The sequence below is a fragment of the Salmo salar genome, chromosome 06 (assembly GCF_965601325.2).
Source record: "Salmo salar chromosome 06, fSalSal1, whole genome shotgun sequence".
NCBI classification, from domain to species: Eukaryota; Metazoa; Chordata; class Actinopteri; order Salmoniformes; family Salmonidae; genus Salmo; species Salmo salar.
Window position 1 is genome coordinate 17,311,718 of NC_138296.1, and position 54,245 is coordinate 17,365,962.

The window sequence follows — 54,245 nt, forward strand, 5'->3', positions numbered from 1 at the left end:
TAAGCAGTGTAGTTGTGGAGCTTCCATCGTATGAAAAGGAGCTTCTGTAGAAATGGCTCATGCCTCTTGCTGGAAAGCACATTATTCAGTCGCCGTTCCTACCAGTCCTAGACTATGGTGACATCTATATGAATGCAGCTGCCATTTCATTAAAGCTTTTAAATGCAGTTTATATTACGCACTGCACTTTATTGCTGGTGATGGGGGTTTGGTAATCATCACTGCATTCCCTACCAGGAAGTTGGCTGGCTCTGTTACATTGGTTGATATATTGCCAGATTTTCATTTATAAAGCCCTTTTACTAAAACTCTCACTGTGGTTAACATTACTACTGACCTTTTAGACTGTCACGTTGTGGCAGAAGTCTGTGTATGTGTGTTCTGGGATGTCTGTTTCGATGTTTGTCTGTTTGGCTCCTGATCAGGGACAGCTGGTTATCGTTGTTCCTGATTGGGAGTCATATATATTAGGAGTGTGTTTGTCATCTGGGTTTGTGGGTTGTTTTCCTTAGCACTGCTATTATTGTAAGTATAGCCTGTTAACCTGTCTTTAGTCGTTCTTGTTTATTGTTTTCCGTGTTTGCTTTATTCATCATTAAAGATGAGTATTCACATCCCGCCTGCGTTTTGGTCTATTCAACAAGGCTACACCTGTGACAGACACTTTAGTTAGTCTGTCTCAGATCAGGATGGTTGACTCTGGATATTACATTGGTCTCTACTGAGTTGGATGAATCTGCCTGAAATATTTTACCATTATTTGTGGAATGATCTTCAAAATGTTCTGAATGTGATGTTGAGTCAGAATTGTTCGACTGTTCTGCTTACATTTTCTAACTTGATGTTTGTAATACGGGGATCTGTAAAAAATACCTTGGTCTTTTTATGACACCCTGATAAAATAAAGGTTAGATGAATAAATATTTGTTGCTCTGCAAACATCAAAAGCTGAGGGGATGGGGTATAGGGAGGGAATTAGGAAAGACTGACAGTGCCTGTGTCATGTCCTGACCCTAGTAAGATGTCATTTTCTATAGTAGATTAGGTCAGGGTGTGATGGGGGGCTGTTGTGGGTTTTCTATGTTTGAGTTCTGGTTCTAGTGTTTCTATGTTGAGGTTGTTTGGGTTGATCTCCAATTGGAGGCAGCTGATCCTCGTTGCCTCTGATTGGAGATCATATTTAAGTGGGGTTTTTTTCTTCCTGTTTTTGTGTGTGATTATCTTTTGAGTAGTGTTTTTGTATTGCATTTAGCTTCACTATAAGTAAAATATGAACACGCTGCATTTTGGTCCGATCCTTGTGACAGCTGCAGTCTGTTAGGTTCCAAACTGTAGATGTTTGACAGATCTTCCTTTCTCTCCTTGTGATTGGCTAGATGTTCAAAGGTCCTGACCGGGTTATCCACACCATCTTCACTTCATCCTCTTCAGCCTCGTGCGGCGTGACTCTGGAACTCACCAAGGAGTATCTCTTCACAGGTGTGGATCTCACTACATTACCCAGGTTCATTGCTATCACTGGTTAAACTGCTCCACCTATGCTTGTAGCATCATGGCCTATTCTAAACTATTACTTCATCTTGTACAAGAAATCAATTGCTTTAAAGAAAATACTTCATCTTTAACCATTTTAATTGAATCTATAACTAGGCAAGTCAGTTAAACATTCTTGTTTGCATTGACGGCCAAACGCTGACGAAGCTGTGCCAATTATGCGCCGCCCTATGGGACTCCCAACCACAGCCGGCTGTGATACAGCCTGGATCTTCAAGTTACGCTTTACAATACCAAATGTTATGAATTTAAATGTTTACAACTAATGCATCACTTATTTATTACGATAAATTCTAGTGTTCCAGGCTGCATCGGTATGTCTTCCTGCTCCAGGGTAAAGTTTCCATAAGGGACAGATTTAGGATCTGTTTTCCCCCTCCCCCAATCCTAATCTTAACCATTTGTGGGGGGGAAAGGGGTAACGGATCCAATATCAGCATCTAGGTTGATCAGCATCTGGGGTTGTTGACTCACTGTCTTCTGTCTTCAGGCAGGATGAATACTGATGGCAGGATGCGCATAGTCATGTGTGACTTTATTCAGTACTGGGAGGACTTGAATCACACACAAAGGAAGAGCTTGACTCAACGCTACCAAAGCGGCTGCGATTGCACGGTGTGTGTGATAGGAATTATAGTAAAATTGCATTACACCACTTTTGTTCAGTTTTCACTTTGTCACATTGAGTATTGGGGTAATGATCAGTCAGTGATCTGGATCTTTCTCTCTCCCTGCTCTGATCTACAGATCATCCGCTGCTCTTCCCTCCCGTGTCCCGTCAGCGCCCCAGATGAGTGTCTTTGGACGGACTGGTTGTTGGCCGATGGCCAAAGCGGACCCCAGGCCAAGTACTCTGCCTGTCTCAAGAGGAGTGACGGGTCCTGTGCGTGGTACAGGGAGATGGCTCCATCCAGGAAGTAGTTCCTGGATATTGAAGACTCCTAAACTCTATAGGCCTTCCTCTCACTGCTCCCTGACTAAAGATGCCTGCAATTTAAAAGCTGGTCACTTCTTGTGCAATAAAATTATAGTGCTCCAAGTGTTAATTTCTTGTGCTTGTCAGTTTTTAAACTGGAACCAAAGGTGTTATTGAAACCCAAAAGGGTGATCTGTGTTGGCCGACATGGTTGTGTTTCTAACTAGACCATTATTCCTGAGAAATGCCATCCTAAAACCTGGGGCATGTTCAGCTGGGCACAATATATTAGAATGAATGTTATAAACATGAGAAGGCTTTGACAAATGCAGGTGTGGTTCCCTTCTGCTCATTGAATGCATTTTAATTAAATTGCTGAGAACCCTCATGCTTGCTGACCAAAAGATTGTCGGAGTTTTCACAACATTTATCTTAAATTAAAAAAAATACTTTTTTCTCAGACTCACTACCCACTGGGGAATGTTTTCCATGTAATTTAACACTTGCATCAAAGTGAAACTGATTTTGGATTTGAGAAGTTAAATCTTTTTAACCTGACTCATTGACATTTGACAACTCAACCAAATGTCAATGAAATCTAGACGTTGAACTGATACATGCTGAGTGGGTAGACTATATGGAGAACCGTTCAGAATATTTTGTAAAGCTATGGAACGCATTTAACTAGGTGAGCAAGTTCAGAACAAATTCTTAATTACAATGATGGCCTAACCCGGACAATGCTGGGACAATCATGGCCGGTTGTGATTCAGCCTGGAATCAAACCATGGTCTGTAGTGACGCCTTTAGCACAGATGCATTGCCATTAGACCGCTGCGCCACTCGGGAGCCCTAATACATGCATAGTTGTCTCCTTTTCAGCACCAGTTGGTAATATGCAAATACTGAATTGTATATTTAAGGTTTAGAAAGTATTTAATAGTAAAGTGTTTTAGACTTGGTGAATTAAAAATACTGTTCTGGATTGACTGGCGGTGTCTGAAAGTAATGATGGACTATCATTTCTCTTTTCTTATTTGAGCTGGTCTTGAGATAATATGGATTTGGTCTTTTACCAAATAGAGCTATCTTCTGTATACCACCCCTACCTTGTCACAACACACCTGATTGGCTTAAATGCATTAGGATGGAAATTAATTAACACCTGTTAATTGAAATGCATTCCAGGTGACTACCTCAAGAAGCTGGTTAAGAGTGTGCAACGCTGTCATCAAGGCAAAGGGTGGCTACATTGAATCTGAAATATAAAATATTTGTTTAAAGCTTTTTTGGTTACTACATGATTCCATATGTGCTATTTCATAGTTTTGATGTCTTCACTATTATTCTACAATGTAGAAAATAGTAAAAATAAAGAAACCCTGGAATTAGGTGTCCAAACTTTTGACTGGTACTGTACATCTGTCCAAATGAAAAATAACATATAGCTGGCTAAGTCAAAATTGTCCAAACCGAAACGGTCACAACTGCAACAATTGACACCATACACTGCTCAAAAAAATAAAGGGAACACTTAAACACAATGAAACTCCAAGTCATTCACACTTCTGTGAAATCAAACTGTCCACTTAGGAAGCAACACTGATTGACAATAAATTTCACATGCTGTTGTGCAAATGGAATAGACAACAGGTGGAAATTATAGGCAATTAGCAAGACACCCCCAATAAAGGAGTGGTTCTGCAGGTGGTGACCACAGACCACTTCTCATTTCCTATCCTTCCTGGCTGATGTTTTGGCCACTTTTGAATGCTGGCGGTGCTTTCACTCTAGTGGTAGCATGAGACGGAGTCTACAACTCACACAAGTGGCTCAGGTAGTGCAGCTCATCCAGGATGGCACATCAATGCGAGCTGTGGCAAGAAGGTTTGCTGTGTCTGTCAGCGTAGTGTCCAGAGCATGGAGGCGCTACCAGGAGACAGGCCAGTACATCAGGAGACGTGGAGGAGGCCGTAGGAGGGCAACAACCCAGCAGCAGGACCGCTACCTCCGCCTTTGTGCAAGGAGGAGCAGGAGGAGCACTGCCAGAGCCCTGCAAAATGACCTCCAGCAGGCCACAAATGTGCATGTGTCTGCTCAAACGGTCAGAAACAGACTCCATGAGGGTGGTATGAGGGCCCGACGTCTACAGGTGGGGGTTGTGCTTACAGCCCAACACCGTGCAGGACGTTTGGCATTTGCCAGAGAACACCAAGATTGGCAAATTCGCCACTGGCGCCCTGTGCTCTTCACAGATGAAGCAGGTTCACACTGAGCACATGTGACAGACGTGACAGAGTCTGGAGACGCCGTGGAGAACGTTCTGCTGCCTGCAACATCCTCCAGCATGACCGGTTTGGCGGTGGGTCAGTCATGGTGTGGGGTGGCATTTCTTTGGGGGGCCGCACAGCCCTCCATGTGCTCGCCAGAGGTAGCATCATGTCTCGCTCCATCCACCAACACCACGTTGCACCACAGACTGTCCAGGAGTTGGCGGATGCTTTAGTCCAGGTCTGGGAGGAGATCCCTCAGGAGACCATCCGCCACCTCATCAGGAGCATGCCCAGGCGTTGTAGGGAGGTCATACAGGCACGTGGAGGCCACACACACTACTGAGCCTCATTTTGACTTGTTTTAAGGACATTACATCAAAGTTGGATCAGCCTGTAGTGTGGTTTTCCACTTTAATTTTCCGGGCAGTCTGGCCGGCTCTGGCGGCTCCGGGCAATCTGGGCAGCTCTGGCGGCTCCGGGCAGTCTGGGCGGCTCTGGCGACTCCTGACTGACGGGCGGCTCTGGCGACTCCTGACTGACGGGCGGCTCTGGCGACTCCTGACTGACGGGCGGCTCGGGCGACTCCTGACTGACGGGCGGCTCGGGCGACTCCTGACTGACGGGCGGCTCGGGCGACTCCTGACTGACGGGCGGCTCGGGCGACTCCTGACTGACGGGCGGCTCGGGCGACTCCTGACTGACGGGCGGCTCGGGCGACTCCTGACTGACGGGCGGCTCGGGCGACTCCTGACTGACGGGCGGCTCGGGCGACTCCTGACTGACGGGCGGCTCGGGCGACTCCTGACTGACGGGCGGCTCGGGCGACTCCTGACTGACGGGCGGCTCGGGCGACTCCTGACTGACGGGCGGCTCGGGCGACTCCTGACTGACGGGCGGCTCGGGCGACTCCTGACTGACGGGCGGCTCGGGCGTCTCTTGACTGACGGCAGCTCGGGCGACTCTTGACTGACGGGCAGCTCGGGCGACTCTTGACTGACGGGAAGCTCGGGCGACTCTTGACTGACGGGAAGCTCGGGCGACTCTTGACTGACGGGAAGCTCGGGCGACTCTTGACTGACGGGCAGCTCGGGCGACTCTTGACTGACGGGCAGCTCGGGCGACTCTTGACTGACGGGCAGCTCGGGCGACTCTTGACTGACGGGCAGCTCGGGCGACTCTTGACTGACGGGCAGCTCGGGCGACTCTTGACTGACGGGCAGCTCGGGCGACTCTTGACTGACGGGCAGCTCGGGCGACTCTTGACTGACGGGCAGCTCGGGCGACTCTTGACTGGGATGACGCACTTGAAGCCTGGTGCGTGGTGCTGGTACTGGAGGTATCGGCTTGGGAACACACACCTCAGAGCTAGTGCGGGGAGCGGGAACAGGACGAGTCAGACTGGGCTGACGCACTAAAAGCCCGATGCGTGGCGCTGGTACTGGAGGTATCGGCTTGGGAACACGCACCTCCAGGCTAGTGCGGGGAGCGGGAACAGGACGAGTCGGACTGGGCTGACGAACTGGATGCCTGGTGCGTGGTGCTGGTATTATCTTCACCAGACAGCTAGCACGCACCTCAGGACTATTAATAAACGCTACTCCAGGTGATAACATTAGGACACGCTCTGTAGGGCGAATGTCGTGCCTAAAACACCAACACAGTAGCTCTCTCATCCTTTTCTCCTCCAATTTTCCCATCAACTCCCTTATAGTCTCTGTTTCTCTTTCCTCCACTTTTCCCCTCACTAGCTCTGGTTCAATCCTCGGCTCCGCCGATCTGTCCGTGTGCCCCCCCCCAAAAAAATTATTGGGGCTGCCTCTCCGGTTTAAACGCCAGTCGCGTTCCTCGGTAGCGTTCCCGGTCCTCACCGAATTCCCCTTGCTCCTTCCTCTGCTGCTTGGTCCATTTTTGGTGGTGGGAGATTCTGTCACGGTTGTCATTGGTAAAGGAGGACCAAAATGCAGCAGGTATGTGTATGCTCATCTTGACGTTTTAATAAATTCAAAATGAACACAAAAATAACAAAAGAACGAACGATCAACAAAACAGTCTGGTAAGGCACAAGGCTAAACACAGAACAATCTCCCACAAATGACAAACACAAACACACCCTAATATATGGGACTCTCAATCAAAGGCAAATAGACAACACCTGCCTTCAACTGAGAGTCCCAACCCCAATTAACCAAACATAGAAACAGACTCACTAGACTAAACATAGAATACATGAATATCAAACAGTGCCCAAACACCCCGGAATACTTAAATCAAATGCCCCTTCAACAAACACACAACCCCGAACCACATAAAACGAATACCCTCTGCCACGTCCTGACCAAACTACAATGACAATTAACCCTTATACTGGCCAGGACATGACAGTAACGAATAATATTTGATTTGATTTTAAATTAATAGGAGTGTATCACTTTGGCAAAAGTATTTTGTAATTTTAGTATTTAGCAGCTCCTCTTATTGGGTTCCAAACAGGAATAAAACATTCACATAACAACAAAACAACAGCCTACATCATAAATAAACAATTACATCACAACAAAAGAACAGCCTACATCATAAATTAAACAATTACATCACAACAAAATAACAGCCTACATCATAAATAAGACAATTGCATCACAACAAAACAACAGCCTACATCATAAATAAAACAATTACATCACAACAAAATAACAGCCTACATCATAAATAAGACAATTACATCACAACAAAACAACAGCCTACATCATAAATAAAACAATTACATCACAACAAAATAACAGCCTACATCATAAATAAGACAATTACATCACAACAAAACAACAGCCTACATCATAAATAAGACAATTACATCACAACAAAACAACAGCCTACATCATAAATAAACTATTACATCACAACAAAACAACAGCCTACATCATAAATAAAACAATTGCATCAAACAAAACAACAGCCTACATCATAAATAAAACAATATATCATACAAGACATTACTACATTATTACTCTAATATTACACATTTACAATATAAAATGTACAATACTACATTACTACATTTTACAATGTGTGCATGTGTGTCCTCACAGTCCGGGTTGTACCGTGAGGTGTTGTTTTATCTGCTTTTTAATCTGATTTTACTGCTCGCTTGAGTTACTTGATGTGGAATAGTGTTCCATGTAGCCATGGCTCTATGTAGTACTGTGCATTTCCCATAGTCTGTTCTAGCTATGGGGACTGTGAAGAGACCTCTAGTGGCATGTTTTGTGGGGTATGCATGGATGTCTGAGCTGTGTGCTAGTAATTTAAACAGACAGCTTAGTATATTTAACACATCAACACCTCTCACAAATACAGGTAGTGATGAAGTCAATCTCTCCTCCACTTTAGCCAGGAGAGATTGACATGCATATTATTAATGCTAGCTCTCCATGTACTTTTAAGGGCCAGCTGTGCTGCTCTGTTCTGGGCCAATTGTAAGTTGCCAATGTCCCTCTTTGTGCACTTGACTATATGACTGGGCAGTAGTCCAGGTGTGACAAAACTAGGGCCTGTAGGACTTGTTTTGTTGATGGTGATGTCAAGAAAGCAGAGCGGCACTTTATTACAGACAGAACTCTGGTGTATAACACAGTCTAGCCTATGTCATCACTATTTATTGATTTAATATATTTTGGATGAAAGAAGGCTCTTCAGTAAGGTCATTCCACTATCAATGTTTGTCTATGGAGATTGCATGGCTGTGTGCTCGATTTTATACACCTGTTAGCAATGAGTGTGGCTGAAATAGCCCAATCCACAAATTTGAAGGGGTGTCCCCATACTTTTGTATATATAGTGTAGTTGTACTAGGGACTTTAAGGGTTACCCCCTTGCCGCAGGTGATTGGAGAGTGAAAAACTGTGAGGAATTCCAGTAGGCGTAGCATAAAGCTGATCTTTCTGGTTCATCCCTATTGTTTAAGTGAACGATGGACAATTTATGGCATTTATGGCAGCCGGGCAAGTGGAGCCTGTTCTGTGGTTGTCCCAATAGGCAGGGGAATTTTTCAAACTGAAAACAACCAACCTGCAAAGAATTCAAGTAGGGGTGCTGCATAGTACGTAAAATGTCCTGAGCGCTCCTCGTCTCCTGCCTCAGATGAAATAATCGCTCACCCGCCACCTTTCCCATCCAATATCCTTTCCCATCCAATATCTCCTCCCAAGTCCATTTGTCCTGCTGCTCCATTCCCCGCTGCTTGGTCCTTTGGTGGTGGGTTATTCTGTCACGGCTGTTTGAAGGATCGTACCAAAATGCAGCGTGTTCGTAGTTCCACATATTAATTTATTGTGAAACTAAATTCAATACACGAAAAATACTTGAATACACAAAAAAAAAAACGTGACGCAGAGAGGAAAACACACTACTCAAAAGACAATAACCCACAAAACAGGAAGAGAAAAAACCCTACTTCAATATGATCTCGAATCAGAGGCAACGAGGATCTGCTGCCTCCAATTAGAGATCAACCCCAACAATCCCAACATAGACATAGAAAAACTAGAACTTAAACATAGAAATAGAAAATATAGAACAACCCAAAACACCCCCTGTTACGCCCTGCCCTACTCTACTATAGAAAATGACATCTTACTAGGGTCAGGACGTGACACAGGGTAAAACAATTATTATAAAAATAGTAACACAAGAGGAATGAAATACACAAGAATGGAGCTATATACAGGGAGTACCAGTACCAGATCAATGTGGAGCTATATACAGGGGTACTAGTACCAGATCAATGTGGAGCTATATACAGGGACTACCAGTACCAGATCAATGTGGAGCTATATACAGGGAGTACCAGTACCAGATCAATGTGGAGCTATATACAGGGGTACTAGTACCAGATCAATGTGGAGCTATATACAGGGACTACCAGTACCAGATCAATGTGGAGCTATATACAGGGAGTACCAGTACCAGATCAATGTGGAGCTATGTACAGGGAGTACCAGTACCAGATCAATGTGGAGCTATATACAGGGGGTACCAGTACCAGGTCAATGTGGAGCTATATACAGGGAGTACCAGTACCAGATCAATGTGGAGCTATATACAGGGAGTACCAGTATCAGATCAATGTGGAGCTATATACGGGGGGTACCAGTACCAGATCAATGTGGAACTATATACAGGGAGTACCAGTACCAGATCAATGTGGAGCTATATACAGGGAGTACCAGTATCAGATCAATGTGGAGCTATATACAGGGGGTACCAGTACCAGGTCAATGTGGAGCTATATACAGGGAGTACCAGTACCAGATCAATGTGGAGCTATATACAGGGAGTACCAGTATCAGATCAATGTGGAGCTATATACGGGGGGTCCCAGTACCAGATCAATGTGGAGCTATATACAGGGAGTACCAGTATCAGATCAATGTGGAGCTATATACATGGGGTACCAGTACCAGATCAATGTGGAGCTATATACAGGGAGTACCAGTACCAGATCAATGTGGAGCTATATACAGGGAGTACCAGTACCAGATCAATGTGGAGCTATATACAGGGAGTACCAGTACCAGATCAATGTGGAGCTATATACAGGGACTACCAGTACCAGATCAATGTGGAGCTATATACAGGGAGTACCAGTACCAGATCAATGTGGAGCTATATACAGGGAGTACCAGTACCAGATCAATGTGGAGCTATATACAGGGAGTACCAGTACCAGATCAATGTGGAGCTATATACAGGGAGTACCAGTACCAGATCAATGTGGAGCTATATACAGGGAGTACCAGTACCAGATCAATGTGGAGCTATATACAGGGAGTACCAGTACCAGATCAATGTGGAGCTATATACAGGGACTACCAGTACCAGATCAATGTGGAGCTATATACAGGGACTACCAGTACCAGATCAATGTGGAGCTATATACAGGGAGTACCAGTACCAGATCAGTGTGGATCTATATACAGGGAGTACCAGTACCAGATCAGTGTGCAGAGGTATGAGGTATTTATGTACATACATGAAGACAGGGTAATGTGACTTGGCATCAGGATAGATAATAATAAGAGTATAATAAAGAGCAGAGTAGCAGCAGCATATGATTAGTGTGAAAGTTTTGTGCGTGTAGTGTATGTCAGTATGTGTGGGTTTTGTGTGAGAGTGCACATTCAGTGTGTATATACTGTAGAGTCATGTGGGTGTGCATATACTCATTGCATGATAGGATCAATGTATGTTGTCCAGGTCACCAATTAATTTACTATTTAGTAGTCTTATGCCTATTAATCAGTTTTATGACTTGGGTGTAGAAGCTGTCTCACAGCCTGTTGGTCCAAGAGCTGATGCATGGACTTTAAGGGTTACAGGGTTAGAATGACCCAAGTGTTGTTTTCTACAGAAAACCACAAAATTGTAAGGAATTCCAGTAGACATAGCCTAAAACTGAACTTTCTGGTTCATACCCATTTTTAAGTGAAAGATGGACAATTTATGGCATTTTTGGCAGCTAGGCAAGTTGAGCCTGCCCTGTTGTTGTCCCATTAGGCAGGGAGGTTTTAACAGAAAACAACCAAACCGCAAAGAATTCCAGTAGGGGCGTCACAAAATACGTTTGTTTTTTTACCTGCTACACTGGAAGTGTAACTTTTAGTCAGGGCGAGCAGAGCTGAGACACATTTATCCTATTACTCCAGCTGAGATACACTATTTAGTGGTAACTCACCTAACCACGCCAGCTTCACCCTCATGTGGGTGCTAACAAACTAGCAAGCATGCTATGTACATGCTACACATTGTCAGTCAATCCAGTAGGGGTTGGAAGCTATGGTGGTTTTTGATTGGTTACTTGCACCATGACCATGACTCAGGGCTTGTAGGCCTGTTGTAAAGCAGGTCCTCATCAGACATCACCAGCAACAACGGTGGGTGTTCCCTATGGGAACAAACCCACCGTCGCTGGACCAGACAGGACTGGCAAAAAGTGCTCTTCACTGACAAGTTGCGGTTTTGTCTCATCAGGGGTGATGGTCGGATTCGCGTTTATCATCGAAGGAATGAGCGTTACACCGAGGCCTGTACTCTGGAGCGGGATCGATTTGGAGGTGGAGGGTCCGTCATGGTCTGGGGCGTCATTGGACTGAGCTTATTGTCATTGCAGGCAAACTCAACGCTGTGCGTTACAGGGAAGACATCCTCCTCCCTCATGTGGTACCCTTCCTGCAGGCTCTTCCCGACATGACCCTCCAGCATGACAATGCCACCAGCCATACTGCTCATTCTGTGTGTGATTTCCTGCAAGACAGGAATGTCAGTGTTCTGCCATGGCCAGCGAAGAGCCCGGATCTCAATCCCATTGAGCATGTCTGAGACCTGTTGGATCGGAGGGTGAGGGCTAAGGCCATTCCCCCCAGAAATGTCCGGGAACTTACAGGTGCCTTGGTGGAAGAGTGGGGTAACACCTCACAGCAAGAACTGGCAGATCTGGTGCAGTCCATGAGGAGGAGATGCACTGCAGTACTTAATGCAGCTGGTGGCCACACCAAATATTGACTGTTACTTTTGATTTTGACCCCCCTTTTTGTTCAGGGACACGTTATTCCATTTCTGTTAGTCAAATGTCTGTGGAACTTGTTCAGTTTATGTATGTTGTTGAATCTTATGTTCATACAAATATTTACACGTTAAGTTTGCTGAAAATAATCGCAGTTGACAGTGAGAGGACGTTTCTTTTTTTGCTGAGTTTAGTACCAGAGCGTGAGTTGAAGCTTGAGCAGCGCAAGCCTCCTGTGGAGCCAGCGTGATCACACCTGGGTTTAATTGAAATTAATAGGCTTCCTTCCTGTTGTATAATTAAGAGACCGACAAGTTATGGCATTTCTGTGTGTAAACAACAATTTTCCCTTTTTCAGGCAAGTTACCAAAATCATTGGTTAACCAAGAAAGACTGCTGGTTTGGCCGATGGGAAAGTCCCTTTCAGACCTTATCAATATCTGTGTAGGGTATGACAGTGATTAGTCAGTTGCTAAACGGTTTTATATAGGCTATAATGAGAACAGAGTTTGTCTAATCAGGTCACCTATGAAATGTATTTTAAAAAAACTAGAAAAGGACATTTACTGAAGTAAATGTGGTGTGCTTGCTAGTCTAGAAGTATTTATTGTGAAGTAGTAGTAGTAGTAGTATTGGTAGCTGGATTTGCTCGAAACATAATGCTTTGTATTTAGATCAAAAAGTGTATTCATTCAAGATGTTTTTTGCAGTATTACTTTAGTGCCTTGTTGCATACAAGATGCATGTTTTGGAATATTTTTATTTTCACTGTCATTTAGGTCATTATTGTAGAGTCACTACGATGTTGATCCATCCTCAGTTTTCTCCCATCACAGCCATTGAAGTCCATAACCATTTTAAAATCCCCAATGGCCTCATGGTGACACCCCTGATCAGTTTCCTTCCTGTCCTGCAGCTCAGTTCATAAAGACGACTATCTTTTATGTCTGGGTGGTGTTATACATAATCCACAGTATAATTGTTAACTTTGTTACCCATCCACCAATCACTGCCCTTCTTTATAAGCCTTTCAAAAAGCTCCCTGGTCTTTGAGGAACCTTGCAGATGTGTAAGGAACAGAGGAAGGGTAGTCACTCAAAAATCATGTAAGCCACTCTTTCAGTCCATGTCATTTATGTGATTGGTTAAACCAGATGCTTTTCCTTAACCTAATTTAGACTCGCCTAAACAAAGGCGGTTAATACTTCACAACTATATTTTATTCATTTGTCGGCATTTTTGGATGGGGATTCCTATTTAAAATCTATTTTAATCCCGCTAACAAAATGTAAAAAAATCCAAGGGGTGGTGAATACACTGAACAGGTTGATGTTTGTCATGAGTCTTGTCCTGGAGGCAGACCTGGGCGATTTCCCCTTAGGCCAGCTGCACAGTCAAAATTATAACAATTCATGAAGGAAAAATTGCTTTTTTGTCTTAATTTAAGGTTAGCAGTGTAGTGAAAGTGAAGTTTAAAATCAGATTTTAGGCCGGTGCCCATCTGCAATGTGGTACAAGAATGACGAAAAATGCTAACCTGCACTGTGAACCAAATCAACCAGGTTTACCATCTACGCTGCAGAGAAATTGAATATTTTTGTCCATAGTAAGATAAGCAGATAAGCCATTCAATTGAATAAAGCAGTTATAGTGAATTCAACCCAGTGATGTCAGCCAGTGTGGCACTTTGACCACTCCTGTGCTAATAAAATAATAATCCAACTGGCTAAATATGGCAATTGTATAACAACCAGTTAGCAAGATAACATCAGTTTCCTAATTCAATTAGCACATGAACACAGCATTGTGCATAAGAATTAACAGAATATTCATCCACTGAATATACACCAAGAATAATGTTCTGACTTATAAAGCAAGGAAGAATCGAAGTGGTTTAAATTGGTCAATGTCATTACAGACCCAAACTACTAAAGAGCCATATTCAGTAGACAAATGTAGAATGTTCCAGATAGAAATGCCATTAGGGCCGACATGATTCCTTTCTTCCTGTCAGAGAAGACAATTTGTTCTTCATCTGAACTTTCTACATTGTGCGCTGTTGAACACACCCCAGGATTTAGGATGCCATTTTTCAGGAACTGTTCTATTTATAAACAACCACATGGGCCAACACCACAGAACCATTTTGGGTTTCAATAACACATTTTGTTCTTTTAAAATACTAGTAACAAATGAACAGCAGATGAAAATTAATACTTAGAGCGTTATAATTCATTTGTAGTTTATTTTTATTGCACTTTTAGAAGGGACCAGTAAGCACTTTTAATTCATTTAAATCATAATATATATATATTTTAGCTATTGCAGGCATCTTTAAATCACAATGCAAATAGCCTGTAAACTATAAGGATTGTCAATATCCAGGAACTACTTCCAGGCACAGGAACCATGTCTCTTGATACAGGCAAGGTTTTGGCCGTTGTCAGTCCACAGGCACGCATCTGTGGTGCTGATCGGACAGGGGAGGGAAGTGCAGTGGATGATCTGTGGAGCAGAGAGCGAAAGACCAACATCACTGATCATTATCCCAATACGCCAGCGCATGTGTTTTGACAATGTGACCAGAGTAATATAATCCCTTTTAGAAAATGTGTTGTGTAAATATTGGTGTACAGTAATATGACTATAATTCCCATCACACACACCTTGCAATCGCAGCCGCTTTGGTAGCGGTGAGTCAAGCTGTTCTTTTGTGCAGCACTCAAGTCCTCCCAGGGCGGATTATAGCCACACAGTGTTACGTCCATCCTTCCAGTCTCCAGCTTGCCTACAGACAGAGGAGATAGTGAGTCAATGTGCTGTGGGGAAAACATGGTGGAGTGACATTCGACAATTCTGTGCTTCCATATGTGGCAATAGTTTTTGGGGAAGGCCCTTTCCTGTTTCAGCATGACACTGCCCCAGTGCACAAAGTGAGGTCAGTACAGAAACAGTTTGTCTAGATCAGTGTGGAAGAACTTGACCGGCTTGCTCAGCGTCCTGACCACAAACACTTTTGGGATGAATTGAAAGAGCAATTGCAAGCCAGGCCTAGTCACCCAACAACAGATCAAGCCTCCCTAATACTCTTGTGGATGAATGGTAGTCCCCGCAGCAGTGTTCCAACATCTAGTGGAAAGCCTTCCCAGAAGAGTAGAGGCTGTTATAGCAGGGGGGGTGGGGACCAACTCCATATTATTGAGAATGATTTTGGAATGAGATGTTAGACGAGCAGGTGTCCACATAATTGGTCATGTAGTGTACATGCTTTGTAAATGTCTGAGTGTTGGAATAATAAAACAGCTGCCGTCTGGTTTGCTTAATATAAAGGAATTTGAAATGGTTTATACGTGATACTTAATTATATTTACTTTTGATACATAAGTACATTTAAAACCAAATAGACTTTTCTTCAAGTATTATTTTACTGGTGGCTGTCACTAGAGTAAAAGTACAGATAATGGAGTCATGTTCTTTTCAGCTTTGACAATTGGGTACTTTTTCCACCACTGCTAATTAGTAAGGAACGCTCCTCACCTGGTTGTCTAGGTCTTAATTGAAAGGAAAAACCTGCAGAAACTCAGACCTCCGTGGTATGAGTTTAACACCCCTGCTTTAAGGCAACACATGAACACTTTGAAAGAAGGTGTAGACTTTATAAGCATTATAAACATGTGTAAATTGTTATAACGTGTAACTCCATGTACAGAGAATGTATTGTTTCTATAACACTTGTACAAGGTGAAGAGAATGGTTTAGAGTGGGCCGTGATGCTGGGAGCATTATGTGAAGCAGTTTAACCCAATGAGTCCCAGTTTATGGACTTCTAATCCCTTTTAAAAAGTGTGTTTGAGCTACACACTTCTAGCTTGTAACGTTGGATTAGTCCATGTCTACTGCATCCGTTGGTACCAGCCATTAGTTTGTAATTAACGGGGGCTGAGGTAGAGGGAGGTTTGAGACAAGGGCAGATCTCGAAGGGGCCAAGTGCAGAGTCATTTACAAAAATGTCTGTAGAGTCTGAATGGGTTGAGGTACTACTAAATGCCATTTATGAAAAGCTGACACGCACATCTAATATTTTGCTCTATGACGCTCACAAGCTACACAAGTGTCATTAGAAGGTCAGGGTTATTCTACATTGAAGACCATAGGAAATCCAAGGATAGTGTCTTTAGTACTGTAATATGCGCACATAGTAGCTGTCAAACACCAAACAGTTGTCACTGACTAGTTGCATATTCATTTCCCAGTGAGCAAACACTTTCTGTACTTACAGCATTCCTATAAATTCCTTTTTAAAAATCAGGTTTTTGCTCTGGCAGACCAATTATTTTTCTAATTTGTCAATAAGGGCTGGACATGCAGATAAACGAAAAGCTGATTTTTGCTTGGGTCTCAGAACTGATAAGGTTAACCAGAAAACGCATACGACAGTTTCTATTAGAAAAATGCAGGTAGGTCCCTTCGTTAGCTCTTTAATGAACACACCCCAGGTGTAACCCATTTTACTGTTACAGTTATTTACATAAGTAGGTGAGAGAAGATGTAAAAATAGACCTAATGATCAGGTCTTAAAAATGTTAACATTACAATAACCACAGAGAATTCATAACATGTTTGCATGATGTGCATTGATAGTGTAGTACACAGACCCATCAACATGTGAAGAAACTCTAGATGTAAGAAATGTTGCCAAATTTGCCTTAACGACGGCTGCATTGCAAAAAGCCTGTTGAGGATGTACAATCATGCAAGTGCAAGCTTCTGTGATGTCATCGACCCGCCAGAGGAACAGAACGACCAGAGTAATGAAACAAACTACTTATGGACCAAGTCATTATAGAAATGTATAATTTTACTGTCGACTTTATACAAGAAAAAAACTATTGTGTGGAAGGAAAATGTTTACCCCACAACAATTCACTCCATAACTACGAGAAACCAATTAACACTTCTAAATACTACAAGGAATCAGCTGCCTTTTAATTGCAGGCTGTTAGCTCCTCCCCCATCAGAACCAAGCCAGTGGTAGGTTGATCATTCTATTAATCCAGAACCACAGCCACTCCCCTGCCTAACGGGACATAAATTGTCCGTCTTTCAATTAAACAATGGGGATGAATCAGAAAGATACATTTCATTCCAGACTGCCCGGAGCTGCCAGAGCCGGCCAGACTGCCCGGAGCTGCCAGAGCCGGCCAGACTGCCTGGAGCTGCCAGACTGCCCCAGCGGCCAGGATCTGCCAGAGTGGCCCATCTGCCCAGAGTCTGCCGATGACCAAAACCCAAGGGAGTCTAGCAGCAACCTTGAACTGAGTAAGCCTGACAATTCAGAACTTAAAGAGATTAACTGTTTAATTGCTGAGTCTGCATACAGGGTGGAGAGGTGGAGGTCTGCCCATGATCCGGAGCAGGGGGAGTCTGCCTACGGTCCGAGGCTGATCGGGTCGGTCGGCACTCTGGAGTACAATAGGCCGGAGCCTGAACCGCCACCTGCATAGGTGGGTTGGGGAGGGGGGGTGTAGCACAAGTGCCGTCGGTGACGGCAGCCACCCTCCCTTCCCTCCCTTTAGTTTAGGGGGATTTTTGTTGTTGTTTGGGGTTTTTGTTTTTCTTAAGGGGGGGGGGGGGGGGGGGGTACTGTCACGTCCTGGCCAGTATAAGGGTTAATTGTCATTGTAGTTTGGTCAGGACGTGGCAGAGGGTATTCGTTTTATGTGGTTCGGGGTGGTGTGTTTGTTGAAGGGGCATTTGATTTAAGTATTCCGGGATAGATAATAATAAGGTATTTGGGGTAGATATGTACTGTACATGAAGGCAGAGTAAAGTGACTAGGCATCAGGATAGATAATAATAAGGTATTTGAGAGGTAGATATGTACTGTACATGAAGGCAGGGTAAAGTGACTAGGCATCAGGATAGATAATAATAAGGCATTTGAGGTAGATGTGTACTGTACATGAAGGCAGGGTAAAGTGACTAGGCATCAGGATAGATAATAATGAGGTATTTGAGGTAGATGTGTACATGAAGGCAGGGAAAAGTGACTAGGCATCAGGATAGATAATAACAAGGTATTTGAGGTAGATATGTACATGAAGGCAGTGTAAAGCTACTAGGCATCAGGATAGATAATAATAAGGTATTTGAGGTAGATATGTACATGAAGGCAGGGTAAAGTGACTAGGCATCAGGATAGATAATAATAAGGTATTTGAGGTAGATATGTACATAAAAGCAGGGTAAAGTGACTAGGCATCAGGATAGATAATAAAACGAGTAAAATAAAGAACGGAATAGGAGCAGCATATGGTGTGTGTGTGTGTTTGTGTGTGTGTGTGTGTGTGCGTATGTAGTGCATGTGAATGTGTGTGGGTTTTGTGTCAGTTCACCGTGTATAAAGTGTGTATATAAAGTCTTGTCAGTTTCATGTGATACTGAAGATATACAAAACGTAGCAGAGAGAATATCCAACTGACAATCTCTTAGAAACAAATATTGTAACCATGACTTAAAAAGAACTGATGTTGGCACAAGATGGATGGAAAGTTGGAGCATAACTAACACAGTTACAGTTAACTAAAATGTACACTTAATCCAGTATAAACTAATGTATAGAATTTATTATGCAAGAGACAAATTCTACAGCACAACAGCAGGGGGTCATGTCCTAAGTGTAAAACTAATGACTCAATAAACCATGCTTTCAGAACCAATAGAACTAACAGGGCTGAGCTTGCTTTATGCAGGGTTGTATCATGTAGGTCTATAGTGCCTTCAGAAAGTATTTGTCACGTCCTGACCAGTATAAGGGTTATTTGTTATTGTAGTTTGGTCAGGACGTGGCAGAGGGTATTTTGTTTATGTGGTTCGGGATGGTGTTTCATGTAGTAGGGTGTTTGATTTATTATTTCCGGGTTTTTGGGGTTATGTTCTAGGTTTGTATTTCTATGTGGTCTCTAGTCTTTTGTATTTCTTTGTCTAGTTTATTGGGGTTGGACTCTCAATTGGAGGCAGGTGTTTTCTAGTTGCCTCTGATTGAGAGTCCTATATATGGGTATGTGTTTGGTTAAGTGTTTGTGGGAGATTGTTTCTTGTTTTGCTGTGTGAGCCTGACAAGACTGTTTTGTTGTCCGTGCGTTCTTCATTTTGTTATTTTGGTGTTCGCTTTATTTAAAATAAATAACAAGATGAGCATCCACATTCCTGCTGCGTTTTGGTCCTCTATTCCCGACGACAACCGTTACAGTATTCAGACCCCTTGACTTTTTCCACTTTTTTTAGGTTATAGCCTTATACTAAAATTGATTTAAAAAAACATATTTTCATCAATCTATACACAATACCCCATAATGACAAAGCAAAAACAGGTTTTTAGAAATGCTAGCTAATTTATAAAAAAAAATGTAAAACATTAATATCACATTTACACAAGTATTCAGACCCTTTACTCAGTACTTTGTTGAAGCACCTTTGGCAGCAATTACAGCCTCAAGTCTTCTTGGGTATGGTACTACAAGCTTGGCACACTGGTATTTGGGGAGTTTCTTCCATTCTTCTCTGCAGATCCTCTCAAACTCTGTCAGGGTGGGGAGCATTGCTGCACAGCTATTTTCAGGTCCCTCCAGAGATGTTCAAGTCCGGGCTCTGGCTGGGCCACTCAAGGACATTCACAGACTTGTCCCGAAGCCACTCCTGCATTGTCTTGGCTGTGTGCTTAGGGTCGTTGTCCTGTTGGAAGGTGAACCTTCATCCCAGTCTGAGGTCCTGAGTGCTCTGGAGCAAGTTTTCATCAAGCATCTCTCTGTACTTTGCTTCGTTCATCTTTCCCTTGATTGAAACAAGTCTCCACGTCCTTTCCTGCTGAAAAACCTCCCCACAACATGATGCTGCCACCACGATGCTTCACCGTAGGGATGGTGCCAGGTTTCCACCAGACGTGATGCTTGGTGTTCAGGCCAAAGGTTTCAATCTTGGTTTTATCAGACCAGAGAATATTATTTCTCATGGTTTGACAGTCTTTTGATGCTTTTTGGCAAACTCCATGCAAGCTATCATGTGCTTTTTACTGTGGAGTGGCTTCCATCTGGCCACTCTACCATAAAGGCCTGATTGGTGGAGTGCTGCAGAGATGGTTGTCTTTCTGGAATGTTCTCCCATCTAGAGGAACTCTGGAGCTCTGTCAGAGTGACCATCCGGTTCTTGGTCACCTCCCTGACCAAGGCACTCCCCCCCCGATTGCCCAGTTTGTCCTGGCGGCCAGCTCTAGGAAGAGTCTTGATGGTTCCAAACTTCTTCCATTCAAGAAGGATGGAGGCCACTGTGTACTTGGGACACTTCAATTCTGCAGAAATGTTTTGGTACCCATCACCAGATCTGTGCCTCGACACAATCCTGTTTTGGAGTTCTACGGAGAATTCCTTTGACCTCATCGCTTGGTTTTTGCTCTTACATGCACTGTCAACTGTGGGACCTTATATAGACAGGTGTGTGCCTTTCTAAATCATGTCCAATCAATGGAATTTACCTCAGGTGAACTCCAATCAAGTTCTAGAAATATCTCAAGGATGATCAATGGAAACAGGATGCACCTGAGCTTAAAGTCTTTTAGCGAATGGTCTGAATACTTATGTAAGTAAGGTATTTCTGTTTTTAATTTTTTATAAATGTGAAAAAATGTGCAAAAAAACAGTTTTTGCTTTGTCATTATGGGTTATTGTGTGTAGATTGATGAGAATTTTTATTTATTTAATCCATTTTAGTGTGTAACGTAACAAAATGTGGAAAAAGTCAAGGGGTCTGAATACTTTCCGAATGCACTGTATCTCTTTTCTCAAGTGACAGAACATTCACATTTGTATTCCTAGGCATTAATTAAGCTCTGCACAAACAGACATCAATGGAGCACACAGATGATCGTATTATCACATTCACATTAGTTATTAAAATATTACCTATGATTCTGTATTAATACCAGTGGTAAGAAAAAAGGTGGATCATGGATCATTAAAAAAAAAAATGTATTGTTTGCCTTTTGATTGCTTTTTAATGTAGGCCTATAGGGTAGATAGGCCACGTCCAATGTTCATATTGAAACATACAGTATAAAAATAAAAATAAATCCTAACTTGTTTGATAAGATTAGTACAGATTGTCTCTCGGGACCACACATGAAGCCCCAACCCCAAGTTTGGGACCACTGTACTAACCTCTCTCTCTCAACATGCAACAATTTCAAACATTTGACTGAGTTACAGTTCATTTAAGGAAATCAGTCAATTGAAATAAATAAATTAGGCCCTAATTTATGGATTTCACATGACTGGGCAGAGGTACAGACATGGGTGAGCCTGGGATAGAAATAAGCTTTTTGTGTGTATGGAACATTTCTGTGATCTTTTATTTCAGCTCATGAAACATACTGTAGGACCAACACTTTACATGTTGCATATATATTTTTGTTCAGTGTATTTACAGTCATGATTGGAGACTCTCACTTTGTCAAATGACAAACAAAAGGACACACTTAAACATGTCATTCCCTGTTAGTTGTGCACTTCAGAAGTGTATGCTTCAGTTGATGACATTGTTAGACTCCTTTCCCTCTTCAGGAAGTCCACAATGTGTGATTTGTCCATTACACGAAGAGGACGTACTGTAGCTAACTAACAGGTTTTGACAAAAGGTTGAGGTTGTTTTCACAAAGATTGTTGTCTCTGACAAATTCTGACATTAAAAACATTTGTATCCTTTACATTTTTTTTGGCAACTTCGAGAATGATGAAATGCTCAGTGTGTACCAGTTACTTGGCAGAAAAATAAGAAGTACAGTGTATAAATTAAGATGGATAATATCCGTGTTAATAGCCACCCAAGCAACCTCTTGCAATACTGATTGTGAAATCTGTGTTTTTTTGCTTTGACACATCAAACCACATTTTCCTTTTTCTCAAACATGTCTGAAATCATCCGTCTCTATTTTAAAAAGTTCACATATTTAAAAAATAAATGCACAACAACGATATAAAAAGAGAACTGGCTGAACTTTAAGCCATATAAGGTGCTTTGGTTGTCTCAGCTACACAAAAACAAAATGGTATCTTATTGCTTCACCAATCATCTTGCCTATATCTCTGGGACTTTATTATTTTGGTTGTAGGTTAACATCTGATTTCCTGTGATAACCACTCAACATGTCTTAGTAGAGAGTGAAATATATTTATCGTCATGTGTGCCAGATCAAACCTCTTGATACTGGGCCCAATATGAGATCTCTCTGCAGGAAAAGGCTGTGAGATGGCTGTAGGCCTATTGTACAGTGGCTCTAGGAGAACGTGCCTGTCTTGATAGTGGCGTACTCTGTTTCTCCACCTCTCTCCAGACTCACTACTGCGTTCCTTTTTCCTTTCATGTGGACGATGGTAGAGTATGTCACTGAGGGATCCTCCTGTAGAGAGGGACAGTAAGAGACACAGGCACTGCTGCTGACATCTATAGGGATGCACAGATTCACACTCATTTACACTGTAGATAATGTTTATACTAACAAACACACCCCCTCACTCACTCACTCACTCACTCACTCACTCACTCACTCACTCACTCACTCACTCACTCACTCACTCACTCACTCACTCACTCACTCACTCACTCACTCACTCACTCACTCACTCACTCACTCACTCACTGTACTTCTCTTACTGGAGCACTGAGGGGTGTTGTTGTCTCCTCTTGGTTGTTGTTTCTGGGTTCCTGATTTAGATCTTATCTGTCGGAAAGATATTAGTTTGTCGCTGTGGACGGTTTGTCTTCTGACAAATCATAAATTTCGGGGGGTTCCTCAAGGTTCCGTTTTAGAACCACTATTGTTTTCACTATATATTTTACCTCTTGGGGATGTCATTCGAAAACATAATCTTAAATTTCACTGCTATGCGGATGACACACAGCTGTACATTTCAATGAAACATGGTGAAGCCCCAAAATTGCCCTCGCTAGAAGCCTGTGTTTCAGACATAAGGAAGTGGATGGCTGCAAACTTTCTACTTTTAAACTCGGACAAAACAGAGATGCTTGTTCTAGGTCCCAAGAAACAAAGAGATCTTCTGTTGAATCTGACAATTAATCTTGATGGTTGTACAGTCGTCTCAAATTAAACTGTGAAGGACCTCGACATTACTCTGGACCCTGATCTCTCTTTTGACGAATATATCAAGACTGTTTCAAGGACAGCTTTTTTCCATCTACGTAACATTGCAAAAATCAGAAACTTCATGCAGAAAAATTAATCTATGCTTTTGTCACTTCTAGGTTAGACTATTGCAATGCTCTACTTTCCGGCTACCTGGATAAAGCACTAAATAAACTTCAGTTAGCGCTAAACACTGCTGCTAGAATCTTGACTAGAACCAAAAAATTGGATCATATTACTCCAGTGCTAGCCTCTCTACACTGGCTTCCTGTTAAGGCAAGGGCTGATTTCAAGGTTTTACTGCTAACCTACAAAGCATTACATGGGCTTGCTCCTACCTATCTTTCAGATTTTTGGTCCTGCCATACATACGTACACGTACGCTACGGTCACAAGACGCAGGCCTCCTTACTGTCCCTAGAATTTCTAAGCAAACAGCTGGAGGCAGGGCTTTCTCCTATAGAGCTCCATTTTTATGGAATGGTCTGCCTACCCATGTGAGAGACGCAGACTCGGTCTCAACCTTTAAGTCTTTATTGAAGACTCATCTCTTCAGTAGGTCCTATGACTGAGTGTAGTCTGGCCCAGGAGTGTGAAGGTGAACGGAAAGGCACTGGAGCGACGAACCGCCCTTACTGTCTATGCCTGGCCGGTTCCCCTCTCTCCACTGGGATTCTCTGCCTCTAACCCTATTACAGGGGCTGAGTCACTGGCTTACTGGTGCTCTTCCATGCCGTCCCTAGGAGGGGTGCGTCACTTGAGTGGGTTGAGTCACTGACGTGATCTTCCTGTCTGGGTTGGCGCCCCCCCTTGGGTTGTGCCGTGGTGGAGATCTTTGTGGGCTATACTCTGCCTTGTCTCAGGATGGTAAGTTGATGGGTGAAGATATCCCTCTTGTGGTGTGGGGGCTGTGCTTTGGCAAAGTGGGTGTGGTTATATCCTGCCTGTTTGGCCCTGTCTGGGGGTGTCGTTGGATGGGGCCACAGTGTCTCCCGACCTCTCCTGTCTCAGCCTCAAGTATTTATGCTGCAGTAGTTCATGTGTCGGGGGGCTAGGGTCAGTCTGTTATATCTGGAGTATTTCTCCTGTCTTATCCAGTGTCCTGTGTGAATTTAAGTATGCTCTTTCTAATTCTCTCTCTCTTTCTCTCTTTCTCTCTTTCTCTCTTTCTTTCTTTCTTTCTTTCTCTCTCTTTCTTTCTTTCTTTCTTTCTTTCTTTCTTTCTTTCTTTCTTTCTTTCTTTCTTTCTCTCTCTCTCTCTCTCTTTCTCTCTCTCTCTCTTTCTTTCTTTCTTTCTTTCTTTCTTTCTTTCTTTCTTTCTTTCTTTCTTTCTTTCTTTCTTTCTTTCTTTCTTTCTTTCTTTCTTTCTCTCTCTCTCTCTCAGGACCTGATCCCTAGGACCATGCCTCAGGACTACCTGGCCTGATGACTCCTTGCTGTCCCCAGTCCACCTGGCCGTGCTGCTGCTCCAGTTTCAACTGTTCTGCCTGCGGCTATGGAACCCTTACCTGTTCACCGGACGTGCTACCTGTCCCAGACCTGCTGTTTTCAACTCTCTAGAGACAGCAGGAGCGGTAGAGATACTCTGAATGATCGGCTATGAAAAGCCAATTGACATTTACTCCTGAGGTGCTGACCTGTTGCACCCTCGACAACCACTGTGAGAATTATTATTTGACACTGCTGGTCATCTATGAACATTTGAACATCTTGACCATGTTCTGTTATAATCTCCACCCGGCACAGCCTTAAGAGGACTGGCCACCCCTCATAGCCTGGTTCCTCTCTAGGTTTCTTCCTAGGTTCTGGCCTTTCTAGGGAGTTTTTCCTAGCCACCGTGCATCTACACCTGCATTGCTTGCTGTTTGTGGTTTTAGGCTGGGTTTCTGTACAGCACATTGTAACATCAGCTGATGTAAGAAGGGCTTTATAAATACATTTGATTGATTGATTGATTGATTGTTCTATCTATCTTCCTTTTCCATCACTCTCAATGTGATAGAGCTTCTAAATGATTTATTTACCTTTTTCTCTCCTGTTTTGCTCCCACTTCTTTTCTCCCCCGTGTTTTTCTTTCCTGGGGGTTAAAAACAGAGTTTAATACACAATACAAATAATTTCCTCATTCCACTGAAGTCATTGCTTTTCTGAGTGGTTGCAATTATGGAATACATACTGTACCTTTGTTTCTCTTGTATATGTACAAAGCCACTCCAGCGATGATCAGTTTGACTGGTAGAACAGCCAGTAAGATGTATTGGATTGTATTGTTTTGTTGAGGGGAAGCAGATGGATCTTCTCCTGAAGTCCCCACTGTGTCTGACCCTAAAGGACATGACAGTGTTCTGTCAATCTAGAGTGTAACAGATACAGTGGGCTCCAAAATTACTGGCACCCCTGACTGGCAATGCACAAACAATACTTAAACATATGTAAACAACATCATTATAGAGATAAACTCAAAATACCAACATGTGAGAAACGCTGTACTTTATTAATGTTTCAATGGAACCAACCAAAATCATACAATTATTTAATACAATATAAATTTAACCAAAATCAAGGTTTCATAATTATTGGCACACCTCATTTAGTACTTAGTGCAACCACCTCTGGCAAGGATAACAGCATGGAGTCTTTTCCTGTAATGTTTGACAAGGTTAAGGAACAATATCTACAGTATGCTGTTACAATATTTACAGTATGCTGTTACAATATTTACAGTATGTTGTTACAATATCTACAGTATGTTGTATACAATATCTACAGTATGCTGTTACAATATCTACAGTATGTTGTATACAATATCTACAGTATGCTGTTACAATATCTACAGTATGCTGTTACAATATTTACAGTATGCTGTTACAATATCTACAGTATGTTGTTACAATATCTACAGTATGCTGTTACAATATCTACAGTATGCTGTTACAATATTTACAGTATGCTGTTACAATATTTACAGTATGCTGTTACAATATCTACAGTATGTTGTATACAATATATACAGCATGCTGTTACAATATCTACAGTATGCTGTTACAATATCTACAGTATGTTACAATATCTACAGTATGCTGTTACAATATCTACAGTATGTTGTATACAATATCTACAGCATGCTGTTACAATATCTACAGTATGCTGTTACAATATCTACAGTATGTTACAATATCTACAGTATGCTGTTACAATATCTACAGTATGTTGTATACAATATCTACAGTATGCTGTTACAATATCTGCAGATGATTTCCAAAAGTGAGTAGATAATATCAATAATGGTGTTCAAAAAGATTGAAGTGATTAAACAGAATTGTCTGTCTTACTTTGAATATCAATTTTGATGTCTGTCACTTGAGTCTCACTGATTTGGCACCTGTACCACCCCTGATCGTCCTCAGTGACGTGTGAGAGGCTGAGAGAGAGGTTCCCTGGAGCGGTGTTATTAAACATCTCCACTCTGCCTCTGTAGAGATCACTCTGGGTTAGTATTATCTCAGGTGTCTGTTGATCCCCGAGTTTAGTCCATGTGAAACTGGGAGGTTTAGCCTGGGTTTTACTACAGGAGCAGGGCAAGAGAACAGACTGGCCTGGGGATCCATAGACCACCCTTGATCGAGGGTCTGACAGAGTGCAGCCTGTTGAAACACAAAGCAATGTGTTATTGGATACTTCTTTTTCTGATTACAGAAAATCATAGCTCTCTACAACTAACCATAAACACTTAACAAACAATTACAACAAACATTACAAACAATACTACTGCTACCTGTCTTATACCTAATAATCATTTCAAATGGCTGATAGATTTTAAGATGGGCCATATCATTAATTGTGTATAGATTTTTTAATTTAAGTGTGTTTTCTGTTTTACTTTCTATACAGAGTGATGTAAGCCTGATATTAGCAGCGTCTCTTACCTTTAACAGTGAGTTTGATGTCTCTGTATGCATGACTGATTCCACACCTGTACCACCCAACATCGTCCTCAGTGACGTGTGAGAGGAGGACAGAGAGGTTCCCAGGAGAGTTGTTATTAAACATCTTCACTCTGTCCCTGTAGAGAGAATCCTGTGAGGGCTTGGTTAATATCCCAGGCTGCTGATTGAGTTTAGTCCATGTGACGCTGGGAGGTTTAGCCTGGGGTTCAGTACATGAACAGGTCAGGAGAACAGACTGGCCTGAGTAGACAGTGATCTCCTTCTCACCATAGTTAGCGATTGACAGAGTGCAGCCTGTTGAAACACAAAACAACATACGGCAGAATGTTTTTAATGTCATTGTACTGTTGAAACACAAAACAACATACGGCAGAATGTTTTTAATGCCATTGTACTGTTGAAACACAAAACAACATACGGCAGAATGTTTTTAATGTCATTGTACTGTTGAAACACAAAACAACATACGGCAGAATGTTTTTAATGTCATTGTACTGTTGAAACACAAAACAACATACGGCAGAATGTTTTTAATGTCATTGTACTGTTGAAACACAAAACAACATACGGCAGAATGTTTTTAATGCCATTGTACTGTTGAAACACAAAACAACATACGGCAGAATGTTTTTAATGCCATTGTACTGTTGAAACACAAAACAACATACGGCAGAATGTTTTTAATGCCATTGTACTGTTGAAACACAAAACAACATACGGCAGAATGTTTTTAATGTCATTGTACTGTTGAAACACAAAACAACATACGGCAGAATGTTTTTAATGTCATTGTACTGTTGAAACACAAAACAACATACGGCAGAATGTTTTTAATGCCATTGTACTGTTGAAACACAAAACAACATACGGCAGAATGTTTTTAATGCCATTGTACTGTTGAAACACAAAACAACATACGGCAGAATGTTTTTAATGTCATTGTACTGTTGAAACACAAAACAACATACGGCAGAATGTTTTTAATGCCATTGTACTGTTGAAACACAAAACAACATACGGCAGAATGTTTTTAATGCCATTGTACTGTTGAAACACAAAACAACATACGGCACAATGTTTTTAATGCCATTGTACTGTTGAAACACAAAACAACATACGGCACAATGTTTTTAATGCCATTGTACTGTTGAAACACAAAACAACATACGGCACAATGTTTTTAATGCCATTGTACTGTTGAAACACAAAACAACATACGGCACAATGTTTTTAATGTCATTGTACTGTTGAAACACAAAACAACATACGGCAGAATGTTTTTAATGCCATTGTACTGTTGAAACACAAAACAACATACGGCAGAATGTTTTTAATGTCATTGTACTGTTGAAACACAAAACAACATACGCCAGAATGTTTTTAATGTCATTGTACTGTTGAAACACAAAACAACATACGCCAGAATGTTTTTAATGTCATTGTACTGTTGAAACACAAAACAACATACGGCAGAATGTTTTTAATGTCATTGTACTGTTGAAACACAAAACAACATACGGCAGAATGTTTTTAATGCCATTGTACTGTTGAAACACAAAACAACATACGGCAGAATGTTTTTAATGTCATTGTACTGTTGAAACACAAAACAACATACGGCAGAATGTTTTTAATGCCATTGTACTGTTGAAACACAAAACAACATACGGCAGAATGTTTTTAATGCCATTGTACTGTTGAAACACAAAACAACATACGGCAGAATGTTTTTAATGTCATTGTACTGTTGAAACACAAAACAACATACGGCAGAATGTTTTTAATGTCATTGTACTGTTGAAACACAAAACAACATACGGCACAATGTTTTTAATGTCATTGTACTGTTGAAACACAAAACAACATACGGCAGAATGTTTTTAATGCCATTGTACTGTTGAAACACAAAACAACATACGGCAGAATGTTTTTAATGTCATTGTACTGTTGAAACACAAAACAACATACGGCAGAATGTTTTTAATGTCATTGTACTGTTGAAACACAAAACAACATACGGCAGAATGTTTTTAATGTCATTGTACTGTTGAAACACAAAACAACATACGGCAGAATGTTTTTAATGTCATTGTACTGTTGAAACACAAAACAACATACGGCAGAATGTTTTTAATGCCATTGTACTGTTGAAACACAAAACAACATACGGCAGAATGTTTTTAATGTCATTGTACTGTTGAAACACAAAACAACATACGGCAGAATGTTTTTAATGTCATTGTACTGTTGAAACACAAAACAACATACGGCAGAATGTTTTTAATGTCATTGTACTGTTGAAACACAAAACAACATACGGCAGAATGTTTTTAATGTCATTGTACTGTTGAAACACAAAACAACATACGGCAGAATGTTTTTAATGTCATTGTACTGTTGAAACACAAAACAACATACGGCAGAATGTTTTTAATGCCATTGTACTGTTGAAACACAAAACAACATACGGCAGAATGTTTTTAATGTCATTGTACTGTTGAAACACAAAACAACATACGGCAGAATGTTTTTAATGCCATTGTACTGTTGAAACACAAAACAACATACGGCAGAATGTTTTTAATGTCATTGTACTGTTGAAACACAAAACAACATACGGCAGAATGTTTTTAATGTCATTGTACTGTTGAAACACAAAACAACATACGGCAGAATGTTTTTAATGTCATTGTACTGTTGAAACACAAAACAACATACGGCAGAATGTTTTTAATGTCATTGTACTGTTGAAACACAAAACAACATACGGCACAATGTTTTTAATGCCATTGTACTGTTGAAACACAAAACAACATACGGCACAATGTTTTTAATGCCATTGTACTGTTGAAACACAAAACAACATACGGCAGAATGTTTTTAATGTCATTGTACTGTTGAAACACAAAACAACATACGGCAGAATGTTTTTAATGTCATTGTACTGTTGAAACACAAAACAACATAAGCCATAATGTTTTTAATGTCATTGCAGGATTACAGAGATCCATTAACAGTACACTATCAAACATGACATCTGTATGGAATACATTTATCTGACACTTTTGCTTATGCAGGGTAGGTAGGAGGTTTTCTTTGCTATAAATATTACATAGTCTACATGTTAGGATATTGTAGGACTCACCTGCAGTGCTATGAAGGAAAGAGCTGATCAGACACACAGAGATCCACATGGTGACTGCCTATGATGTTGAGCGATATGATGTAAACCAAGATAGAGACTGTTTGTTCAGTGTTTATTATGCATTAAAGGTTCAATGCAGCTGTTTTTATCTTAATATCAAATCATTTCTGGGTAACAAGTACAAATCTGGCGTCTGAAGTGGCCACACAGCATTTACAGCGATGCAGCCTCCACAGAAGTCAGGGCATTCATACTTCTTGCTTCACGGAGCAGAGCTGTTGTGAAGGAAGTTGTCAAGGACCTGAGTTTATGTTTATACTGGACGTACCGCCCCCACCTACTGTCAACCAATCATGTTAATGTGCAGCTATGCAGAGCCCTCTGCATTGTTACACAATTTGGGAGGCTCATGGCATTACCGTACGGAGCTTGATTTGGCCTCTGCAAGCCTCCGGAGGCTCCGCAATTGCGTCACACGCTGGATACGGAGCCTCCGCATCGCATTGCTGGATCAAGCAAAAATCATGTTTTTACTGTAATCGTTTTCAATTAAAATGGTCAAAAAGACACAAATAGCTTCTTAGCAAAGAGCAATTACTCAATCTAAATTCGTGCTTGAATTTGCAAGGACTGTCTGGGAGTAGTCTGAGTTGTGAGGGAAAAACTGAAAACTAGGTGTTATAGGCAGAGAGGTTTGGAACTCTTTTTCTTATTGGTCTATTAACTAATTTACTGCCTGGTGACCAGGCAGGCCAAAACGCCAACCCACCAAAACAGACTGACATTTCAGGCAGCCTTTTTAAATAGCTATTACACTAAAAGGGCATTATCATAATTTTCACAATTTTACAATATTATTCCAACCTCATAGTGTGGAAATATAAAACACAGGAATATTATGTTTTTGACTGCACTGGGCCTTTAAGGGACTGAATTTGACATACTTCTTCCCCTGAGTGTTGACTGCTAATGGTATTTCTGAACGTGTGACTGTAGTCCGGGAAATAGGTGTATGAAGGCTGTTATTCTTCACTTCCTGACTCTCAACCCACATCAGGTTCCAGGCCTCTCTAACAGGCCTCTCTGCTTCTCCTTTTCTCTAAATAGTGCTATTACTGTCATTAGAGTCAGCTATTCTCAGACTGAAATGTGTCTATGTAGGAGATGATTATCTAACAAGACAACTATCTTCCAGTGTAGTATGCGTAGTATAATGTAATGTAATGAGAGTTACTCGTACCCTTAATCAGTCCCTTTCCTGTGTGTGTGTGTGTGTGTGTGTGTGTGTGTGTGTGTGTGTGTGTGTGTGTGTGTGTGTGTGTGTGTGTGTGTGTGTGTGTGTGTGTGTGTGTGTGTGTGTGTGTGTGTGTGTGTGTGTGTGTGTGTGTGTGTGTGTGTGTGTGTGTGGAATTGTTCTTCTATCCTCGTTGGGACCTGAAATCCACAAAAGTCCCTACAAAGATAGTTAAAAAAGTAAAATTCTCCCCAGTGGGGACATTTCCCAGACCAAGGCTATTTTAAGCTTAGGGGTTACACTTCGGCTGTCCCCATAGCAGAACCCTTTTTGGTTTCAGGTATAACCCTTTTGGGTTCCAAGTATGAACCAAAAAGTGTTTTACCTGGAAGCAAAAAGGGTTCTTCCAAGGGTTCTCCTATTTAGGTTGTAGATAGCACCTTTAGGGTTGGAATCAGAGTTAGGTTTAGGGTTAGGTGTAAGGATTCGGTTTAGAGTAAGGGTTAGGGTTAGGGAAAATAGGATTTTTAATGGAAATACATTTTAGGTCCCCACGAGGATAGAAAAATAAGCATTTGTGTGTGTGCATTGATTTTGTTTGTCATTCTCACTTAGACATGTGTAGCTTTAGAAGTGCAACAAAAATTACCTCTACACAATAGCAAAGTGGGTAGAATTGCGGAAAATGTCCTGTAAAACTCCAAAAGAAACTCTGCCCCATGGCAAAATTTGTAGAATTGCAATTACATTTGTAATATAATTACAAAGTTTTCTCATGACAAAACATGTAGAACTGCAAAAAAATTACTTTAAAAGTAAAATGTTTCTGTCCACCATCAAGAGGGGGGCCACTAAATTGTTTTGCTGCGAGATGGGGGGCCCTCAACCAAATCTCGCTTGGGGCCCTCAAAAGGCTAGAGCCGCGAGGGGACCATTGGGCAATGCAAGCATGGCTGCGGGAGCTGAACATAGCGGGAGCTGAACTTTATGCAAATATTCAGTTATGTGACACGCGAGTAACCAATCGAAGCTCACCAGAGCTTCCAACCCATATTGGATTGGCTGACAAAGGCTGCTGATACGTATCAGTACTTAGCATGCTTGTTAGCGCCCACATAAGGGCGAAGCTAGCATGGCTAGGCAAGTTACTCCTATATAGTGCATCTCGGTCAGAGCAATAGGATAAAGTGGCTCAGCTATGCTCGCCCTGACTAAAAGTTACGCTTCAAGTGTAGCAGGTTAAAAAACATACATTTTTTTGCAGCACCCCTACTGGAATTCTTAGCAATTTGGTTGTTTTCAGTTTTGTTTTAAATTCCCTGCCTATTGCGACAACCACAGACCAGGCTCAACTTTTTATTTTCATTTAACTTTTATTTAACTAGGCAAGTCAGTAAAGACAAATTCTTATTTACAATGACGGCCTACCCCGGCCAAACCCTAACGACGCTGGGCCAATTGGGCGCTGCCCTATGGAACTCCCAATCACGGCCGGTTGTGATACAGCCTGGAATCGAGCCAGGGTCTGTAGTGACGCCTCTGGCACTGAAATGCAGTGCCTTAGACCGCTGCGCCACTCAGGAGGCCCAATAGGGATGAACCAGAAGATCAGTTTTAGGCTACGCCTACTGGAAATCCTTACCGTTTTGTTGTTTTAAGTTTTTTTTAAATCACCTGTGGCAAAAATGCTGATCAATCACTATGTCATACCCTACTCAGAGATGATTTAAGGTCTGAAAAGCACTTTCACTTTGGCCAGGTCAGCAGTATTTTTTGGTTGCCCTAAGAATATGGTCACTTACCCGAAAATGTGAAGATAGTTGTTTACATGCACACATGCCATAACTTGTCTCTCTTGAGTCCGTTTTTGACCTCATGACTACCAAGTATACAAAGAGCCAAAAGTGTTTTTATGAATGTCTATAAAAACAAAAACAAAGTCCCCATTATAAAAACATTGTTACAGAAGAGCTACTGTCTCGCTCTCTCCACAGACCACACATAATGCCAATGCTGTCAAGTGGTCAAGTGGTCAAGCCTCCACCCTTATTCATTGGTTCTGTAATAATTAGATGTACTTTTGAACTTTGTTCCCACAACAGTTAAAAATACATCAGAGTTGCTCTGTGATGCTGAGCTAACCAACCCTGTTGGAGCACTGAACAGCATCTATGACTGACGTCATATTGACAGAGGTTTGCTTGACCAGCAGCGATCACAGTCAGTCTGGACTGATCACAGCTGCTGGAGTGGACAAGTTTACAATAAAATTAATGTAATTACTAAATAGGATAAAGCCCCTCAAACCACGGCAATTTGACTGGTACACTTAATATGGCCGCCGGGCCACCCTTTATGGGTCGTTGACTTAAATGTGAATGTCTGTTCCAGTAATTGTATGGTTCTAATCCTTTAGAGTATCCAGGAGTCCAGTACTGCGCTAATTATGTGCTTCTAGAAACTGAAGGTCTCATATAGGGTCAGAGAGGAGTTTGGTCAGAGAGGAACTCAGCCTGCATAAGGAGTATTTACAACTGAATATGATTGAAGGAAGGACCCCATCTAGTGGAGGAATAATCAACATGGAAAAAACATAATCCTCATCCCTGTATGTTCAAACGCCTTTTATTCAAGTGCATGCATACATTTTATGTTAATATCATTTTTTGCATAATTGTAATCTAAGAACAGTGATACATTTGAATATGCTTTCAGCATATGTAACCAAATCAATCAAATATTGTATTTCCAAAACTACAGTACTGTCATTTCAAACTCTTATTAAAAACTGATTGGCAGCAGGGCAGAATTATTAGATTTGTGGATGTGTGTTAGGAGAATTGTTGCATCTGTGCCAGGCAGTGCTATCAGATGTATTCTGGTCTCACCACGAAGCGAAAGTCATACTGGCCTTCAGGACAGGGGTAGGACAGGGCCAGACTGCTGTTAGTAGGGATCTGGGCCATGTCGTTCTTGAAGTCCTGGACGTGAAAGACATACCTGCCCTCGCATGTTAGGAGCAGTTGGTTGCTGAAGCGAACACTGTTGGTCTGGTTTTGTCTGAGGCTGCTTTGGAGAGAGAGACTGGCAGTGGGGAAGGAAATACACCTGGAACATTCTCGTTGGTTCTTAAAGACTCTTGCTGACCAACTGATGGGGTTGGTTTCCTTGGTCTGGTAAATCACACTATTGTGGTTTGGTGTTGTGAATGACTTGCCATATTCTGGCATGGAGTGGAACTTGAGGAGTACACCACATGATTGGCTGATGCCTGATCATAAGAAAGTCTACTCCAAAAATATAAATCATGTCATAGTCCTACTAACAATGTAATTCACAAATTAACATTACTTAAGTGTGATGAATAGAGAAATGGAAATATCAGATTTCATTGTGTCGTTGGCCAACTGAACTTATCCTGGTCCCAGATCTGTTTGTGTTGTATGACCATGGCATGAGGCATTACAATGACCACAAGAGTTGACTAGACAGTACAAACCAGGCTACAGGGAACTCACTGAACAGATTCCATGTTGCAGAGTCCAGGGACATGGAGAAGCAACAGCAGCCACAGAGGAGTGATTCAAGGCATCAGCATTTTCACCAGCCAGCTTTGGAAACTGACAAACAGATAAGCAATACAGTGAGGGTTCTCACAGTCTAGCCGACGTGTTTTTACCTAATGGTATTAACCATATTAACTTTTGCCTCTGGGGGTGCTCTTGAGCCAAAAGGGGTCTACTATATAGGCCCATCTCCCCACATCCATGAGCAAAACCATTGGCCTAAAGATTTAATGTCTATATGTTATATCATCTTCCCCAACAATAACAACCACCATGAATAGGTTTAGCTGATGCAATAAATGAATTACAACTAAATTAGTTTTATTCGTAAAAAAAGTAGCAAAATTGTATTCTACACAAAAATGACCATGCTGGATCACTGTATCTAGTGAACATGCTTTTCCCACTACAGACATTGTACTGATAAGAAACCATAGCACATTTTGTTGATTTTGAACAAAATCCATTTTCTGTACATAAAGTAAATTTGTGTACAACAGACAATCAAGTATATCCAATATAATCCAATATAAAAGCAAACATATTATATTCAGCACTAAAGACAATAGTTCATCTCGTATTTTCAGAGACATTTGACATTCAGATTGTTGAATATCTTACCTCTTGGTGTCTTGCTGCGCGCGTCGTGGTTCTTTTAAAACCCTTGTAAAATGACACTGCTTATATATATATATATATATATAATTTTTATTTTTATTGAACCTTTATTTAACTAGGCTGTAGCCACATGGGTGAAAGTATTTACTAATGTAATCAAAACTGCACATCTGCAACTGGATTCTCTAAATGTAGTGTGACATCACAGGGGGCTGGTTGGGCAGCTTGTTGTTTTAGTTTGATCCTCAATAGATTAGATTGACTAAACCAAGAGAGGACAAGGATTAGCTCAAACCTAATCTCATTAACCTTTGACAAGAAAAAACAATGGCTAACCCTAACCCTAACCTAAACGTACAATTATTTAATACATTTGCATTATGTTCAATCAATATTCAGAATAAACAGCATTGAACAAATGACAAATGCTTTGTAAGCGCACATCCATATGACATGGTAACACACATGTGCTAATCAATAACAAGGTATATTCATAGTACCCAACCTAAAAGTTGATGTGATAGTTACGTAATGCAGACAAATAGTCATCTTCTTTGAGGTTAATGTCTCCTGATTTTGTATGATTCCCAACCTCACTCAAGATAGATTTTACTCAACAAACACCAGTAAAACAAAACAGGATGTGAGATTCTGCTTTTGTTCTATATTCCTTTAAAAAACATATTTTCATAAAAGGTCAATGGAGTCACGTAGGGCAGGTTTTTATTTTTTGCATTTTCATTGTTGGACATAAGACTGTAAAAACACCAGCAAATCAGCTCCAAGTGATTTTAATTTAAGAAATCTGTTCCCAAGTCTTCCCACGCATAACAGAGAGACACGTGATCATATACAAATGTAAGCAAGGTTTGAAATGATTATGTTTTAGTCAAATATATCTGCTTGGGCTTCTTGTGGTCAATTTCCAGTCTACAAATGATTTGTAATTATATTCAGCCCCACCGACCATCCACTCAAGAACAAAATCATCCCACCACTGAAACTAGTCGATGATCCCTGACGTAGGGTATAGTGTCCTGAAGTACATGATTTTATGTAGTAAAAAGTAAGACGAAACTGTGTTATACATTGGGGGGAAAATACAACAAATCCATTATTTCCTGGATGTACAGTATCTGCAATTTATGAGTTAAATCACATTTTAAGATGAATTGATTATTTGTACATTCATTCTTACAAAGTCTACATTACTTTAGAAGACAGCCGTTGGCGTAGGTAGAGGATGGCCATCAAGAGGACATTCTCAACTAGAGGACTTTGTTCAGGTAGCCTAGGCTACTCTCGGCTCCCATTTACTGAGCAGTTAGAATGTCTTGGCCCTGAAACTTTGAGTTGAGTTCATTAGGGCATGCAACAAAATTATTATTTTAAACGTTTTGCAACATAAAACGAAAAGAATTACAGGTAGCCCCTCCCTGTTTCAGTCCGTTTTCTTCCGTTTGATGGCTAATGAACACGTCCCTGCTCAAACTCAGGTCACACCCAAATGGCTTCTGATCCATGATTGATAGATTGGGCTACGTGTCGTCTTCACAGTCAATTAACAAGCAGCAAGTCAACTTTTGAGTGCATGGAATGTCAACAACTATGTTCCACATAGCTACTATATGTCCTCAAAAGGCATCGGCTCAGTCTCTTCCTTGTTTTCCTAAATGAACTCCAGACCCTCATACTTCACGTCTCCTATCTTGGTTTCAGGTAACAGGATCTGGCCGTCCAGTGTGAATGCCATTATGTACGAGGCGATTTTCCCAGCGTCCTCCTCCGACTTGAGAGCCACGATGATCTGATCGTCCGTGTTGGGGACAAACTTGAAGGAGGAGAAGCCGTGCGTGGGGTTATGCGGGCCCACCCGGTTCACGGTGACGTCCTTGAAGTCCGGGGAGCAGCTGAGGACGAGGTTGGCAGCGCGGCGCTCGTCGGCCGTCTCGTCGTAGCGCTCTTTGCTAGCGCGGCGTGGGAGGAAGAACCAGCGCTGCAGGCTGTCGCTCCACGCGGCCGACTCGTGGATCAGGTAACCTGGGGAGAGAATGTCATGAGAATCTGAATATAATAAATAATGCTAATAGTTTGCAGAGATAACTCAAACTGTATATGCTAGGCTAACACAGTCAGCATAGCCTTTGTAGTTAGCGTTAGCATGGTTAGCATTTGCAACCCTGCAGCTCTCACCTGGAGGTTCGATCCCAGCTGCGGACCTCAGGAGGTTGTACTTGGGAACCCAGTTCTGGTGCTGCACGTCCCCCCGATGGCCCACCACCTTTACCCACTCAGGGTTGTTGTTGACCACCTCCCCCGTGGTGGTTGTCCACTCTTTCCCCAGGCCACCCACGTACAAGTGCTCGTCCTTCACCGCTAGCCACTCAGCCTTGAACCCTGACAGAGGGTCATTGGGACACACATCAAGATTTTATGATTCACTGAACTATTGTACAGACCTTTCAAATGCACTAAAGAGTAAAAAAGTATTTAAGAGAAATATACTCTCCCACTTGGCTTATAAAGGACACATACACTGAGTGAACACAAACATTAGGAACACCTGCTTGTTCCATGAGATAGCTTTCACCTGGTTAGTCTATGAGCCCTCAGTGTAGCTGAAGGGGAGGAGACGGGTTAAAGAAGGATTTTTAAGCCTGGAGACATGGACTGTGTATGTGTGCCATTCAGGGAGTGAATGGGCAAGACAAAATATTTAAGTGCCTTTGAACAGGGTATGGTAGTAGTTGCCACAGGTTTGTGTCAAGAACTGCAACACTGCTGGGTTTTTCATGCTCAACAGTTTCCAGTGTGTATCAAGAATGGTTCACCACCCAAAGGAAATCCAGCCAACTTGACACAACTGTGGGAAGTATTGGAGTCAACATGGGCCAACATCCCTGTGGAACGCTTTCAACACCTTGTAGAGTCTATGCCCCGATGTATTAAGGCTGTTCTGAGGGCAAAAGGGGGTGCAATTTAATATTAGGAAGGTGTTCTTAATGTTTTGTACACTCAAGTGTTTACAAATGAGAATGAGATCCAACAAATTCCATTGCCATGGTTGTGGTCTACCCGAGATAAGGTTCTTCAACAGACCTCTTAGAGTAAATAAACAGATTAAGTTCCAAATCTGCCTGCCTGGTCTACACAGTGAGACACTCACACAATCCCAAATCGACCCCTAACCCCTACTCCATATTCACTTATGGAGATCTGAGAGGATTAAATAGCTATAAGCAATATGGTGAAAATTCTATCTCCCCTATTAGAAGGCAAGATGAATCAATTACCATATAACTTATACCTATTCAATCCTTTCAGATCTACAGGAGTGGCTAGGAATCGATTCTGCACTTGAATTTGGCTCATCTGCCACACTGACCTTTGGAGACGGAGCCGTCCCCGTCAGGCAGGATGACCCAGGGCACAGCCTTGCTGCCGTCGATGTGGTAGACCACGCCCGTTCGGTCATCCACGCTGTACAGCTTCCCGTTGAACACCACCAGCTCTGACAGCTCCATGCCCCGGCCCTTCTCCGCCAGGTGGCTCTCCAGCAGGACCCTCTCCGCGTCCCATTCCACGGCCACCTTGGTGCCACTCTCCGACACCAGCAGGTGGCCCCGGCGCATGTAGCTGAACCACGTCAGCTTCTTGTCGCTGCGCGAGTCCGTGTCCAGGTCGGCGATGACCCCGATGCGGTAGCGCGTGCCCTGCGGCGTCCGCTCGGGGGTGCTGAGCGGGTAAGTGTCATTGTAGCGGTAGGCCGCCTCGTCCACCGCCATCCCCGTGTGGCCAGACTTCCAGTTACGGGAGCTGGGGGCCTCGGAGTGGGAGCCCGGGTTCAGGTGCATGTAGAGGAAGACCAGGGCAATGGCCAGGGTCAGGGCTACGATGGCCCTCAAATTGAGGCGGAATCGGGGGTCTGGGGTGTTGGTCATGGAGGCCAACATGGGAAGTCCTCCGACTGAGATGCGCAGGGGGTTCATAGACGGATCATTCTGCTCCAGTTGGGTGTAGCCTGGAGAAACAGGCATGGGGGAGGGACCTGAAAGGTTAGGGAGAGGAGAATGGAAGGGTTACAGGTCTGATTTCTAAGGGAGAGGCTGCCCTCCTCAGCTACAGTACACAGGTAGAATCTCAATTGTATTTCCTTGATTCCTCTCCTCGCCTCCTTCTCACCCACTCACTCACCTCACTCACACCAGTAGTTAGATAACCATGTATTGTTATTACTTTGGCCTCAATCCTATAGACAATCAGTGAGTTGACTCTATCATCATGCTTATCTCATTGCAATTTTGAGAGAAATATAGCAGCTTTAGAATCTGACGGCACTATAACAACCCCACAACCGCTGAATAACTCCTTGAAGATGTCACATGGATTAGGTGTTTGATTTTACATGTGTTAAGTCTTTCACAAGAGACTAATATCAATGCCATCAGTGAAACACCAAATCAGTACATAAACATTCATAAAAAATAAATCATGTGTGAGATTTCACACCAGACAACATACAATACACACCAGCTTCATTCAGGTCCAGCTTGCCTGTAAAAAACTGAAAATAATTATATAATCTCTGCTCACAAGGATGTTCTTCTTTAAGGCTCACCTCTGTCCATATAGCAGACCACTGAAATAACACTAGCTTACAGATCCTGAAGAGAATGTCTATGTACAAACAATGAGCATCCCACAGCTCAGTTCTGCTGTGAAGGAGGAAGAAGTGGTAGCTACAGGTGAGACCAATAGAAGCTGGCCACAGGTGTGCAGGCAGTGTGTCGACGTGGATCCTGGGAGTGGCCCATTCAGTGACATAAAATGGGACAATATTTCGTGTCGAACAGGTAAAGCAGGAAAGATAGCAAGTAGGCACCCGGAAACCACCCCCACAACCATGTCACTCAAAACTCTGTCAGATGAGGGTGTTCAAAAACTAGCCTACTTTTAGGATTTGGCTAAGCTAACAAGTGGTGAACAGGTAGAGTAGTCTTTATTAACACAAGCGTTACGCTACACCCGCAATAACATCTGCTAAACACGTGTATGTGACTAATAACATTTGATTTGGATTTATTATCCCAGAGGGAGCTAATCTCAGTATCAAATCTCATGTGTTCTGCTTACCAGATACTCAATCGACGTCACTCGTGAGAGAGATAGCCAACAGGCGACAGAATAAGGCAATACAATCCTGCCTAGTTTTTGGTACATCTAAATAAGAAACTGTTTGCCACAGCATTATCGGTGGCTTTTTTGATAGAATCTGTCTCCATACATCTGAAAACATTTATTCTACACTCAATGTAGCCTACATTTTGGCTGATGATTCAAACTGAATTCTTCCTCTTCTCTATGTTTGATACACACTTCAGTCTGAGTCCGCCATCGTTGAAGTCATTTGTGGTGACGTCAAAATGATGGGTATTGTACAAAACACAGTAATTGTAACAGTAACAGTGATTGGATCATTCCTAACCAATCAGAGTAGCAAAGCCAATGACGAATTTTCAAGTATTCTGACTCTGGCTCAACTCATTGGTTTCTGGGACCAATCAGAACTGTTAGAATTTATTTCCATTCTAGAAATCGTCATGGAGGTACTCAGATCCAGATTCATTGCGGAGAAGAACAAATGCATGTGGGCGTGGCGTAGCCTAAATGTTAACTGAAAAAATCTCAAATGTGAATCGGGGTGAAAGGCAGTATCGAAATCTAATGAAGCATCCATTTGAAACGCGCTCTCAGAAATACACCAACATGTACACCCTCAACAATATCTTTGTGACCTCGCTTTGAGTCGGTTCCAGGAGCGACACATCCTGTGACCAGGGTATAATGTCTCTAAAGCCAGCAGCAGCAGCTCCACTTATACTCAAAGGCTCTTTTATACCAGGACTGTGGCCAGGGCCCCTAGCCAAACAGAAGTCCATTATGACACCGTGAGGCCCTCTGCTCTGTGGCAGACTTCCCTCTCTGGCATGCTAGTCTAACACACAGGCACGCACACAGCAGCTGGTTGAAACTAAATCACCAGAAAACAGATTGTTGTTTGTGCACCCACACTAAGAAGTGCCTGAGGTGTGAGCATGTAGGTCCTCAAACACACGGCATCAATTACAGGGTAAAGTATCTGTGATGGATGGAATCCCAACTACAGACATCACACACTATAGTACATATCTCCAACATGTCTCTCCTCTAGCCAGGTCCCAGATCTGTTCGGGCTCTATAGCAAATCCTATGGTCGTTGTCATGCCATACATAGGAGTAGGTGAGGTATAGGCAAGCACGCACAAACTGATCTGGGACCAAGTTACCTCTTCTCCATATAGTACCTCACAACAAACTCCTCAAATCACAGAGTCCATGCAGGATCTGCTGTCACTGAAACAAACAAGAGCTCTGGTAGTATGGAGTTACCCTTTCTTCTCCTCCTCCTCCTTCCTGAATGCTGGCCGACTGTCATCTCAATTCCACAACCGCACCAATGGACCAGCTACACTCTTCTGTTGCCCTAGAGTTAATTGAATGCTGAGCAGTGAACTCCTTAGTTATCAGCTGAAAGGGATTGGCTGTGCAACTGTGACTAAGGGTAACAACAAAGGTAGTGAACTTTAACTAGACTTGGGGGATTAGTATTGATTAACCACCGCAAGTCCAAAGGGGAAAACCTAGCAAGGTAATTAACTACACTTCACCACTCTTGTCTTGCTTGACATTTGTGCATGTGTGAACTGCAAGTCTAGGTAAAGTCAACATATTGTTCCTCTAGTCTGGCCTCGTTCCATACTGTATGATCTGTAGCCTGGCCTCGTTCCATACTGTATGTTCTGTGGCATGTAGTCTGGCCTCGTTCCATACTGTTTGTCCTGCTGAAAAAGTTTATATCGTTCAACTTTTCAACATGACAAGGACTGATAGGCTAAAGAGTTGGCTATAGAACATACAGTATGGAACGAGGCTACAGAACATTCAGTATTGGACAAGCCCAGACTAGAGGCTACAGAACAGACAGTATGGGAAGAGGCCAGACTAGAAGCACAATCTGTTGACTTTACCTATGCTTGCAGTGCACACGTGCACAAAGGTCAAGGTTCAAAATTCACTGATCTAGTATCAGCTATTACTATAAAGACAATCTCCTATTACTATGACAACTTTAGATGCGAGAACACACCAAGGTGTGTCTGCGATGCAATTACAGCATGTCATGATGGCGGTGTATTCAAAGTAGCCTGGCCCTAGATCTGTTCGTGCTACCAAGACAATGACAATAGCAGTTAGTAAGACAGCAAAAACAGACCCGGGAGCAGGCTATATTATTCAAATAGGTTACCTGCAGAGTGTTGACTGGTAAAACCACGGTGGAAGTCTGAAATGCATGGACTATAACATGTTTTGTTTTCATCGTTATAATAGGTCTACTTTGTTATCCACCCATTCTGATCATCCATTTGAATGGTTTGGTGTCATTTTAAAGACTTTGTGATATGTTTCCCTGCACTACAATGCACTTTAAAGTAATTGCCCATTGTGTCTCGATGTCTATTCAATTTGACCTATAATTAATTACAATATGAGTAAAATTGTTTTTTTCCATTTAAAAGAAAAAAAGTAGTATGTTAAAAAGCAGCTTTTCTGTTTTTGAATGATGTGGGCGTACCTTAACCACAGAATAGTGTGGGCGTATGCTGGTCATTAAAAATATTCACAAGTAGACTGCTGATTGGCCAGCTTATCCTCCACAGGAGAATGACATTATCCTCTATGAGGATATAGCCAGCATATCTGAAACAATATATATCTTCTCCAATTTATGCTTTGGCCACAAATACGAGTATAGGATGAGTCAACAACATTATTTGGGTATGAGGTAACAGAATATGAACTTTTAAAAGTGATTTTCAGTGGACAGTTACTTTAAATATGAATTTGAGAATTTCACCCATGTCAGGATAAAGCAAAGGAGAAAGTTAGTTACACGCAGATATCGATTCTAATTGTAAACCACTGTCACTTAGCAACGTTTCAAAGAAAGGCAACATCTGCAGAAATGGTCTTCAACAGCTATATAATGGACAAAGGTTATATGTCATTAAAGGACACAGGTGTATCAAGACGATAAATGGTTCACTGTGACTGCTGTTGGGCAGGGGTTGCAGAATGAGCATAGACTAACTGTTTTCTGCCTTTCAACTGAGCATACCATGTGATGGTACCTGATGGTAGCAAATTCAGGGGTAACCCTGACCGGGACTCAAACTCGGGCCCAGCTACTCAATAATTTATTTGTTAGGCCAAGAGATCCGAACCTCTTGACAATGTTGCTAGGTGATTAACCTCGGGTAGCAACATCGTGGGAGGCATCCCGTCTGTCTAGAGACTACTAGGTGACAGGTTAAGGTCACTATAATAGGTCTCTAGGCCTAGTTGTTTCAAGTTATTTTTGATTGCTGTAGTTTATGCATTTACATTGTTTTGAATATGTTCTGCTGTAGATAAATGGTGTTGAATGACAATATTCACATACAAGCATTCACTATTCAAAGTAGGCCAATCTTCATAATGATTATGACCTTGGCTTTCACATTCCTGCAGTTATAAATGACAAGACTAGATACTGGTTCTACCTACAGTGCTGTGTGATCATGTGGTTGGTTTATAATGGGTTTTACAGCAGTGTTAGACTGGCAGACTTCCACTAGTATTGCGCCTGTATGTCACCCCTTTGCAGTTATAACATTGTCCACTCTTCTGGGAAGGCTTTCCACTAGATGTTGGAACATTGCTGCGGGGACTTGCTTCCATTCCCCCACAAGAGCATTAGTGAGGTCGGGCAATTAGGCCTGGCTCGCAGTCAGAGTTCCAATTCATCCCAAAGGTGTTCAATGGGGTTGAGGTAGTGTTCTCCTGACCCAGATTTGTCCTTCGGACTGCCAGATGGTGAAGCGTCCAATGGCGGCAAGCTTTACACCACTCCAGCCGACACTTAGCAGTGCACCTGGTGATCTTAGGCTTGTGTGCGGCTGCTCAGCCATGGACTCCCATTCCATGAAGCTCCCGTCTAACAGTTATTGTGCTGACATTGCTTCCTGAGGCAGTTTGGAACTTGGTGTGGAGTGTTGCAACCAGGACAGACTATTTTTACACGTTATGTGCTTATAAATACCACTTTCGGCTGAGCCATGCTCCTAGATGTTTCCACTTCAGTAACAGCACTTACAGTTGACCAGGGCAGCTCTAACAGGGCAGACATTTCACAACTGACTTGCTGGAAAGGTGGCATCCTATGACGGTGCACGTTGAAAGTCACTGAGTTCTTCAGTAAGGCCAATCAACTGCCAATGTTATACACCTGTCAGCAGCGGGTGTGGCCGAAATAGCCGAATCCACTAATTTGAAGGTGTCCACATACCTTTATGTATATATAGTGTATTTTAAAACACATGCCAACTCGAGCCCTGATTATCAGACTACTGACAGATTAGTGAGTAGGCCTAGTTCGAACATGAAAAGGGGAAGCACATGTGACAACATATGAATGCTCCCGTTTAACTAGGATATGCTCTAGAATTGTCGGATAATATTAAATAAAGGCGACACGAAGCTTCATGGATGCGCAGCGGTTACAAATAATGTTAGAACGATACTCACTACAAGTGATATGGCACCAAATAACAGTCCGATAATGGTTTGATTGGCGACAACACAGCTTCGTTTAAATCTAGGCTACAGTGTTTAGTCTCCATCGTTGGCATCATTTGGGAAACCATGGGCTACTTCCTTGTTCAGTGACAGTATAAAATAAGTCCCGCCCAGGCAACGACATCTACCTAGCCTACGAATTGAAACGCATTCTGGATTACTATGCGCTGCTTGCGTAAACTGTGGATGAAAGCGTTTCAGTTGTTTGCAACGTTGAAACGTAACTAATATGCGACTTTCATTGCAATGCAGGTGCAACAGAACATCTAAAATCATTGGCCGTGTTCGAGGAACAAAAACCGTAATGTATCAGGGTAAAGTGTGACTGACTGATCAGTAGTTATCTATGATACAAGGTTTCTTGTAGATCAGTCAGTAGGTAACTTAGTCGCATGCAATGTCGAACAAGCGCATGTCCATGATAGCAGTGACGGTGCTAGACTTCAAATAGCACACACTATGTTAGTAGTGAAAGGTTCCTGGCATTGGCATAGATAAAAAATTGACAAGAGTCATGGGATGTTTATGTTGCACAATGTCTGTGTTTTCAGTAAGCTCCGCGTCCAATGTGAAACATAACTAGAGGTGACACAGGGCCCACCCAGAGAGGGAGCACAAATAGTCTTACTAGTTCTAGTTGTAAACCTTATTTATCTACTTTTAACCAGCTCCTTTACTCTCCCTCCTTAGCGGCTGCTCAAATATTTGCCTTTGGAATACACCCTTCTTAAAAAAAAAATTGAGTCTCCACACAGGAAAAGCCTTTATTTGGCAAAGGTTCGGCCAGTGGTGTAGTAGGCTTTTATAAGGCACTTTGTGCAACAGACTGCAAAGCTTCTCAGTGCAATCTTGAAACCCAAGACAGAGGGCAAAATAAGTGGTGAGATCACTTCATCAGAGAGAACGTAAATAAATTAGCTTGTACCAAAGATATACCAAGAACAAAGGCAGGATCATATGTCATTTTTGATGAAGGTTCTTAGTCTGGTACTGTATGGAAGGCATTGTCATGCCCAGGAGGATTAAAAGGCATAGGTCATTTACAAAACAATTTTAAATTTAATATCATCACAACGCTGCCCGAGGAAGACTAGTCGAAACACGTTGCAGTTGTGTGTCCTAATGTAGTATGCTGACTGCTCCCATATGTATTATTTTGTAAATATATTGTTAATAGTTCACTAAAGTTTATTGCGACGTACTGGCCGCCTACTCGTTTTCTTTCTATTGAATACCATTACAATTCAATATACTGTATATATTACCTACTAGATGGTATTTTCTGATATGAGTTTGTCTGAAAAGGGGTGTGTCGGGGACAAGAACACTCCAGAACTGAATAAAACCTTTCCAAGACATGTTCGGGAATAGATGAAGGTAGGAGACAAACAAGTTGAGGAGAGGGCCTTCCTGATACTAAACAACACACACCCTCGTTTACCATATATATTACAGACACGTTTGAAACTACAATAAAAAATTGAATGAAAGGGTTAACATGACCCGGGAGCATGTTCTAGAAATGACATTCAAATGACAAAAAGATAACGTGTTATCCAATTTACCCCCCAAAAATGTACAGCTGGTTTCCCAGACCAAGATTAATAAACCTGGACAAAAATCTACTTGCAATGGAGATCTTTCATTAAGCGTGAGTTTCAGTCCAGGAGTAGGTTTAAACTGGGCACGGGAAATAGGCTCTTAGTGAGTTCAGTGGTGGTTTTTAAAAGCACTGATACAGTAGTCGTCAAGGGTAGCATTTTTCAGACAGTGCAGCCATTATTGGGACAGATAAAAGTATGGGTTTGCAGAGAAAAACAAAAACAGTCTTCGTTTGTCAATAATTTAGCAATACATTTGATTTCTAGATATATGGCAATAAGTTCTGATATCCTGGGCTGGCTATAACATTGAAATACATTGAAATTATCAAAAGGTATTTGTATATGCACTATACCATATAACTGGATTAGGCAGCATAGAAAATACAGTTTGTGTCCATAGCATAGCATAGCCTCATTATTTGCAATAGAAAGCAATGTTCCCAGCGACATATGTTTCAGTGGTTTGATCTGAACTTCAGTGTCCACACGACTGCATTACAAATGTTAGAAGACAAACAGTACAGAGAACAACAGAAATAACATATGGCAGTTACCTCAAGTGGTGATGGCACTCTGAATCTCATTTTTCCATGGCATTCTAGGTTTTACCCTAGTAACAGTTTTCCTTAGATTCTACCTGAAGCTCAGCTCAGGCCCTCTAGTTGTATGTATAAAAATGCAGCAAAATATCCATTCACAATCTAAACTACAATATGAATACCAACTTAAATCATGTCAACACACCCTTCATTATGTAAGCGCAACACCAGCTATGACTTAAACAGTTAGGTAAAGGAGAGGACCAGTGGAGTGCTGAGATCAGTCCACATAGCTGAGGCACCATAGCCTGGTCCCAGATCTTTTTGTGTTTGGCATGACAATGACCGTAGGAGTTGGCAGGACAGCACAAACAGATCTGGGACCAGGCTACAGGCACCAAAGGCAACTTAAAACCCCAAAAACATCCTCCCCCCAAATCTGGTCAATGGTTCAGTCCCTCATTAAGACGGGGGCTGGTATGGTGCTGGATGCTCTTGGTTTTGGGGGGTGAAAGGGGACTGCTGGTAGCCCTCTGGCCCACTGGTGGGGTACGGGGGATAGGCGGAGGTGGATGGGTAAGGGGTGCTGTAGTCATTGGCTGGGTCTGTGTAGCCCTGGTCAATGTCATTCACTCCATGGCGGTATCTTGTATAAGCAAATGTAGTCAATAGAGCCTGTGAGAGGAAATATTGGTAAATACGTTTTTAAAAATCCCATAACGTGTCACAAAGTGCTTATACAGAAACCCAGCCTAAAACCCCAAACAGCAAGCAGATGTAGAGGATTATGTGAATGTTACAATTACTGCCAGAGAGTGTTGTGTGTAAGATAAGTAGAAGATTCTAGAATGCCTGGTGCGCTGGCACATTTGATTTATAAGATCTAGCTGGACAAGAGACAGAGCCATGAATCATGACTGGCAGCCTCATCAGTGATTAGCCTCTCCCCATCTGTAGTTCTATGTGAATATGTGTCTGAAATGCTATGCTACAGTATTTAAGCTATGTACAGTTCCAATTATATAGCTGCATTATCACTGTTAATATGTACATGTATTCTCCTTTCCTTATAGAACCACAAAGATAACTTCTATGTTGTGTGTAGCTGTGTGGTGGTGACCAAGAGATAATAAAGCTCTGGATAAGGACTCATCTGCCTTGTTCTTGCCTGACAGCCTGTGGCGAGTCAGAACCCTAACAATCAGCATTAATTACTAGCGGGTGAGAGCATTCACTGTCGACCGCTCAGACCAGCTGCAGCTAGCAGTTTCAAATAGTAACATGCCAGTTGAGAGAAAGAAAGAGACAGAGACAAAAAAAAACCAGACAGAGAAAGACTGACTCACCCAAGTGACAATGGAGAAGAAGGAGAAGGCCACTACGGCTCGGGCGGCGTCAACAGGGATGCCTGCTACTTCGGTCGTGTGAGACCACTGATTGGCCAGGACACAGAAGCAGATGAACCAGAACAACGTCCACACTCCTGACAGACAGAGGAGGGAAAGTAAAGTTTATGGTAACATTTCCTCGGAATTCCCTCTTCATAATACATTATAAGTGCATTCATAACGCCATATGAGCAACTACACTATGAGTGTAGTTATAGATGTTTATAAGCAGTGCACCTTTAGTAGCTATGTCGTTAAGTATAGTGAGTTATGCATGGCATAAGGAATTATAAACCTGCTTATAATGCATTATAAGGAAGCTCGGCTATTCATAGGAAGTGTTGCCAAGATTATCGTTGAAAAATCTAACCATAAGTCTCAGTTCTGGGTGCCAAACTACAGCCTTACAGATTTAGCATTGGAGTATCACTCAACAAACAAACAAAATCCCCTAACCAGAGAAGACCAAGTCGCCAGTGACAATGTTCTTCCTCTCTTTGGCGTTGCTGATCTGAGGGAAGTAGGCGTCCAGTATGATGAAGATGACGCAGGCGAGAAAGGCCAAAATTCCGATACCCACTCCGAAGCCGCATGCGCTGTCATTCCCGTTGAACATGCATTTGGTGTCAGGCAGGTGTGAAGGGTTGACATAGCCTTCTCCAGTGATGGTGGCAAACACCACTATGGAAAAGAGCTGAACAGACAACAACATGTCGGTTAGAACACCTTGGGGTCCGTCACATAGGCCTGTTATCATATAAGACTGTTATCATATCACATAGGCCTGTTATCATATCACATAGGCCTGTTATCATATAAGACTGTTATCATATCACATAGGCCTGTTATCATATAAGACTGTTATCATATCACATAGGCCTGTTATCATATCACATAGGCCTGTTATCATATAAGACTGTTATCATATCACATAGGCCTGTTATCATATAAGACTGTTATCGTATTATCACATAGGCCTGTTATCATAAGACTTATCATATAAGACGTATCATATTATCACATAGGCATGTTATCATATAAGACTTATCATATAGGCCTGTTATCATATTATCACATAGGCCTGTTATCATATAAGACGTATCATATTATCACATAGGCCTGTTATCATATAAGACTGTTATCATATTATCACATAGGCCTGTTATCATATAAGACTTATCATATTATCACATAGGCCTGTTATCATATAAGACTGTTATCATATTATCACATAGGCCTGTTATCATATAAGACTGTATCATATTATCACATAGGCCTGTTATCATATAAGACTGTTATCATATTATCACATAGGCCTGTTATCATATAAGACGTATCATATTATCACATAGGCCTGTTATCATATAAGACGTATCATATTATCACATAGGCCTGTTATCATATAAGACGTATCATATTATCACATAGGCCTGTTATCATATAAGACACGTTGTACTAGGTGTAGCAGTGTTCGACAACCTGTAACCAATCACATGAGGACATACAGTATGTCCTGGGAAAAAAAACATGAAAGGTAATATGTCTGGAGGGATGCGTAACGGTAGAGGATAACTTCAAGTGGAGTGTGTTCAAGTTTTATTGTCACATGAACAAGTACAGTGAAATGCTTAACTTTCAAGCCCTTGTGTGTGGGTGTTATGATTTTATGACATGGTCACAAGAGTGTTACAGTTCAGTATGTGACTGATATCTCTGGCTCAGGGGTTGACCTGTAGTAGATGTGGACAGCCTTATGAAGCCGACCTGTAGTGGATGTGGACAGCCTTATGAAGCCGACCTGTAGTGGATGTGGACAGCCTTATGAAGCCGACCTGTAGTAGATGTGGACAGCCTTATGAAGCCGACCTGTAGTGGATGTGGACAGCCTACACCCACCCACCGCATTCTATCGGAATTCCCATTGGAACCCTTTGGACAGCTATAGCGGTGCGTGGGTAAAATGCGTGGGCTCGCTCAGTTTAGCTCAACGCTGATTGGCTGTTATTTTTATCAAGGGAGGCCAAATGCTTGCTGGCTTCCCTTGCATTCAATGCTACAGGCGGCAACAATGTCATGCTCCTTTTGACCAGACCGCATCAGATATATAGTGCTCCTCTGTCTCTGTATGTGTAGCCTGTTTCACTCGATCGGATGCTTTCTCCAGTGAGACACATCAGCCACTTGTGAATTGAAGGAAAATTGTGAAACACAGAGAGACGAAAAATACATTTATTTTTTTCTGGGTAAATTTTTTGGGTTGCCTGGGGCAAGTGAACTGAGCAGTTGCAAGTTGCGTTGAGCTTGCTTCGCGGTCGCACGATTGGGTTTTTAAGTGAAAACAACCAAACTGGGGCCCCATGATCTGTATCCCATGATGATTTCCGATTGGTATCTTTTCCGTAAGGGCTTCAGCTTTTGGTTAGCTAGCTCAGTGCATCCAAGATCCATTTCTTCTTGACATTGAAGTGTAATGCAACATCAATGAACATGTTTTTCCCATTAAACTAAACATATTGTCTATCTTATAATAATAGACAGTGGCATGCAAACACATTGTCATCACAGCTATCCTTGCAGAACTTTTACAGGGGTAAGGAAGTTGATGGGATGACCGTGGTGTGGTGGATCTGCCATACTGACAGTTGATCAGATAGTAGCTAAACAAACCTCTTCCAAACCATGCGAGCGAGCTAACGTTACAGCAGCAAGCTACTAACATCTGTAGCTCAACTAACATCATCAACAGGTGGCAAAACGCTTAGTTTGGTTGACAACTAACGTTGAATCTGGTCACGAGGAAAACTTCCCATCTAGAACACAGCTGGATAGCCTGTTAGTTAGCATTAGCCAAGTGTCATTCGCAACTTTTCCACAACTGCAACAACATCACAAACTAGAAAACTCTAGCATGTTCTGTCTTCTTACCTCGACGCGCAATGCTTTTCCATAAAAAGACAATACAACTGTGATGTGTACTGTAGTTAAAAAGACAGCTAGATAACTACTGTAGCTACTTCAAAAGTTTCCCAAGATAACGCGGCTAACTAGCTAGTTAGGCAGTTAGCACGCTGGCTGTCAACCTGGAGTAAATCACTCACCCAGCTCAAGATGCGGACTATGGTTTGAGGTTGTTTAATAAAGCTCATAAAATCGAAGGCACCTCCGGCCAGCGAGGCCCCATAGGCACCAGATTCCATTTTATATGTCTTTTTTTTATGCCGATTAATATGTCCCGACTTCAGCTAGAAAATGACTATGCGCAGGTCTCATTTGTGAAGTTGCAGGTCTTTGGTTTTGTTTTCACTCTCATTTCCCGAAAAGTTAAAGAACCGCCCCCCGACCATGACCACGTCATCTCTAGGAAAACTTTTTCAAAGGACAAATAATTGCTTCAAATAAATAGGCGTACTGCTACTCTCACTGTGGCCTTTTGACCGAAGTGTTCAATATTGCAACCTTATCACACATTTTCAAAGGGTTTGTACAAAATAAATAAGCCTCTATCCTCTCTCTCTCTATGTGTCTGTGTCCCCTTACACACACCCCATTGTGTACACAATGGCTTGTATCTTTATGAACTTGTTATCAACTATTCGTTTTCACACGCTTTGAGAATAATAGGTAGGCTTATATAGCCTACTGGCTGACATCATTGTGGTGTGGAAGAGAGCAAGATAAACAATAATTCTGGCTATAGTGTATAATATATCATTCATCTTTATTGTCAAGGCTATAGCTCATCATGAAGGCAGTATTTGCAATGATACCCCTAGGAACAACCACCTTCCATAGGCTATGATGGTGGCATCCACAGGAGGTTGGTGGCACCTTAATTGGGGAGGACAGGCTCATGGTAAAGGATGGAGCAGAATTGGTGGAATGGTATCAAATACATCAAACACATGGTTTCAATGTGTTTGATGCCATTCCATTTGCTCCGTTCCAGCCATTATTATGGTCCGTTCTTCCCTCAGCAGCCTCCACTGGCCTCCCAATCAGCAAGGATGCTGCCTTTTGATTGGGACACAGGCTGTGTAATGTGCTTTGGGCATGAAAACATTGCATATTGACCACCAAATAGAAAACATTTATTGGTGTTGTTATGAGGTCTGCATATCACTGTTATTCACTTCAATATTTTAGATATCGTCTCAAACAACTGCTATCATATCCCACTTTCCTTTCATAATGTAGGTTTACCACTAGATGACAGCATAAACACACATAAGGGATTCCTGCTGTGAAAGACAGACAGTTTATTGTGGATTATATATTCACTTCATTGTATTCTTTAGTGATGTGCCAATGGACTGTAATGCAGGATTGCAAATAGAATGTTACATTGACTTACAAAATGTATTCAAACTGTTTAGTTTCACATTAATTAGAAAATATTTTATTAACGTTTTCGAAACTTTTCACATAATGAATACACCTCTATTGAGGAGAATGTATTTCATTGGTTGAGTCTGCGCCAGAGAAAGCCGCTCGAGCTGAAAGTTGCTGAGTTGAGAGTGCCATGCACCGTAGGTGTGAACAAACGGGCAGAATCTCTTGCGTTCGATTGGTGTTTTGGGGCTGTGCATGGCAATCTTAAAAAATTAAGTCTTCAAAAATGGTGAGGGGTAGAACATACATCGATAATGCAAGTCTTATGCATCAAAGTTTAGTGTACTGACTGGTGTTGGTTCTATTGTGTTTCCATCTGGAAACATGTGGAAATGGAACTAACACAATGAATACATTCTCAGCTGTTAATCAGTGGAGGCTGTTGGGAACAGCTACAGGAGGATGGGCTCTGTGTAATGGCTGGAATGGAATTTTTGGAATGGAGTCAAACATGAGGTTTCCGTATGTTTCATACCGTTTCAATGATTCCATTCCAGCCATTACAATGAGCCCATCATCCTATAGCTCCTCCCACCAGCCTCCACTGCTGTCAATCACTTAGAAGCCTCTGGATGAATTTTTTAAATACATTTTGTTGGATAGCTTTAT

The 54,245-nt window shown here is 42.0% G+C and overlaps 3 protein-coding genes across 8 annotated transcripts in view; 1 reads left to right on the top strand and 2 right to left on the bottom strand.

Annotated features, from left to right (window-relative positions):
* The window catches only part of LOC106592142 (metalloproteinase inhibitor 2), a 4,614-nt gene extending 2,014 nt beyond the window's left edge, over positions 1-2,600 (top strand). The window contains exons 3-5 of the mRNA XM_014183453.3: positions 1,377-1,479; positions 2,045-2,169; positions 2,302-2,600. Of these exons, the coding sequence (XP_014038928.1) occupies positions 1,377-1,479; positions 2,045-2,169; positions 2,302-2,475 (402 nt within the window). The 3' untranslated portion in view covers positions 2,476-2,600. The remainder of the gene's footprint in view (positions 1-1,376; positions 1,480-2,044; positions 2,170-2,301) is intronic.
* Positions 2,601-36,708: 34,108 nt separating this feature from the next.
* On the bottom strand, positions 36,709-45,837 carry LOC106606400 (soluble calcium-activated nucleotidase 1). 6 transcript variants are annotated; one of them, XM_045719836.2, is made up of 4 exons: positions 45,666-45,837; positions 39,388-40,050; positions 38,196-38,399; positions 36,709-38,042 (listed from the first exon to the last, which is right to left on the bottom strand). In XM_045719836.2, exons 2-4 carry the CDS (start codon positions 40,037-40,039, stop codon positions 37,672-37,674), a joined length of 1,227 nt encoding a protein of 408 aa, XP_045575792.2. In that variant the 5' UTR covers positions 40,040-40,050; positions 45,666-45,837; the 3' UTR covers positions 36,709-37,671. The 6 variants fall into 6 exon arrangements, with proteins under 6 accessions (XP_045575792.2, XP_045575791.2, XP_045575790.2 ...); XM_045719835.2 differs by lacking the exon at positions 45,666-45,837 and adding an exon at positions 44,646-44,676; XM_045719834.2 differs by lacking the exon at positions 45,666-45,837 and adding an exon at positions 42,432-42,621.
* Positions 45,838-46,466: 629 nt separating this feature from the next.
* Positions 46,467-52,586, bottom strand: LOC106606401 (synaptogyrin-2). Its single transcript, XM_014202567.3, has 4 exons — positions 52,346-52,586; positions 49,704-49,941; positions 49,206-49,342; positions 46,467-48,534 (listed from the first exon to the last, which is right to left on the bottom strand). Exons 1-4 carry the CDS (start codon positions 52,442-52,444, stop codon positions 48,322-48,324), a joined length of 687 nt encoding a protein of 228 aa, XP_014058042.1. The 5' UTR covers positions 52,445-52,586; the 3' UTR covers positions 46,467-48,321.
* Positions 52,587-54,245: the final 1,659 nt, after the last annotated feature.

What these genes read in the sequence shown, in the direction of transcription:
- LOC106606401 (XM_014202567.3), bottom strand. Translation starts at nt 52,444, where the DNA reads ATGGAATCTGGTGCCTATGGGGCCTCGCTGGCCGGAGGTGCCTTCGAT. An exon ending in TAGTCCGCATCTTGAGCTGG is followed by an intron (nt 49,942 to 52,345) that starts GTGAGTGATTTA and finishes TTGTCTGTTCAG; the next exon opens with CTCTTTTCCATAGTGGTGTT. An exon ending in TGGCGACTTGGTCTTCTCTG is followed by an intron (nt 49,343 to 49,703) that starts GTTAGGGGATTT and finishes TCTGTCTGTCAG; the next exon opens with GAGTGTGGACGTTGTTCTGG.
- LOC106606400 (XM_045719834.2), bottom strand. Translation starts at nt 42,477, where the DNA reads ATGACAGTCGGCCAGCATTCAGGAAGGAGGAGGAGGAGAAGAAAGG. An exon ending in GGACGGCTCCGTCTCCAAAG is followed by an intron (nt 38,400 to 39,387) that starts GTCAGTGTGGCA and finishes ACCCTCTGTCAG; the next exon opens with GGTTCAAGGCTGAGTGGCTA. An exon ending in AGCTGGGATCGAACCTCCAG is followed by an intron (nt 38,043 to 38,195) that starts GTGAGAGCTGCA and finishes TTCTCTCCCCAG; the next exon opens with GTTACCTGATCCACGAGTCG.